A 72,089-nucleotide genomic window follows, 5' to 3' on the forward strand; every position below is an offset into this window, starting at 1 on the left:
GCGAACCCACCCCTACCCTAAGATCATTTTGAGGATGAGGTTGAGGTAGAGTACGAGGATGGTGCGGAACCAGAGGTAGCAACACCGGTTGGAGGTGCAGAACTTCCCCTTGTGTTAAGGGCACTGATAAACCGAATTGCAAAAAAGTTATTGGTTTATCGATAATCGGTTATTAGGTTAGCAATTTCGATAATGGTTTTTAATTTTTTTATTATCTGGTTATCGATTCTTAATGGTTTAAGGTTTTTTCTTAACGTATTAACCGATAACCCAATAGAAACTTAATAATTTATATTTATTACCATTCAGTATCTAAAGTCCTTCACTTAGAGTTTAGTTTTCATACTTTTATTTCTTATTTTCTCAAACTCTTGGTTATTATACAATGTTTTATACTTGCTTTTGAGTAAAACACAATTTATCAATACATTTGCATGATTCATTTGGTTTGTCACCTTATTTCTAAGTGATTTTTAATGGGTTTTTTGGTATCAAATCTTAATGGTTAAACTGGACTAAAATGATAATTATCAATAACTGATAAATCGATTACTGATAAGCTAATAATAGTTCTATAACGGTTTGACATATCTATAAACCGATAATTGATAATCTAAATCGATAAACTTCAAAATCAAACTGAACCGACCGATACGCAACCCTACCTTATGTCATCCTTATTCAGCGGGTGCTGGCATTCTTAGGTGGGTTGTCAGGTACTGGAGCCACTTCTACTACGCCGGCTAATCAGGTTCCGGGTACCCATCCCTTTGTTGCCATAACTCCTAGAATGGATGAAATATCCAGTATAATTTCATTTTTTCATTCGATGTTAGGCCTTGTTATGACCAGAATTGAGCATGAGACTAAGTTTCTGAAACCAAAAGCTCTAACGTTCCATAATATAGAGAGTAAGTATGCTTTTGAGTTCATTCTAGACAGCTATGACAGGTTGCACAAGTTGGGGATTATGCAACAACATGGGGTAGAGTTTGTTACTTTTTAGTTGTAGGATGATGTCAAACAGTGGTAGAAAACTCACGTGGAGCGTCGGTCATCAGTCTTGCCTCCGATGACTTGGACACAATTTCATGCCCTGTTTCTAGAGAAGTTAGTGCCCCATACTCTCAAGAATCGTAAGAACGATGAGTTTCTGACCCTTCAATAGGGCAGTATGTTTGTTGCAGCCTATAAGGCTAAGTTTCATACCTTGTATGGCTACTTTTAGGCACTGAGGAGGACAGGATTTAGTTATATGTTAAGGGACTGAACACTGTATTGCAGGTCTTATATGTGCATATGACTTTCATAGGGAAGAGCTTCAATAAGGTGACTGACTATGTGAAGAAACTAGAGAAAGTCGAGCAGGTTGGGAAGGCCAAGATATTGTCTAAGAGGTCCAATAGTACGGGTAAATTCAGTGGTTCTTAATCTAGAGGGCCTCACCAGTAGGTTTATTCGGCTCATATGATTCAGTCGGCCTTTCTAGCTTTTACAAGTGATCATTCAAGGGTCACACAACAGTCTCTGCTCTTAGTAGTCAAGGAGTTTCTTATCCTTCAACCAGTAGACCCTTGAGAGACCGCAAATGCTTCAATTGTGGTATGCTGAGATACTTTAAAAGGGAATGCCATCACATATAGGAAGGTAACCATATACAACAACAGATTAAGGTTGTAGTTCCAGCCGACGGAGGTGGCAATAGCATAGGACGTCCATAGGGTGGGCGATGTGGTAATCAAAGGTCATGGAAATTGAAGATAACGTGAGAAAAGAGCGATGCATCCTGGTAGAAGGGTTGCCTAGAATGATGATAGAGCCCAATGTTACTCCTTCTCGGTAAGTTTGAGGCCGAGCTGTCTGAGGCGGTGATAGCAAGTACTATTCTCATTTGTGACCAAATGACTTTTGTTTTATTTGATTTGAGCTCTACATATTCTTACGTATCTGTTATATTTTCCTTGGGTATTGACTTGAATTGTGATGTTCTTGATGCCACTATTCATGTTTCTATCCCAGTTGGAGAGTTTGTGGTAGTAACCCATGTGTATCGTTCATGCATAATGGCGTTTGTAGGTTTTCAAACTTGGGTAGATTTGGTCATTTTGGATATGCTAGACTTCGATGTGATTTTGGGTATGACTTGGTTGTCTCCTTATTATGTTGTGTTGAATTGAAACTCTATGAAAATAACTCCAGAGATCTCGAGTATGGATAAATTAGAGTGGGAAACTGAGTACAAGTCTAAACTAGCAAAAATCATATCCTTTATTCGGGCTAGAAGGCTAGTGAAAAAGGGTTGTTTAGCTTACTTGGCTCATCTTTGGGATGATAGTCTGGAGTCCCCTTTTCTTGAGTCATCCCCATAGTTTCGAAATTTTAGGAGGTATTTCTAGGGCTGGGCGTTCGGTATTCAGTTTGGTATTTTTAAAGTTCGGGTTCGGTAATCGGTAAATCAAACTCCGGTTCGGTACGGTATTCGGTAATACCATATTTTTTTAATAATTAATGTACAATAAAAATTATTCGTATTTAATATTTACATTAACCTAAAGAATACATATCTTAACTTACATTCTTATTACTACACCATAATTAAGTAATATATGCATTTTAACTTACCGAATACCGAAACCAAAATTTCTCTGAAGCCACATTCTACGGAAGAGAAATGATACATCGTAAACAAAGAAAAAATAATTTATGAATAGATACAGAATAAAAAAATATTACCATGTAATAAAAATGATGAAAAAGAGTGAAAACAATTTTTTTTAATATATCACACATAATTTTTAATTTTTTATACATATGTTTTTCTTTGAATTATCCAAAAACTCTACATCATTATACTAATTATTAATTAGTTCCTGCAAAGATATGAAATAGTTGGAATCTTTCGTTTTCAATGTAACTACCAAACAGTTTATGTAGATAACTGACGTGGTGAATAATGCAAAGTGAAATTAGAATTCTTAACCAATTGCATAAATTTGAAATTAGAATTTATAATTTTTATATATACATGAATTTAAATTTTAGCAGTTATCCATAATGTACATGTTTGAAAGTGTGCATATAGTATATTAGTATGCTGTAAACGTGGGAAAGTTGAAATGAAAATGATAAGGGAAATAAAAAATGGGATAGTTTTCTCTTACTGAACTCTTCTCTTTTTGGAATTTTGTCTTCTTTTTTTTTTTCCAGTTTTTTGTATTAATGATAAAAAAATAAAAAAAATTACTGAATTTTATATTTCAGTACCGAATACCGAACCGAATTACCGAATTACCGAAATAGCTGATTCGGTTTAGTAATTTGGTTTTCGGTATTTTATGCACAGCCCTAGGTATTTCTACAGATCTGCCTAGTATGCCTCCAAATATGGATATTGACTTCTGTATAGATTTGGAGTCAGGCGCTAACCCAATCTCTATTCCTTCTTATCGCATAGCTCCGGGACCCTTGGGTGGTCCGGGTTACTCAAAGCGAGTGTGAAATCATTCCTATTATCGTTGTTGTGATGTTGGACATGCCTCATGTGATTGTTAAGTCAGGATTGATAACTAAGAATCTTGTTTTATTGCTTACTTGTCTAATGCATGTGTTGTCGTGTATTTACTATGTTCTAGTTATGTGTTTTCATTCGTATCTTTGGAGCTGGCCGATGATCCTACCAGTACTCTATGGTTTGTGTACTGATACTACACTGCTCTTTCTTTGTTGGATACAGGGCATATTCAGGCCGCTACTACGCGACCTCAAATATGAAATCCACATTCTCTCAATCCAAGGTTGAACTGCTTCTTTTGGGATGCCATGGATTTGTCTTAATCTCTTAGTCCATTTGTTCAGACTTAGATTCTTGTTCTGGTGTTCTAGACTATGTAGAATTTTGGTATACGACTTTCAGGTTCTAGGGGGAATTATTTCTACAAGGTTTTCTTTTAATTATGAATCTCTATTACAGATTTATAAAAAGGTTTTCTTATCTATTTTAATGAGTTAAGTGTTGGTTGATAATTGGTTCTCCCATCGAGGGTTTAATGTGGGTGCCTCTCATGGCGGATTAGATTATGAAAATTACTCTAGGTCAATCAAAAAAATTGAATCTCATTTCAAATAGGGTTGAGGTGACTGACCCTTAATGATAAAGTATTCTCATTGATACGAGACTATAAGCAACACCCCCGACCCCTCTTAGAACAACTTTAGGGAACTCTCCCCTATCACTGAAAAAAAAATTGATTCAATCTCACTCGAGCCAATCTATGGACTATACTTTGGGTAGAGAGTCACCAAATAAATGACTATAAGACCTAGGAGTTGGAAAATTGAAACGATCGAAAAGTTGTAGAGAATGTGCTATGGTGCAAGCTTCCATGAGCGGACCTACGGGTAGTAAGTCTTACGGTCCGTAGGAGAGTATTGTAGGTAGGGTCCTAAGTTGGTAAAATATGCTAAGTTTGGGTTCAAGTTACGAGTGGATTCTATGGATCGTATAAGATCCTACGATCCGTAGAAATGGATCGTGGAATGGCACTAAGGAAATGACAATTTCCGATAGCTCAAGTTAGGTTCTATGAGAGGTCCTACAGACTGTAGAATGTATTATGGGTCGTAGGATGACTCGTAGGGTGAGAATCAAAGAAAGTGATTTTTGGGGGATTTTGTAGTTGTATAGGACGATTGAGTTGACAATTCATAGAGTTTTCTATGACCCATAGATCAGGATCGTAGAGTCATAGTGTGAATTCCAGTAGCTTCAATTTTGGTGCACGATTCGTACGAACACTTTTGATGACTAGTAGGAGAGCTTACGGATCATAGGTCCAATTCGTAGGGTCATTCCGACATAATTTATCCAAGAATATTTTGGTCATTTTCCATTCTTTTTACTCTTAAATTACGTCATTTTGGACTATTTTTGGACAATCTATATCTACCCAACCCTTCAAACTTTCTACATTTCCTCTAAACCTCTAAAATTTCTCTAAGGCACTATAACATTCTCTCCCAAAGTCATCTTTTCCAACAAGCTAGGGTTTGAAAGAAGTCAAGTCTCCTCTCTAGTTTCAAGGTAGATTTCATTGAGGTATGTGAGAATTTCATCCATGAATCCTTTTCATCCATGGAGTCCCAAAGATTTTCCTCCTTTTTCTATGAATTTCAATCCTATTTTCTATGATTTTGATGATTTTTCATTTGGTTCATTCAAGTATATTTTTATTCAATCTCAATGATCTTATTATGCATAGATTGATCTTAATTTCATGATTTTTATGAATTTCACATGAACTCATCCTCTATTCCTATTTTATGATTATGAGCCATGTTTTGAAGTCATGCATACAATATGATTTTTCTGAACTATAATCTAAGGATGCTTCTAGATGAAGTATCAATATGAAATTTATGATAAGCTTAGCATGATTAGAATGCTTTAGATAATTTATGAATATGCTTGAGATCATGATATATTAAAAGAGATATTCTTATGATTTAAGTATGATATGATGAATTTGGTATTACTAGATTTTTACCATTTTCTAAGATTATGATATGTTCATGTTTATATATGGTATTATGTTGAGAGCTGTTGACACCCAATTTTGACCAACCCATAACTACTTTTCGGATTGCTATCTTAATAAATATGCATTTTTTAAAATTATTTCTTTATTAATTAAATAAGTTTATATTTAGTTTAATAAATAAATCGTATATTTTGACATTCATAATTTATAATATTGTTTCTATTTATTAATATTATTACTATTATCTTTATTATTTTTATAATAAGCTTAATACGTTCAAATATTCTTACGTATCTATTTAGTATATATTATGTATGTGTGTGTATTTTCTTTATATAAAAAATATTTCTTAACTAAGTTTATTTTATAAGTTACTTATTCATATTAATATACACATATTACATATTTATTTTAATACGTTTTATATACATGTGCATATAAAGTTATTACTTAATTAAGTTTATTATATATTTTAATTAACTATGTTAATTATACGTCTATTTAGTACATATTATATACATACGCATGTTATATATACATATATGCATATATTTACATAGTATATACATAAGTAGTGGTCTAATTTTATATCCTCCAACTTTAATCTCAACCGTCTATTACATCTTGATCAATGACCATAATTAATTCTATCATTTTCCTATTTTTTTTTTTATTATTACCCAAAACCCTAAAACTAACTTGACTTTTCTTTTTTTTTCCCCCACACTCTCTCTCTAACTCTCAACCTAACTATCTCCCTCTCTCTACACTCTCTTCATCTTCTCCAAAGAGAAGATAAGACAACAACGCTGTCTCCCTCCCTTTCTTCTTCCCTCCACCGCACCTCCGCCGTCCCCACTCTCTCTCACCCTCACTGATCGCTCTCCTCTCCGGCAAACAACCACCGGACAGCAGCCGCCAATAACTAGCAGCGACCGCACAGCCACGCCGACGGGTTGAACAACAGCAACCATACAACAGCTCCTCCACATCGTAGCCTATTCTCCACGACTCCACTGGCGAGAAGACGCAGCGACGACGGCAGCCAGCAACTTCCGGCGATGGCAGCTTTCTCCATCGGCAACGACGTCGAAAACCACCATGGGAAGATCTTGATTGGTTAGAAGCTTTGAGATTTGATTTGCTGAAGACAGAGCTTAACAAATTCGTCCGGGTTCGTCTCTTCAAGTTTGATTGCTATCTCGTCTTTTAGCTTTGAATATATTTTTAATTCGCCTATGGTTATGATTCAAAGATTCTTATGTGCTTTACTAATTGTTTAGTTTCTCATATGTGAAAAAATCTTAACATTGCATAGTATATGATATGGTTGCGTCCTGTTAGATTCAAATCGTCTGATTGTTAATGTTCACTACGTCATTTGTATGTGATGTTGAGTTTGTGGTTAAACTAATTATTCATCAAATTCATATTCACTGAATCTCAAAGATTTAGATATGTGATAACTTGTCAAATCTATCATGCCTATTTATCGTTGATTTTAATTTAGAGTTGTATGTTTATGTGTTGGTTTATTGTAACACCCCTCAAAATTTTTCCAAAGATTCGGACCCTTCTTGTGTTCGGGAGGGGTCAAACCCGAGTATCTTGAAGTATATTCGTGAGTTAAGATGAGTCTCTGAGGGACTGAGCAGTGTTAAAGGTGATGTGGGGTCACCACGGACCCCTAGGACCGAGCTAAGTCCAAAAGATCCGTCGTGGCTAAGTTTAGGATGAGTTCGTATAATGGTCAACTTTTAACGACCCTATCTTTTAAAGGACGTCAATCTAGGTGGACCACGACCTATCAAATTAAAGGTCATCGAGTCTTCTTTCCAACGCCACCAAGAATGCAAATTTTGGAGTTCAGAGTCAAAAGATATGACGCTCCTAAGACGAACTAGCGCGGTAGGAATTTCATTTTTGGCCTGGGTTGCAACTGCTGGGGAAATGGCCTTGGCACTGTAAGGGCGCGACGCACCACTATCGCGCCAGAAACATGCCTCAGTAGTTTGGTCCTTGGCGCGATGCACCACTAAAAGTTGTGCAGGTTTTTTCAGGCCAATTTTCCAGAATCCAGAAACTTTGGCCTTGGCGCTGTAAGAGCGTGACGCGCCACTATCGCACCAGAAACATGCCTCAGTAGTTTGGTCTCTGGCGCGGCGCGCCACTGTGAGGTGTGCAGGTTTTTAGGCGTAATTGGCCTGGCGCTGCAATGGCGCGATGCGCCACTATCGCGCCGGGTGCATTTTTACCTATTTTTCAGAACTTTGAGAAGGGGTCAATTTGGGAATTTCCCCAAATTATATATGTATCACCCTAGACTATTTTGGGATCATTTCTTCAGCCCCCACTCTCTCTCTAAAAAATCCCTAAGAGCTTCTCTCTCTCTCTCTCTCTCTCTTCTTCTTCTTTTCCATTTCCAACAAAAAGAATCCAAGAGCTTCAAGGTTTGAGTCCTTCATTGAAGACCCAACCACAAGGTTTTCTTCAAGTCTTCACTAAGGTATGTAAGACTATCCAAAACATGGGTTGAGTCCACCCATGTGCCCTATTCTTGCTTTGAGGTTAGATGTCCATGAAAAATGGAGTTTCTTGGTATGGTCTAAGTTTAAATGGGTTTTGTTCCCTATTTATTTAATGCTATATTTTTTGATGTTGTTGAGCTAAGAAATTCCTAAAACCTTCATGTTATTATAAGTTGATGGAGATGACTTGTTATTATATTTTGTTGATCTCTTTACCCAAGTGATTATGTTGCTTAAATCATTTTTCCTTAAATGTGTTATTCTACTTGAATTGTTGAGTTAAAGTTATAGAGTTGTGATGAGTCTTGAGGAGATGTCATAAATGTTTACCTAAATGAGGCTTGATTGAGTTAATTGGAGGATAGAATTGACGAGTGGACAAGGTCCTAAATGAGACTTGCCATTATGACTTAAATTGAGTTAAGAATGAGGATAGAGTTGATGAGTGGGAAATGTTCCACATGAAACTAGCCGTGAGGGCTTGTTTGAGATGATTGGAGGGAGTCTTATGAGCATAGAGTCATGGGAGGAGTATCGAGCACCGAAGCGGGTAAGAGTATAGTCCATACTCGAACCCCAGAAACTACGCCGCCAACATAGGTAGGGATGGAACCATTAAAGTCGGATGCTTTCCCTGGGATAGAACCGTTAAAGTCGGATGTTTCCCATTTTATTGTCCTGAAATGATAGGACTTGACTAATCGATGGTATCCATGATTAGGGAGGCGTTCATGCCCTGGCAAGGTATGGACGGACGTGGCAACAACGTCTAATTGTTGTACTATCACCGGCTCATAGGTGATGGTTGTCGGTTAAGAGAAATTCCTATTTAGGCCTTGATAGTGATCCAAGTCAGTTGAGTTAAGTGGCTTATGAGTTAGTCCTGTCTAAACTATTCCTGTTGGACTTAGGACACTTGAGTGAGTTGTCATGTATGTATGAGTTGAGACCCTGAGTTGATGTTGATGTTTCCTTGATGTTTGTTTCATCCAGCCATTTTACATACTCTTACATTCCATGTACTGACGCCATTTGGCCTGTATCATTTTATGATGCAGCGATAGGTACCAGAGATCATCAACCGGCGCTCCGTTGAAGATCCACTTACACTCCCAGCTAGTTGGTGAGTCCTCCTAGTTTCCGGAGGATGTTGAGTTCCTTGTATAGTTTTGTTGTTGTTGCTTCTTTTATCTTGATTGTTGGTAGCCATGGACTTGTCATTGGCACCTTCTAGACTTTGATAGAGGCTTTATAGACTAGAGTATGGGGAGGTTGGACTGTTATTTTGAGGAGTCCTATTATACTTATTTTGTTGAGTTAAACATGTTTGGCCTTCGGCCCTTATATTATGAATAGTATGTCATGATTGAGCCTTCCTTTGAGCGTTTATGACTGATTGATAAAGTGATTGAATCAGGTGGTTCGCTTGAGGGTCAGAAATGGCTTTCAAGTGCCAGTCATGTCTAGGGTACCCTCTCGGGGTGTGACAAATATGGTATCAGAGCCCGGTTTAAGTGTCCTAGGGAGTGTGTGAAGCCATGTCTAGTAGAGTCTTGCTTATGGGTGTGTTGTGCACCACACTTATAATCAGTAGGCTATAAGTCATTAGGAATTGTTTCACTTCTTTCATACTCTGAACTCATGCGATAGAGTTAAACTCTATAAAACTCCTTTCTAATTCGTGTGTTTGTACGTTACAGATAATGCCTCCTAAACGTACGGCTAGCCAGAGAAACATTGACAACGCTGAGATGCCCCAGTCCGAGGCATGTCCGGCAAGGGCTAGAGGCCGACCTGCGAGATACTCAGAGGCACCCCATGTGCCAGCTACTCCACCTGCACCCATATCAGAGGCAGAATTTCGAGGGGCAATTGCAATGCTCACGCAACTAATGGCTGCCCAAAATGGTAACCAGAGTTCGCCGACTCTCAGCTCTAGTTCCCAGGAGCCATCTGCTGCCACTAGAATTAGAGACTTTCTGAGGATGAATCCACCGGCATTCACGGGTTCTAAGGTGGATGAAGATCCCCAAAACTTTATTGATGAGATGTGGAAAATTCTAAAAGCTATGCATGCTACGGAAATTGAGGGGGTTGAGTTGGTGTCTTATCAACTCAAAGATGTGGCAAACATTTGGTATAACCAATGGGAACAGGGTAGAGGCGAGGATACTGAACTAGCTAGATGGGATGAATTTGAGGGAGCCTTCCTTGACCACTTCTTTCCCCGAGAATTGAGGGAAGCGAAAGTGGAGGAATTTGTGAATATGAAACAAAAAGGCATGACCATTAAGGAGTATAGCCTGAAGTTCATCCAGCTGTCCAGGTATGCTCCAGAAATGATTCCTGATGTGAGGTCAAAGATAAGGAAGTTTGTCTCTGGATTAAGGAGGCATGTGAAGAAGGAGTGCAAAGCAGCATTGTTGATCTCGGACATGGATATTTCGAGACTAATGGTGTATGCTCAACAGGTAGAGGATGAGAAGAGGAAAGACAGAGAAGAGCATCTGAGCAAAAAGGCAAGATCGGCTGGGCATGAGAATGAGCAGAGGCAAAGCAAGGGCAACAGGTCCTTCTTCCAGAAGAGGCCTTCCAACTATGCCTCATCTACCGCTAGTGCACCGGTGCCGCAGAACAAGTATGATCGGCAGGGACAAGGTCGCCTGAATTTTAGACCCCAGGGTTCTCAATCATAGGCCAGTGTAAGTCAAGGTACGAGGGGAAAGCCACCATGCAGTAAGTGTGGTAGGCTCCACTTGGGAGAATACAGAGTGGAAAAGGTTGGTTGTTATAAATGCGGCCAAATGGGCCATTTTCAGAGGGAGTGTCCAACAGGGGGAAATAGAGTCTAGCATTCTGCCACCACACCGCCGGCTAGAGGTAATCAGAGGGGCACTACTTCGGGCACCAGCGGAGGTATAAACAGTTTGTATGCCATGGATAGTCGCCAAGATCAAGAGGACTCTCCAAACGTCGTGACGAGTATGATTCGAGTCTCTTCTCTTGATTGCTATGTTTTGATGGATCCGGGTGCCATTCTATCTTTTGTGACTCCCTATATGGCTAGTAAGTTTAATAAAATTCCCGAATGCCTTCTTGAGACTTTCAGTGTAGCTACTCCGGTCGGTGATTCTGTCCTAGCTGAGAGAGTCTATAGAGATTGCACCGTGTCAATTCATCACAGGGATACCTTGGCTGACCTAGTTGAGTTGGACATGGTCGATTTTGATGTGATTCTTGGCATGGACTGGTTTTATGTCTGTTATGCCTCTATTGATTATAGAACTCAGGTTGTCAAATTCAAATTCCCGAATGAAGCTGTCATAGAGTGGAGAGGTAGTCCTGTTGTGCTTAAGGGTAAGTTTATTTCATAACTTAGGGCCAGGAAGCTAATCTCAAAAGGGTGCATCTATCACCTTGTCCGAGTGAAGGATGACAATATCGAGTCTCCATCCTTCGAGTCAGTTCTGATTATCAATGAGTTTCCGGATGTCTTTCCTGAAGATTTGCCTGGAGTCCCTCTGGATAGAGAGATTGACTTTGGGATTCATGTTCTTCCTAACACCCAACCTATCTCAATTCCTCCATATAGAATGGCCCCAGCTGAGTTGAGAGAGTTGAAGGAGCAGTTGAAAGACTTATTAGATAAGGGATTTATTAGGCCGAGTGTCTCACCATGGGGAGCTCCGGTCCTATTTGTTCGGAAGAAAGATGAGTCTCTTAGAATGTGTATTGACTACAGGCAGCTGAATAAGGTCACCGTAAAGAACAAATACCCTCTCCCCAGGATAGATGATTTATTTGATCAACTTCAGGGTGCCACGTGTTTCTCAAAGATAGACTTGAGATCCGGTTACCACCAGTTGAAGGTGAGAGAATGTGATATTCCGAAGACTGCTTTCCGGACTCGTTATGACCACTTTGAATTTTTGGTCATGTCCTTTGGGTTGACTAATGCCCCCGCCGCTTTTATAGATCTCATAACCGTATAATTATATAATTTGGAGGAGAGATATGAGATTGACATTATTGTGCAGTAGATAGTTGATAAATTAAGAATTTGGTGCTATTAGAATGTGAAAAAGAGAAGATTATAAATTATCGATTGGTCTATTATGCGAAAAAGCTTTTTCCTAGTAGACGGTCCATTTGCGTTTTTGATTAAAACAACTACGTAAACTGTGAGTGCATCAGAAAAGTGTTACTAATACGAACAAATTCACTACCTATTGCTTAGAAAAGGCCATGAGATCATCCGAGTTGAACTTTTTATTACCTGCATTGTACTGCTTCAGTTCTACAGGGTGTTTCAGGTTGTTGTGTGATATTGTTGTTGGATGTTGCAGCTCTGAATTGTACAAGGAGCTGCAGTTCTGTATTAATTACTGCAGCATCCTCTAGGTTTGTGCTGCAGCTCTGCAGTGTTTCTGTAGTTGGTGATCTTATCCACAACATTTTCTCCTAGGTGGTTTAGTCACAACCTGCAGCTTCTACAGATTTGCAATGTACCTGCACAGTAGTAGATAATAGAGAACAATGGATCCTAGGTAGCTAAGCATATATGAGAGGACTCCTCTCGATACAAAGTATCTAGGAAAACCATAAAATAAGGGAGACTCTCCCCTTTGCAATATAATCCTAAATAAGGATTCTTCAAAGAGGCTATAACTTCAAGGAAATACATAGCCCCAAAAAAGAAAGAAAGAAGAGAGAACACAAAAAAAGAAAGAAACAAAAGAAAATTAGAAGAAGAGCTCATGGTGCTTCCTTCTGAGACAGTCTGCAGCTCATTTAAGGTGGTTCCATGATCCTCTTTAGCTTTTGCCTTATGAAACTTGACATTCCAGTTTGTCTAGTATGTAGTACCCCCTTGTCTCCTTAGGAAGTTGCTGAAAATTGTAGGCTTGATACAACCTGTCAACCATATGGTTGTGCTTGGAAAGAGTGTCTGCAGCACAACACAATAAGTGTCATTGTATATGAGGCTCAATAGCACAACTGAATATTTACTTGTACTTTGCAAGATAATCACTGTAAACACGGTAAGTTGTGCTAGTCACAATCATATGTGATCTACGCTCCCTTTTTATTATTAGCATTTGATTGTGAGAATTTCTAATTTCTAGTCACAACCTCATTATTGATATTTTCCTGTAAATTTATTTTTCAGTACTTCTCTGTCCAATATTTATCATTATGAATAATTGAATTAATTAACTTATTGATTTTTTTATTGAAATAGGAATGGATAAAAGTTGGTTGAATATTAGGAATAGAGTTGACCAAAAATATAGAAACGGAGTAAAAAGTTTTCTTAATTGGGCATTCAGTCAACCCAAGGTGAACACTATGATTCGATGTCCTTGTAAAGGATGTATGAACACTGTGTTCAAGCTAAGAATTGATATAAGAGTAGACTTATTGAAGAAGGGATTCTGAGATTCTTATAAGGTGTGGGACTTGCATGGAGAAGTGTTGGTTAGAGTTGAAAATTCTAATATCGCACTTAATGATGAAGTAGAAGTTGATAGCGCTGAAGAGGATGACATTACTCAAATGATCCACGATGCTTGTGGATATATGAATCTAGATAATAATGCTACTTATTCGGAGGGAAATGAAGAGCCAAATATGCATGCTACAAAGTTCTACAAATTATTAGAAGATGGTAAGACAGAACTTTATCCTGGTTGCACAAAAGTCTCAAAGTTGTCTTTTGTTGTTAAATTACTTCACTTCAAGTCACTTAACCATTGGAGCAATAAATCAATGGATGAGTTATTAAGGTTCTTTAAAGAAGTTCTTCCTGAGGGATCATTTGTACCTAGGTCTTTCTATGAAGCAAAGAAAGTTCTTTGTGACCTAGGCTTGGGATATACCAAAATAGATGCATACCAGAATGATTGTATTTTATATTGGAGCGATTATGTCAATGCTCAATCATGTCCTAAGTGTAGCAAGTCTAGATGGAAGTCAGTAAAACTCAAAGGCAAGAAAGTAGCTCATAAAGTGTTGCGATATTTTCCAATCAAACCAAGGCCTCAAAGATTATACATGGCAAAAGAGACATCAAAGAAGATGAGGTGGCACAAGGAGAAGAATATTGATGACGATGTCATGCGTCATCCATCTGACTCAATAGAATGGAAATCTTTCAATGAGCATCATCCTACTTTTTTAGTTGAGTTAAGAAATGTGCGATTAGGTTTAGCAAGTGATGGGTTTCAACCTTTTGGAAATATGAGTTCCAATCATAGTATATGGCCTATCATTCTAGTTACATATAATTTGCCACCATGGGATTGCATGAAAGATCCATATTTCATGATGACACTTCTTATTCCAGGACCTAAGTCTCCAGGGAATGATATTGATGTATATTTACAACCAATGATTGATGAGTTGAAAGAATTATGGGATGGGGTGGAGACTTATGATGCACACTCAAAATCTAATTTTCTTATGCGTGTGGCTCTGCTCTGGATGATTAATGACTTTCCAGCATATGAAAACCTTTCAGGTTGGTCAACCAAAGGCAAGCTTGCATGTCCCTATTTCCATAAAGACACACAATCAATTTCCTTACGCAACAAATTGTGTTATATGGGGCATCGTTGCTTCCTTCCCATGAACCATCCATGGCGTAAAAATAGGATGTTATTTGATGGGAAAGTGGAAATGGGGATCGCACCTAGACCTTTAACAGGTGATGAAGCTCTTATGCAATTACATGAGTTGGGCAATGTGAGTTTTGGTAAAGTGCAAAAGTGAAAGCGTAATGTTTCTAACAATGCTTATAATTGGAAGAAGAAAAGTATATTTTTTCAATTACCTTATTGGAAGAGTCTTAAGTTAAGACATAACCTTGATGTGATGCACATAGAAAGAAATATATCCGACAATATTTTATCAACTGTGATGAGTATGGTTGGTAAGACAAAGGACACATTGAAAAGTAGATATGATTTGGTGGACCTTGGTATTAGGCAAGGGTTGCATCCAATTGAGGACGGGGATAATATTGTGTTGTCGGCAGCTTGCTATGCATTGTCCCCTCAAGAGAAGTTGAAGTTATGCAATTTCTTAGCTAATTTCAAGGTTCCAGATGCCTTTTCATCAAATATTTCAAGGTGTGTTAATGTACTTGAAAAAAAATACATGGATTGAAGTGTCATGATCATCATGTATTATTGCAAGATATTTTACCCATAGCTATACATGGTTTGTTATCTAAGGAAGTGTGTGAACCAATTATAGCCTTAGGTAAATTTTTCAAGAATCTATATGCTAAGTGCCTGAAAATTGAAGATCTTGATATCCTAGAAGCTGAAATTCCTATCATATTATGCAAACTTCAAATGATTTTTCCTCCAACATTTTTTGATATCATGATTCATTTGCCAATACACTTGGCAAGAGAGGCAAAACTTGGTGGACCAGTTCAATATCGGGATATGTACCCTATTGAGAGGTAACATCTTATTCTATATATTGAAAACCAATATTTTTAAACTATTCTATAACTCTATTGATGAGAAATCTATATGTAGGTATTTGCGAACACTTAAGGGAGATGTTCGCAACCCAGGTCGTCCAGAAGGTTCAATTGCTGAAGGTCATATGGCAAGGGAAAACCTTATGTTTTACTCACGATATTTAAACAATATCTCAACCAAGTTCAATCAACCAACAAGAAATGATGATGGATTTGAATTACATGGTGGGATGTCTATATTTAAATTAAGTGGGTAAACAAAAGGGGCTTCAGTGCGAAAGAAACTACCTCATTATGAGTTCAACCAAGCATGTATGCATGTTCTTCAAAATTGCGAAGAGGTTTCAAAATTCATGGAGTAAGTATCTCATTAATTCAAATATAATTTCACATTAAGATAATTTAAGTAATCTTAACCAACATAAAATGTAGGGAATACTTGAGAGAGATTGAAATAAAAGGTTCAATGAGATCTCATGGGATGCATAATAATGAGTTTATTGATTGGTTTCGTGCATGTGTAAGTGTTCACTAAAATAATACTTTACTATTAGTGTTGGCATGTCGATATGAACAAATCTTATTTGTTTTTATAGATATTTGTACTATCTGCACAAGGACGCGCAACAGATGAGCTCATAAGCTTAGCTGTCGGTCCAGAACCATTGGTGCATCGATATTCAATATTTATGGTGAATGAATTTAGGTTTCAAACAAAAGAACTTGTGATAAAAACACAGAACAGTGGAGTACTTGTTAGGGGAGATGATGCAGACTCTAATAAGGAGTATTATGGTGTATTGGAGGACATTTATGAGTTGCGTTATGTGGGAAACAGAAAAGTTTATCTATTCAAGTGTCATTGGTGGGATGTGGCTCGCCTAGGAAGAAGATATAAGATTGACAGTTATGAGTTTACAAGTGTGAATACTCATTGTGCTTTGAATACAAATGAGCCATTTGTGCTGGCATCTCAATCTGAGCAAGTTTTTTACTTGAATGACACGATTGATAAAGATTGGCTCGTTGTTGTAAAGACAAATCCCCGTGACCTTTTCAGTATGCCTGAAGTTGAAGAAGAATTAATAAATGAAGACGTTTATCAACAAGAAGAAGTGGAATGTAATATCTTGAGTATCAATGACCAAGAAATTGATATTGCGGTGTCTTTATATAGGGATGATATTGAACCACAAACTGTTTTGCGTACCAATGATAAAGAAAATTAGGATGATGATTTTATTAATGACAATAATATAGATGTATCTGAGAATGAAGAAAGCGAAGAAGAGTTAATTGATGATAATGATGGAGATGATAGTGATACATCCTTTTGAAGATTACTTAACAGAGACGACTATATATCTGTCTACATCTTGTTTTGATAAGTTTTCTGTATTTTATTTTGATTAGGTTGACATAAAATTAATTCATAACGCCTGTATCTGCAACTTTATAAATATAATCAACATTTTAAGTTTAATCAATGTGTTACATTTCCATCAATGAGGCTATAGTTGTTAGCAAAATATCGCACATTTTTTTAATTTATTGATCTAATACGTTGTTTTATGAATTGATGTTTTCTTTAGCTGGTAGACATATGTTTTATCATTTTTAATTTCTGAATCTTATACTTCTCCTTTTTAATCATGTTGCAAGAAATGAAAGGAACTGGATGAGGTAAAAGTGGAAGAGGTGGTATAAGAACTGGACGTGGAAATTTTCAAGGATGAGAAAGTCTTGCTGGAACTGCATCTCAGCCACAAATACCACCAAGGCAAGGACCTCTACAGATAGAACAATCATCTAACCCAAGGCAAGGACCTCAGCAGATAAGCCAAATATCAAATGACCCTATCTAAAGAACATCTCCAGAGACACAATCATCTAGAACTCTAGAAGAAAGTGTACGCCCCTCCCGGGAGGTTGAAATTGGTGCAGGTTAGTCCACGTCCCTAACTAGTGGTGCAGGATTGTCTATGCTTGGTCTTGGTTCTGGAAATTTAAATTTACAGGGATCTAATAGACTAATGGGTGACGTTCTGCAGCAAAGTAAATTAACTTGAAATGCTGACAATTTCTCTTCTTCTACTTCTGCTAGTTCCCTTCATCTGCTAGTTTTCATACTTGACAGAGGCTTAACTAGTTTCGTTCTTTCTTGGGTGCAGATATAGACACTTATTTAATAATCTTCTTTTGATCTGTTTCTTAAAATATATAAGCTCAAACTTTTATGTAGCTTTAAGTTGAAAAAAGAAGAGGATAGTTGGTTAACAAAAGATGTTTTGGTGATAAGATGCCATTAATCTGCAAGCTTTTAGTGGAGATGCTAAGATGCCATGATTGCATATAGTTCTCAAGAACACCATATTATTGCTTTACAGTTTCTCGCATCAATAAAAAGAGAGGAAGAAGAAAATATAAATCTAAGACGGTTGATATTAAAACCAAGTACGGAGGAAAAATTAATATAATTATTCCAGATGACATTGATAGAGCTGTGGGTTCTGGTGCTAGAGATATTGTTAATTACTGTGGCTTGACATGAGGAGCAGCATCTCATTTCAAGATGGAAATTGGCAGAAGATTATTTTAAAACATGGAGAAGTAATGTGGTATAAGGTTAAGATAATAAATTACTTTCCATTTTGTATTGTCTTTAAATTACTTAATTTATCAAATTTAATATTATAATGTATTCAGGACAAATTTGAATTTTGTGGTGGACTGCGAGAACATAAGTTACAAGGCTTTGTGATAAGCACTATGCAAAGACTTTTTAGGGCATGGAAAGCTCGATTGCATAATTCTTACTCTGCCTATGATACTGATGAATAAAGATTGTCTCATCGACCTGAGGATGTTGAGTTGGAGGACTGGAAATACCTAGTTAAGTATTTTGGCAGTGAGAAATTCAAGGTAACTTTATTATAACCAAAACATTGTTGCCCACTCTATAATCTTAGACATATGCTTACATGGACAACATGAAATCTTTCAGTAGCTATTTAGACTAGCATAAATATTTTTTGATCTCTTGACTTAGTACGGGTTGTTAGTGAGAGAAACAAAAAAAATAGAGAAAAACAGATAACTAAGCATTTTTGTGGGACACGATCATTTGCAGAAGTAGAGGAAGCTACGGTGAAAACACATTTGTTCTTCTATAATTACATATACTTCTTGTTATTTATATGATTATTTGGTTATATATTTTTTTTGTTATTGAACTATATTGTAGAGAAATCCTGAATCAGGAGAAAAAGACACACTAGATAAAGTCTGGGAGATTCAGCATACACGTAAAAAAGACAACGGAGAACGTGTATGGTTGGATCCGCAATCCCAACAGATTCATGTAATTCCCTAAAGACATTACCTTATTATCTTTTTGATCTACTACAAGTTACTTTATTCTTTTTTTTGGAGACAACTTCTTCTCAAGATAGTCATTTTCACCTTGTCTACTTCAATATGTAATCTTTCTTCTTTGGATTTGTGGCTGTGTTTGGGCAAAACATCAGCTATAAAGTTTCTTTGTCTATGTAAAGGAACACCCTTGAAGACATGGAAATGAGAACACCATTGAGGACTTAACTGCAGCTGCAGTTTCTGCCCCATATTTCTGCAGGTTCTGAAGGTGAAGATGAGGATGACTATTGTAAGGTATTGCAGGTTGTTGGATGCTAGAGATTCCAAGTATGGTTGTATTGTAGATGTGTACATGGTTGTGTAGTTGAGGTATTTGTTGTTGAATGTTGCAGCTCTGCAGTAAACTTATATATTGATGTAGTAATCCACTCCATTGCACCATGCTAAATCAACCTGTAGGTTCTAGATATATGCTGCAATTCGACAATAAAGTCATCAAGTGCTGCAACACTTTATTTACCTGCACAATGGAAGCAAACAAGAGAGGAATTCCAAGTGCTGTATCAAGTGTTGCAGGTCTGCAATGTACCTACACAGCAGAAACAGAGAAGAAATACCTACTCTAGTCCTTATCTCTAATGATAAGTTGTTTAGTCTAGGAAAGCTATAAATGAGGGACTCCCCCCTTTACAAAGGTCCTAACTATTAAATCTTCAAAGTCGATATAGCTATGATTTAGAGACATCCAAATTGAAGAAGAAGAAGTTAGAACACTAAAGCTGTAAGAAGAGTTCAAGGAGGTTGTTTGATCCTTTTTAGTTTTCTTCTTCTAAAACTTGCCATCCCTAGTTTGTCCAACTTGATGTAGCCCGTAGTTTCTTGTGGTAGTTGCTGAAAATTATAGAAATATTGTGTATGTTCAAGCATATGACTGCATTTGGACAATGCATCTGCAGGGAAATTTGCTTCTCGGAATATATGTTTGCATTGGAAGAAGTCCAAAAGCTGGACCAAAGAAAGTCCAAAGTTACTTTCAATATGTACGTTATGTTTTGGTGAAATAATTAAATGTTATTGCAGGGTCAGCTTCAACAACTTGTTGTTGAACAACAATCTGAAGAGATCGAGCATCCCATGACTAGGGATGAGATTTTATCATCGATTCTCGGTGAGATATCAGGCTATGTTCGGGGAAAAGGATATGAAAAGAAGCCTCCTAAAAAGACTCAACTACATCAGTCAGACATAGAGGCAAGTGTATCTTTGGCAATGGAAAGTATTCGTCAAAAGATGCAAGCTGATATGGATCGAAAGTTACAAGAAGAACGTGAACAAATGACTGCTGATTTAAAAAAGAATATGAAAGAAGATTTGCAGAAAAAATTGGAAGAGGAGCGTGAACACATGAAAGGCGAGGTAGACAAGATGTTGCAAGAACAAATGGCTGCTATTATGACTAGAATGCAACATGTACTTTCTCTCGCTCTTTTGGAATATAATAAATTGTTATCTTGGTGTAGAAAATAGTTATATTAAAAGTTGGACTAGTTATTAGGGAAATCCAACAACTGAAATGTTTTCTGAAAAGCTTTCCATGGATTTAGAGATGTCGAATCCAACAAAGCTATGGCCTATGGCCAACAAGAAGTACTTTAGTTATCAACAGTAAGTGGAAGATTGTTGGAAGTTTTTTGTGTTATCTATTTACTGGAAACTAGTGAAGGCTTCTGATAAGCTATCAACAACCTCATCATTATCTATAGGACACTTTTGGGAAAGCTTCTCTTGGTTTCAGCCGGCGAAACTCATTTAATAAGTCACTAAGGCATGATTTTTTGTTAAGGCTTCTAGATAAAGTCCTCAAGTCTTGTGTTATTGTAGGATTTGGTTTTGTAAACTTTTTAGTTTCCGTGTTTCCATTTTTGGAGTCAAAATCTTGCTTCTTTTAGTTGTTATTTACAAAATATTATTTCTTTAGCTGCTACTTTATGTTGTGAAGTATAAGGAAAAGTTAAGATTTTAGGTTGGGATATGAAGAGTAACATCCCAAGAAACATGTTCTTGGCAAGGAAAAAAGTGATAATTTTCCTTTTCTATAGACTAAGTACTGTTTGATGTTAAATTAGGACTCAATAGAAGCTATATGAAAAGCTCCTATCTTTAACACCCTCAGTCCTCTTTTGACTACTTTTTTACTGATTATAGGAGAAAAGGAATACTATGAAAGACAGTTTGAGACATTGAAGTCATTCGAGGAAGTTGATATTGTTTTTCTATTTTCAGGGACAAGGTTCTTATGCAATGGGGCCCAATCAAGAAGTAGTTTGAAGTTGTGCAATGGGAGTTTTTGCTTTTCGTACTTGTATATGCAAACACGAAATGCTTTTGTTCTAATTTTGTGAGATAAAATGATAACTGAAGTACTAGCTAATATGTACGTACTCGTAAATGCTTTTGTTCTAATTTTGTGAAATACTATATATTAGATGTTTTTAATATCTATATATATACTAATTTTAGAGAATTTGTTTTTAAAATACTAAATATTGGTCTATAGTAACGAGATGAATATTACCTTTTGCAATGACAAAAAAGTTGCCACTGATATTTAGTGGATTTTTGCGGCTGTTAATTAATGACGTGTAGCAGCGACATAAAAGTTGATGTTAATAGTTTATACTTTTTTGCAGTGATAGGAGACACTACTAATTAATATCAATATTTATCAGCGACATAAAAGTTGCCATAGTTAGCTTATAAGTTTTTGTGGCAACTATGTCGCCACTATAGGCCATATTTTAGGAGCGACATAACAGTAGCCACAGTTAGCGTATAAGCTTTTGTGGCAACTATGTCGCCACTATAGGTCATATTTTAGGAGCGACATAACAGTTGCCACAGTTATCGTATAAGCTTTTGTGGCAACTATGTCGCCAGTATAGGTCATATTTTAGGAGCGACTTTCCAAATATTTGTGTTGTAAATTATTATTTTTTGTGGCATATTTATTTATATATTGTGACGAATTATGTCGCCACAGATGGAGTTTTATTGTGGTGACATTATTTAATCGTCACAAATAACCTTTAGTTATGGAACTACTACGAACGGAGCAATTGTCGCTGCTATATACCTTTAGCGGCGACTTTGGATCATTTTGTAGCGACGTTTGGTGCCACAATAAGTCTTATTTCTTGTAGTGAATAGAAAATTTTAGAAAATATGATAAAATAAATTCTCTATTTAGATTATTTTTTGTTTATTTAATGCATAATTTTTTTGGTCATAATTATTCCTGAATTTGACTATATGATAGTCTTCACTCTCTAGACTCTAAGATGACAAAAGCATGAGTTTACTCTTTTTTAGACTTCTGAAACTGAAAAAATATTGAATAATCAATTTTCAAGTGGGTACTAGTGTCCATGTATCAAAGTTAGCAAACCAGAAACAATAAAGATAAAAATAAAAAATAGTATCCGAATCCACATAATTCACTGTGTGTTATTAAGGAATTTGCCAAACGCAAAAGAAATGAAAAACCAAATATGAAAAACTTTTGACATACCATGCATCCGAATCCACATAATTCACTGTGTGTCATTAAGGAATTTAATGCCCTCACTATATCCGAGGTTATGGATAAACTATTAAAGAAGTAGAGGTACCTCAAACTTCAATAATTTTAGCGAACTCAAAAGTCAGCAACAAAATCACATAAAGACTCAACTTTGTTTGTAAGAAAATATATGCAGAAGAGGAAGAAATTCGATGTTTAAAATGAGAGGAAAATCCTCTATTTATAGACAACAAAGGGTAGTGTGAACATGTGCTTATTGTGGTTTATCAAAAAAGTCACAACCATTCGCAAAAGTCACAATCTTTCAGAAAAGTCACAACTTTTTGGAAAAATCACAAACTTTTGAAAAGTCACAACATTTCAAAATGGTCACAATCTTTTAGAAAAAGCACAACCTTTTATAAATGTCACAATCTTTTATTTCCATTCACACCTTTAAAACCCAACATATACTTTTTAGTTAGTTATCATATAATCATCTACAAGGATTTAATTATTTCAACAACATATTTCTTCTCAATATATCATGCATAATTTTTTCAACTATATATATATTTTTTATATATATCTTTAAATGTTATGCATCCTCTTTTTCTGGCCAAGTTTGCTAAATGGTTTGACTAAAACTCCATTATTTTTTATCAAATAAAAATTTATGCAATGAAAATTTATTCTAACCATAAGTATATTTATTTTTAAGGGCAAAATCTATAAAATAAAATAAAAGAAGACTTGGCTAGATATCTATTATCTTTAGCCAAATGAAAAGTTCAAGTCAAAACAATGGAATTCAGCGGTAAGTTTTATTTAGATACAATAACTATTTATTTCAGTTGCATATCTTGTTTGGGTGAAATTTTTAGATTTTATTATATTTATTCAAATAATTATTTATGCCAAATAATAAATTTTAATCATGTATTTTTTATTGCATTTTTGGATGCACAATTTATTTTAATTTGCATTTTTCTTAGGTTAAAAAACGGTTGGCTATTGATCTCATGGAACTTAAAAGGAGTAGTAAAACATTTTGAAGATACTTCTTTTTGGCACTCTTTTAACTATGTTGAGGTTGTATTGCTTTTAGTTCAAGCATCATATGATTTCTTTGTTTTAGCTGCAGCTTGAACAATTTTACTTCTTGTTATCACCTCCCCCTTCTTTGACCCAAATTTCTTAGGTGAGCAATATTTGCTAGAAATACATTTTATTGTTGTTAGTGAAATTTTAATGTTTACTACTTTCATCTCTTTCTACTTTTTAAAAAAAGCTAATCTATCTATACAACAACAACAACCCAGTGAAATCCCACACGTGGGGTCTAGGGAGAGTAAAGTGTACGCAGACCTGTCTCCTACCAAGGTAGGACTGCTGTTTTCGAAAGACCCTCGGCTCAGTAAAATCATAAACGAAGTCAGATAAGGATAATAAGTTTAAAGCTAAGCAAATACCAAAAGCAAGCCAAATAAAATAGAGCAATCAAAGTACAGAAAGTAATAGATTATAACAGAAATCAGACCACAAGGAATTATAGTGCGCTAATACGCCTACTAAAAAGGAAGAATAACGAGACTATGAACTAGCCTTCTACCCTAATGTGGGTCCTCCACACCCTCCTATCTAAGGTCATGTCCTCAGTAAGTTGTAACTGCGCCATGTCCTGTCTAATCACCTCTGCCCAATATTTCTTCGGCCTACCCCTACCTTTTCTAAAACCATCCATGGCCAACCTCTCACATCTCCGCACTGGGGCATATGTGTTTCTCCTCTTCATGTGCCCAAACCATCTCAGTCGTATTTTCCGCATCTTGTCTTCCACCGAGGCCACTCCTACCTTGTCTCGAATGCCTCATTTCTAATCTTGTTGCTCCTGGTATGCCCATACATCCATCTCAACATTCTCATTTCAGCAACTTTCATCTTTTGAACGTGAGATACCTTAACTGACCAACACTCCGCCCCATATAACATAGTCGGTCTAACCACCACTTTGTAGAACTTGCCCTTAAGTTGTGGTGGCACCTTCTTGTCACATAACACATCGGAAGCGAGCCTCCATTTCATCCACCCTACCCCAATACGATGTGTGATATCATCGTCAATCTCCCCACTGTCTTGCATAATAGACCCAAGGTACTTGAAACTACTTTTTTTTAGGGTGGCCTGGTCACCAAGCCTAACTTAAGTGCCAACCTCCTGAGGTGTCTCACTGAACTTGAACTCTAAGTAACCTGTCTTGGTCCTACTCAGCTTAAACCCTTTAGACTCCAAGGTCTGTCTCCAATCCTCTAGCTTAGAGTTAACTCCGCTACAAGTCTCATCGATCAAGACTATGTCATCCGCAAAAAGTATACACCATGGCACCTCACCTTAAATTTATCGCGTCAATCCATCCATCACCAAGGCAAATAAAAATGGATTAAGAGCTGATCCTTGATGCAACCCCATCACAACTGGGAAGTGCTCTGAGTCGCCTCCCACTGTCCTTACCCTGGTTTTGGCACCCTCATACATGTCCTTGATCACCCTAATGTATGCCAATATCTCCATAGTATCTCTCGTGACACTTTATCATAGGCCTTTTCTAGGTCGATGAATACCATATGCAAGTCCCTCTTCCTCTCCCTATACTGCTCCACCAGTCTCCTCATAAGATGGATGACTTCTGTAATTGAGCGTCCCGGCATAAATCCGAACTGTTCTCTAAAATAGACACGCCTCTCCTTACCTTCATCTCCACCACTCTTTCCCACACTTTCATAGTATGGCTTAGAAGCTTGATACCTTTATAATTGTATATCTATATTATATTAAAAACATGAAGACCCTTAAAATGTTGATTGAATTTTTTGTCCTTAATTAAAAGACTCTGCTTTAGACACAATCGGCTTTTCACCTTTTTTCTTCAATTAATATACCATTATTTTAATGATATTAAATATTGAATGTAATAAATATAACAAAAAATTAAATAAAGAATATTTTTTTATCATGATTAAATTCCTATACAAATTTTTTTTTCCAACTAAAATAGACTTGATCCAAACAAAGATAGTCAAAAACATTCAAAGTATTACGAAGAAAGAAGTTGTTAAAACTTCCAAAAAAAAATAGGCAAAAAAAGGTCCCAATAAAATAGTAAAAAAGGGTCTAAGGAATAGGCAAAAACTGGTCAAAAAAAATAATAATGGACTAGAAACCTTAACTTAACAATGAAACCTTCCATATTAATATAATAAAATAATCTATCTATCTATCTACTATATTAAAAATATAAAAACTCTTGAAAATGTTGCTAAAACTTTTTGATATACCCTATAATAGATAAAATTATCTTTTATTATTTTCTTCCCATTATTATTTTATTATTCTTATTATATTTAATATTATTGACTATAATATAAATATTTATTGCTTTGTCCGTGTCCTAAGTATATGAGGATGCTTTTGTCCATGAATAATATGAATAACTTTAGAACTAATATATTAATTGTTTTTGTCCATGAAGACTCCTAAGTATGGGTAGTATATTTAGAACTAAATATAATAAAATAATATGATTTACTAATTAAATATGATAAAATATTAATAAATGTTCTTTTAATTTAGGACTCCTCTACTTCTATGTAAAGACTTATAATTTCAAAATTTTTACTAATCACTGGTCATCAAATATTCAATCTCACGAGTTCAGACGATTCCCTGACAATAAGACTTTTCTATTTTTTTTTTTTAATGTTTGTGTTTGGACATGTATATATAAATATGAATGTTACTTTTATGATTATTTTAATTAGCAAGAGTTGATTATCTGAAAGCAGGTTTTGAGAAACTTCTTTGCATGAGCTTCCAAAGTTCATATGCAGTGGAATTTTACTATCATCTTTTAAGCATTGTACTACGAGAACTCTATAATATATTTCCTTTGTCATTAGTGATTGAGTTGATGAATTCACTTCTATTTATTTTTATATTTTTATATGCAAGTAAATATATCAAAATTGAGGTTGATTTGATCAACACTAAAGACGATGAATCGTTTGAACATGATTTCCAATCATGATTTTAAATCATGTTAATTTTATATTGAAATTCTATGAATTCCCAAAATATATGATAAGAGAAATAAAGGACAATTATTTTATTATTTTTTCAAATGTGGTTCATCAATTATTTCTCTTTGCCTTTTCAATTCTTCAGTTTATTGACTGCTAATTGTAATTATTTAAATATTAGGTAATTATGGTATAATGTTTCTCCAACATTAGTAATTCTTAGGTTTTAAATTGTCATTTATCCATTTTATTATTATGAATTGTACGATCAATCTCCACTCACAAATTTCAAAAGAGAAAATTTTCAATTCTATTAACATGAAGTCTTATTTTGATTTTGATTTAAGTCGTTTAGTGTTTATTTTAGGGAATCAAAGAAAATAATAGAACTTTTTGAAGTAACTAGTTATAACATAGACTATATATCACTACAACAAAAATAACTTTTAATGACAATAAATATGTACATTAACAAAGAGTGTTAAAATCTTTACCGGCATTAGTTAATTGCCATTAGATCCAATGTCGTTATAGGTTTTAGTGACATTTACAAAGAATGTTAATTGCCTCTAAAAAGACATTATTAATGACAGTTAAGCTTTTGCCGTTAATTAATTGTCGCGAAAGATCATTGTTGGTGTAGTGTATGAAGCACAAACAAAACCTATGAATAATTAACAAACAAATTTGTATGAATGAAGTGTGATCTTTAGTTCTTATACAACAGACAATAACATATTTTAGATACGATGTTTATTTATATTATTTCAAAAGAATTATTTTAACATCAATTACTACTTTCTTTTTAACAATTTTGCTCTTTATATATATTATTTAATTGGTTTATATAACACAAACGTGCAAAACACGTACACCAAATTAGTCTATATAAAATCTAGATAAAAGAAAAGTGATGTGACACCTCTTTTTGATCAAATTTTTTATTTATCTCTTTTTTTTTAAAATCTTTTTTTTGACAACTTCTTTTTTTTTTTTTTATTTATTATTGTACAAAAATGAATGTGTCAATTACTACTCCTTTTATTTGTTCACATTCTTTAATATAAAAACTCATTTGTCTTTATTTTCAATACTCCCATGACTTTTGATGATCATAACTCTTAAATTATATTATTAATAGTCATATTCATGACATTATTAGGTATTCTAATTATAGTCCTATAAATAGAGACATTGTAAGATTTTGTAGAATTGATCACATTAGCCTTTTCACTTGTTATGTTTCCAATACTTATAATATTCATGTTTTAGTTTGATTTGAAAAATAAAATGAAGGCTATTGAATGGTAATCAGCTTGTGGGAATAGATGTTGACAAGAGTTCACAAGATTGTGCATTAATTTCGTATTTTGTCTTCTATTCTTAATGATTAAGGTCGTAAGAATGATGTTGCATTATTCATTGTAACTCTCTCTATGATTTCTCTTTATTTATTATTTTATGCAAATTTTTATTGTCGTAAGTGTATAATTTTTTTTGCTTCAAAATAGTAACTTATGACTTTGTTGAAAGTCAGCTAACTACTAACCAAACATTTTTTTATATGAAATTAATTATACATTTAATTTAAATAAATATATAATAACATCTTATCGTCTTTTATAATTATGCGAAGCGTGAATAAATTCACTAGTTTGAAATAAAAGTAAAACTTCATACCATAGAATTTGTACATGAAGTTTATGCAAGTTAATGTATTTTGTATATCGACATGATTAACAAAGAAAAAGCTTTTGCGTGTAAAAGTGGGTTCTTCGTATGTCTGTTCAAAATCGAACAGAAATCGATAAATCGAATCTAAAAAAGTTATTGATTTATCGATAATGGATTATTGGATTAGCAGTTTCGGTAATGATTTTAATTTGTTTTATTATCGGGTTATCGGTTCTTAACGATTTAAGATTTTTTGTTAACGGGTTAACCGATAATATGATTGTAACTTAATAATTTATATTTATTACAATTGGTATATAAAATCTTTCACATAGGGTTTAGTTTTCATACTTTTATTTCTTGCTGTTTCAAACTCTTGGTTATTATACAATGTTTTACATTTGCTTTTGAGCAAGACACAATTTATCAACTCATGTGCATGGTTCATTTGGTTTGTCACATTGTTTCTAAGTAATTTTCGATTTTTTTTGATATCAAATCTTAACGGTTAAACCGATAACCGAACAAAAAATGATCAATAACTGATAAGTCAATATCTTAATAGTTTTATAACGGTTTGACATATCTATAAATCGATAATTGATAAGTCAAATCGATAAACTACCAAATCGAATCGAACCGACCGATTATCACTAAAGCTAATGATAGAAAATCTAAAAAAAACTTAAAAAGTTGAAGTTATTTTATTTCAAAGAGGAAGTATTATAGGGTAATCATAATAACAAATTATAAGCATAATATGTATATATATCTAGTTTGGTTGTTCATTGTCCAATCATTTATTTGCCGACAAGTAAAAACAAATTAGTAGTTTGTTCAAATCAAAATTGGTATAAAAGGTCAATCTTTTTGTCGTGCTATTGACTAACCCCTATAAAAACAATTGTATAAAAGGTCCAATAATTAGTAATTTTGCTTTAAAAAAAAATCTATCATTTTCACAATAGCTAACTAAATAGAAATAGAATTGCAGCATGAATTTCATTAATACAAGTAATTAAAAATAGGGTATGCTAGTTGGTTGTTTAATGAAAGTAATTAAAAATAGGGTATGCTAGTTGGTTGTACTTTTGGTTTTAATTACGTTCCAACCTGCAACCATAGTGACTCATCAGTTTGCCATTTATTTTATTTTCCCTTCCCTATATAAAGTTATAATATTCTCTTTTCCAATTCGGAATATTTTCTTTCATTTTCATATATGCAGTCATAGAATAATTCTACTATCCTAATCTAATTAGTTTATCGTGGGAGAAAATAAATTAGAGAAATGATGTAATATTATATTCTATGGCACAATTTAATGGGAAACAATCATTTATCGTATAGTTATTTTTAAAAGTCGAAATTTGTATCTCACTTTCCGCCACCAAGGCTTAAAGGATCAATTAATTTCCTGCGTATATTGTACGTATATATAAAGACAAGATTTTATAAAATAATTTTAATATTATTAAAATAAATTTTGAATAAATAACAACAATAACAATAACAATAATAATAATAATCAAGATGGATCATCAGATAACTTATTTGTTGAGGTCAAGATGATTGAATATCTTCTGAACCTACAAAGATGAACAATCAATACTAATTAGATAAATAATACTAATTAGATAAATGTAGTTTTTCTTCTTATTTTGATTATATGAGATACAAATATTTAATTATGTGTACCTCTCCTAATATTTTATTATAGGCGATATTCTTGGTTATGTTCATTTTAATTTGTATCGATTGCTATGTCATGATCTTTATCTTGTTGTTGGTATTAATATTTATTTGAAAGTGCAAATAAAAATTCTTTCACGTGAGAAAATACATTATGATAGATACGATCCAAAATGAAGATTATTTGATCATATGCTATATATATATATATATATATATTTGCGAATATAAACATACAAAGAAAATAATATTTTTGTAATGACCTTGAAGGTCATTTTGAGATTTTTTGCAAAATAACCGTTTTACTCACACCCCCCATAGTTGCTCCGAGTCATTTCTGATTGGTATCGAGTGTTAGTTTTGGAAAATTCTACGAAAAGGTTGCGACTTGGGAGGTTTTGAGTTTTCAAAAGCTTAAAGTGTCCAAAAGTGGTATTTGGGACCAATCAGAGCTACGGGTCTCAAAACAGAATTCTGTCGATTCCAGCAGCTCTAGAATGTGGAATTTGGTCTAGGAGAGTTTATGGAATCATATTTGTAGTTGTAATGAAGATTTGAAGTCTTGAGTTGGAAATTTGAGGAATTTTAGGCCAAGGCTTGACTCTGGTCAACTTTTAGAGTTTTGATGCTCGGAATGAAATTTCGATGACTCCGTTGAATTCAGGGGATGATTTTAGGTCCTGAAGTTGCTTTCGTTGACTTTTTGGAGGTCCCGAGATCGTTTTGGTATTTTGGAAGCCTTAATTAATTTAGTTACAACTTTTTGAGTTTTGGGTCAAGAAGACCTCGAGTTCCAATTTCGATGGTTCCATTGAGTCTGAAACGTCAAAATTAGTTTGGTAGCATATAAAGTTTGTGTGCTCAGAATTTCGAACAAATTTCGAGTGTTGATTTCCAAGATTTTGAGATTTAGAGCTTATGTTGTCAACTAGTGCTTGGGATTGCCTTCACCGCGATCAAGGAGTCCTGGCCGCATTCGCGGAGGGTTGTTTGGGGAACCTTCGCATTTGTGTGCCTTGGCCGCGTTCGCAGAAGGAAAGAAGTCGACTCTTCGCGTTCGCTGCTTGGCCTCCACGTTCGCGAAGGTCTAGTTAAGGCAAGCCCACATTCGCGACAATTTTAGTCCGCGTTCGCGAAGAGGAAAGGGCATGAAATAGTGTCTTAATTCCCCAAAAGGGGAAAACCCTCATTTCCTCTATTTTAGACCTTGTAAGCTTGGGAGAAGGGGATTTCAAGAGGGTTTTCGAAGGAATCTTGTGGGTAAAGTGTCTTTAACTTATATCTTCCATCACCCGTCAATTATATATTGATTTTGACTTCTAATTCACGATTTCAATCCTTGATTTTGAGGGTTTTTCAAGAACATGTTTTTTTTATGTTTTAATGATTTTGAGCTCATTTTAAGCTCAAATCTAATTCCGTTTTCACTATTAGATTTCAAATACTTCAAGGATTGTATTCATGTAAAGTTTTTTAAATTTTTTGTTCGCTTTCGAAATTGGTTTTTTTGGGCCAATTTCGGCCCGGTTTTCAAAAATGAATATTTGGATGTCGTTAGACTCATGTTCTTATTGGGATTTCATAATTGAATATATTATATTGAATTGGAATGTCGGCATAAGGGAAAAGCTCAGATTTTGGAATAGTTCGGGGTTAATTCGAGGCAAGTGAATTTCTAAATCTTTACTTAAATTTGTAGGATCATGTATTTGTGTCTTATGTGCTGGGGAGTAACGAAAAGAGGTTTGAGGCTATTTGATTATTCGTTCGAACTTGATAGGAAAGGATGGGGTAATAAATGGCAAATGTGATAATTTAACATGTTGTGTTTGATATGATTAGACCTTTGGCTTATTGTGGATACTTGATTATGTTATTATAATATGAGTTGTGACTTATGGATTATATCATTCCATAATTTTTATTTACATGGACATTGCTTATTTGCATTGGTTTCGATATTTTGATATGAAAATTATTTTGAGGATTATACCGAAGGGAAATGGTTCTGGCGAGAGATGATTATGTCGAAGGAAAATGGTTCTGAGAATGTCGAAGGGGAATGGTTCCGACGATTGATATGTGTGCCGAAGAAAAATGATTTCGGCGAATACATGGTCCATGTGTGCCCCCCATGGGTTCCGGCCTGCTAGCTAGCGAATATGTATCATTAGGACATACATGCATCACTATAAGTGACATTGCATTGTACTTCATTGCATCATACATCTTCTGCCACTATGGACTGTTTTACCCCTGAAATTCCCGTAATCTATATTATTGATTGTTGTGATTCAACTAAGACGTGAGTTGTACTATTATTGAGATATATGTACTTGCATTGTTAGAACTTGTCATGACCCAAAATCGAGTGTGATGACACTCGCCTAACCTACCAAGGCGAGTCAGCCTAAGAATCTAAACAATTTAAATTAAGTGAAAATGAAAGCGTAAACGCAAGCGGAAATGTTAAGGCTAATATGATATATATATATATATATATATAAGGATAAGCGAAAAATAGATTCTAAACTATCAATACTCGGTGTCACATGTACAAGCCACTATTTCAATAAAAATGAAAAAGATATAAGTCCATATGTCTCAGTCCTCAAGTAGAACAAAGTATAAAGTAAATGGATGACCAGAGTTTGTCGAATGAGACAAGCTTCTACCTCTCACGCGTCCAGAAGCTCAGCCCAAATCAATAAAAGTACTAAGAGCAGAAGGTGCCGGCTCAGATCCTAAATAGATGTAGAAATAAGGGGTGAGCACCAATAATACAGTACTCAGAAAAATGGAAACTAAACCCTAAGTAAAGCAATGCAAAACACAGGTACTCCTGACATCCCAACCACAATCCTCTACAACTACACACCTACACTCGGACAACCCAATCTATACAATTTATATCACAATAATACTAGAATACTAGACAGTTCACAAGTAGAAAGCACATATCCGTTCTCACTACCATACTCAGGCAACACAGGAAATCTCAAATCATAATTAATCACAGGATGAAATAGATACAAATGCAATGTCAGATAATTGTGATGCGTGTCTATCCTACGATACACATTCACTGATCATCTCATATCGGAACCCATGGGGGACTCACATAGATCATGTATCCACCGGAAAAGACCTCGGCCAATAACTGCCGGAAGATACCTCAGCCATAATATCCGCCAGAAAAGACCTCGACCGCTAAAAGAAACCTCGGCAAATCACCTCGACTGGTAGAAACCTTGGTCCCAATATTTAGTACCTCACTCATATCATTTCTTACATCATATATAAAATATATGCACAAGTAAAGAGTGAAACAGGACAACATTCACATATGATGTCATATAATCCACAATCACACAATAAATCAATGTCCCGTAATTCACAACACTTAAACAACTACCCCTATTCAAATTCCACTATCGCACTTCAACTCATATTATTCAATTTTATCTAATGACCCAACACACCCTAGTCCCCTCATATGGGAAAATACAAGGTTCAATATACTTAATAAAGATTAGAATTCCACTTGCCTTAGCCGAAAGTCATGAACAATCAGAACTTAAATCTTTTTCCCTCCGACGATACTCCAAATCACCAAAATCTAATCAAATATAGACTCACAATCACATTTCGAAACTATTGATACTAAAATCAAGCAATTTGGGTGAAAAGGGTAAAATGATAAAAAATTTCATATCGGGAATCGAACTTGGAATTTGATTACTTAGATGAAAATGTTCTCAAGTAGTCAAGAATCTAATGGTGAAAATCATTTCAAAAGCAAAGTTAAAACAAGTTCAAAATCTCCATTTCTCCTTCAAAAGTTCATGTTCAAGAAAACCTAAAAATCTTCAATTTGAACTAAAAATTCAGAAATATTAAATGGAAATTAAGGGAAAGTGTTAGAAATATATTACCCAAGAGTTTTATCGGGAAAAGTTTTGATGAAATCGCCTAAACCGAGCTTGAAAATGTTAAAAATAGTGAAAACACCTTAAACCTCGCCTAAACCCTCTCAGATGTCGCTTAAGCGACTGGACTTTTGCTTTAGCGGATGTTCACTTTCGCGAACCCTGCCTAAGTCAGTCCCTTTGCTTAAGCGATGGGTCTCACTTAAGAAAAGGTTCTCTTTAGCGAACCTTTTCCTCTACAGCGGACTATGCATCAACACCAACAAAATGAGTTAAGTCCCAACTCAAACCTCTGATCGGACCCACAAAATTTATTCGGAACCCTGTATGTACAAACCATATATGCAACCCTACTAATTTTGGCGTTCCTGACTCAATGAAATTATCAGAATTGGAATTTGGGATTTCCTTGAACCAAAATCTGATAAGTCGCAACTATACTAGTTTCGGCACTTGAATCACCCAAAATACCCTAGGGACCTCTAAAAATTATAATGAAGCCATTTCTAGCGTTAGAATCACCTCTCGAAACCATTGAAATCATCAGAAATCCAATCTGAGCACTTGAACCCCAAATGTTGACCAAAGTCAAATTCTCCTAGACCAATTTCCATATTTCGGAACTGATGGAATTGATGGAATTCCATTCCGAGACTCAAAACTCCAAATGATTCTGAAACCCAAAATTTGGCAACTTAAGCCTTTAAAATCCATTTTTCAAGCAAAACCTCAACTTTTCACAAGATTTCCAAAAACTAACTTTTAGACCCAATCAAAAGTGACTCGTGGTAATTGACGAGAGGGGTAAAATGGTAAATTTTTCAAAAATATCGAAAATGACCTTCTGGGTCATTACATCATCCACTACTAGAAATTATATTCATCCTCGAACATAAAGTAAAAGAAAGAAGGATACTCGATGCTACCAAGAGTCTGAGGTGTAACCTCTAAGTTCGGTATTTGCCTCCTCCCAAGTGAACTCAACCTTAAAACATATCATTAGGATCAACTATCAAAATTGAATTTCTTAATCAAAATTGAAAAATCTACAAACCAGGAGTATTTACCAAGCCACAGGCTAATCCTTGAATCAAACCTGAACCGAAACTCTCTAAATCACAGCACAACCATTAGAATCAACCCTTTTTCCACATAACCACGGGAGAATTCTGAACTCGTACTCACTAAAATCAGAGGTAAGCCTGAATCAACCACCAACCACTCATAACATACGAACCATTATAGACTCTAGCAAAGTTCTATTTTCACAGCCAAACCTTCCCACAAGTCTAAGCCATACAAATCTGATTCATAAACATCAGATACTCATCAAGGGGAAATCAAATATATCTGAACCAAAGAATGAAATGGTCACATAACCATCTAGCGAGAGATACCCCCTAGCACAAAGAACCTCAAAAAACATCATCAAAATTGTCAAACCAGAAGCTGTAATTGTAAATAACCCTTCAGTGCGGTAGCACTAGGCCCAACAACCCATCATATTCAATTATACATAGCTGGAACATGAATTTGATGACGAGGTGTACAATAAGACTTCCAGTCAATGCAAATATATATGGTAACCCTTTCATAAATCCTCATAAGAAAGGTGATACTTGTAAAATTTCCAAAAAGCTTCAATCTCTCCAAAGCAACACCAAATCCACTATATCTTAACTGGCCATACCTGGGCAAGCATTTTACCCTACCAAAAGGGCATGGATCGGTACCTTCGATCCACCACTAGGAATCCACCCAAGGAAATGAAAACACGCATGGGCATACACAAGGAATCATACTCCAAAATCATGTCTGAAACAAAATAGGTGGTCACATAAGAATGTACAGAACCGAAGTCGAATGATACAAGATATTCCTTCCATAGTATCCATACCACACATTCCCATCAGTCTGGCTTCACAATCAACCATCCTGGTCCTATAACCATCGTAGGCATACTTGATTTATCAACTTCTTCATACTCTTTATAGTCCTTCACAGAAGCCCACACTCTCAATACTACCAGAACGTCATAGTCACACCGATTAGTTACTTTACTTCTTAAATTGTCACTAGTCTCAAGGTCCTCTTAGAAACACATTGTGGTCTCCGAAAATTTGAACTATTGACCTCTCTCCTTCCATTTAAGCATCCCATGATAGGTACAGATCTCAACTAATTGCTATATTCCAAGTTTCAAACCTCATAGTACCCTTCCATTAAGATAGAACTATTAAAGCATGACCAATATCAATTCCACATAATCTTACACTTACCAAATTTCAACTATTATTCAACCATCATGTACTTCATGCCAAAACTTAGAGAAATTCTTGGTCACCTTGACATTTCAGTATACCATGAGAATGCAACCCCTATGTACCATCAGGTGAATATGTATCGCATCGCAATAATCTGTGTAGTCCCATCAACTGAGTAGTATTAATCCAACTTGAAATCTTTAATAACTAAAAAGAACTATAAGCTCTTCCTGCAGCACACCCATAAGTCACGTACAATAAGTTGAGTAATCTAACCCCACATAAAACACAAAATCTTTAATACCGTACTGTCTGTCACCCAATCTAAAACCAAACCAAACCTTCAGAAAGTCGTTGATGACCTATTATATAGTCGTGCTCAACCAGCCCATCTTGCATTGTCATATCTGAACTCAAAGGCAAAAACCCATACATCCTTCAACTTTGAACCTAGAGATCTACACCTGAGGTCTTATTTCTTCGCATTTATTATCTTGTATCCACCGTGCAATACGGTCAGAAAATTCAAATTCTTAACTCATACTCATGACCCAATACCAAATGCTTAAACTCTTTGATACACCAGACTCGTGTTCCTTTCCTTGACTCATTTATCATCATTATTTCTTGGCCAAACATCCACAATGTATTACCTCTTACCTTAAATCAAACTTCTCAAATAAAGAATTCACCGAACTCTTTTACAGTCGAAAGTAATAACTCCATACTCAAATCATGCTCAAGTTCCTCCAACTGCTCAACAATCGACATAACTAATCATTCCTTACCTTTCCAAGACATATCTTAAGAAAACCAACTACCACGAAGGTAGTTATTACGATGCAAAACTTGAATTTTATCCCAACCATGCAAACTACTCCCCTTATCAATCGGCATTAGTCTATACCTTAAAGATTTTATGCAATCACATACCTTAACTTATTATTAAACACTTATACGTCGATCTTGCCATGTCCCTCATTAGGAGACCAAAACCATTCCAGTCATCAAACTCAATATTTCTATAAAACTTATCACGACGTTGTAGCTGAGTGTCCATGGACTCCATTCTTAAAGCATACTCAACCCGATTGATGAACATCAGGTGCTATTTCTATAACCAGAACAAGACAAATGAGGCCACATGTTTGTGAACCCAACTCTCTAACATCCCCTAATTAAATCCTTGAACTTTGTGATCTTTGTAACCATTCTTGTCTTCAACTTATTCCAAAGGCCAAACTACATCCCCAAATTCCATTATAAGTTAAAACCTTTCTCAATTCTACTCGAGTAATGTCCAACACATCGTACCACCTTCCATATATCTACACTACTCATCAAGTAGTGATAACCATGACCTTCGATACTCATTGGTTGTTATTATCATACTGGACCCCATTAACCAAAAGCCATTACCACATAGTTGCACCCTAATCATAGTCCATCTCGAACTCTATTACCATGGTTAAAATCCCTTGTTGTCATCACAAAGTTAATACTATCATTGGCGTGATACCTCAAGCTTGTAGTACAGTCAAATCCCATGAATAAACCAATTCTCATACGTACTTTCTCCTCGGTATACTTACTTGTCTTCACACAGGTGTACTTGTTGGGACTTTCCTTACCTATAAACTTGTCGTTTCAATATTAGTCTACTCTTTTTGGCTTATCATAAGGTCACTAGTCCCCAATTTAACCATGTTAACTCAAATGTCACACCTTATCGAAGAGACAGAACAAGATCGATTCACTCGATCCACCACTATAACTTTCCTTATAAATAATGCTTAATCCAAGCATTCATAGGAACTACTGCTTGATTTCTCAACTAAGAATGCAACTGAGAATGGAACTTCGTTACCCAAACAGGTGAAATAGCTGATAACTCTATATATGTCTCTTTTTCCATGAATCACTAGTACCACACCGTGAATATCCTCTAAAACCATACTATATTACATCATATCCATTGAGAAGGCCGTACGCACATAGCTCGCACATTTATACCCATTAAATAGCTACAAAATATTACCAAAGCATTTCAGTCTCCGGCCAGAAGTGATATGCACCATTCCATAAGCCAGGTTGATAGCAGAAGCAACATAACCCATAAACTCATCTAAGAAAACAAAGGTATCCTGGCAGTAGACGTGTCATAAACTTTCTTGATATACACTCACTCTATAAATTTACAATAGAAATTCTAGTCTCGATTAAAGTAACATCACCATCATCATACACCATGCAATCTATCCTTTTATGATGAGTTTCATAGTCTGTAGTCCCCAAAGTCACAGTGCTCACCGCATACTCATTCCCCTAATTATACCATTTTCATTGTCAATCTACTTCAGATATCGAATAAGCCCACCAAGCTATGTTTTGTTGCTGAATAACTAACCGGATGGGATAAGATATTCATGGAGTCTCTTAAAAATTGTTCACCTTCCAATGCCATAACCTCAAAATGAATCATTAAATCACAACCTTATGATAACGCTCAACTATAGCTTTACGATTTAAAGTGTAGGCGATCGCTAGCAATATAAACCCAACGTGTAAGGTCGGGGTCGAATCCAATAAGGAATAATGTGTAGGCGATTGAAGAAATAAAGAATTACAAGCCACTAGTTTTAACCCGAAACAAATAATACAATTATAATATGAAGATTTTAGCAACAATTTAGGATAAGGGAAAGGGAACACGAATACAAGGGCAAAGACCTTTCCAAGCAAGAAATCAAAGAAAATTTGGGGAATGGGAAGTCAATTGTCATTCATATGATCCGTTGCACCTTAATCACATACAATCTCAATTAATCACGGATAAAATAATATATACCTAGAATCTAAGTTATACACATATTCCTCTCGGATATAGGCAAATATTTCTCAATTAGTTCTTATGAACCCAATTGAGTAAAAGTACAATTGATTTAACATAGGCAGTACATGGATTAAACTATTTCTAGATAAAACCAGAAGTATGAGATGCTAAACCTCAAATTATGCACTAATCAACTTTTCGTAACCTCAATTGCTCTTTCAAGCTCAATTAAAGTACTGAGCAATTCCAAGGAATGATCAAATCCATAGGAAAGCATTTAAAACATGAAATGATTAGAAAATCAAAGACCCAATTCATAAATGAGAATATATCCAATTAATTGCAAATGCAAAAGAATATAGTCAACAACCCAATCAATTGTTTATTTCTAGTACAAAACCCCAATTCTGTTGTGATAATTACACCTACAGTTCATGCAATACAATCAAAGAAATGAAGAAAGGATAAAAATAGTTACAATTAAGAATTCAATCTCCAATCCAATAGAGAATTGTAGGAAACTTGCTATGAAAATCTAAGCCCAAGCTATAGATTGTTCTTCAAGGTGTTCTTGCTGTGTGTAATATAGGATACCTTCCAAGATACCTTTTTCATGGGTTTTCCAACATCTTTTAAGAGAATTTGGGGTTCAAGGGTGTAAAATTCCAAAATAGCCCTTTCACTCTAACCGACAGTCGCTAAAGCAACTTCAAGTGCTCAAAACCGGACCTCGCTAAAGCAAGGTCTTGCTCGCTAAAGCGATGGATGACCATGTTAACCAGTTCGCTAAAGCAAAATCCGCGTGGTCACTTTAGCGACCTGTTGACTATAGTTGACTTTTGCTTAAGCGAGCCTCTGGTCATTTAAGCGACATCAGAGGCTCAGTATGCACTGTTTTCTGCACTTTTCCTCAGTTTTTATATTTTCCATCAAAACTCCTTGTAAGCCATTAATACCTAAAATAACATAATTTAAAAGATAATTAGCCTCAATCATTATATTAACAACACAAAGGCATAAGAAAAGAGCTCTAAATAAGTGAAAATCTCCCACTCATCAACACCCCAATTAGAAACTTTGCTTGTCCTCAATCCAAACAAAATCAAAACCACAAGAGGTAATCAAATTAAACACAACACGTACACTCCAATTTAGAATAATGATTATGACTTTGGTTGGTACCAATAATTAGTAAACAAGCATGTGCACTTCTATCCAATCAATTCTCTCAATTTCATACATACTTTCAACTAAGAATGATCAAGAAACAACACTAATTCTCAAGAAGTGATCCAAAACTACTAGTCAACCAAACAAACTCCCTTGACTCAACTTTAGAATCTATCAACATCACCAATCCATCCTAATTTGCATGCCCTCATAAGAATGAAGGTCCCAAAACACTTATGACTTATTTACAAAGCAAGGGACAAAGACATTCACACTCACACTCACACTCACAAAAATATCTCATGAACATAAGAACCACACCATAGTCTTGCTCTTATTTTCAATCATCATTGGCTCAAAATCAATTGGTTGGAGATCACAAAGGACTTTTAACAAGCTTGTAATATAGGTTTACGGAAGGTTAGGATAACATTTAGGTATAAGTGATTACTCCCTCCTTGAACTACTTACAACACATCATTTTTCATACTTTTCTAGTTTTTCACATCGATGCACTTTCAAAAAGTTTATTTCCACTCTTGATGCCCCATACAAGCAACATTCTTTTTCTACTTTGGAGGAAGTTTTTTTTCTTTTAATCTCTTCTTTCATTTTTTTTCAACTAACATTTGTTTCTCTTTTCTTTGATTCAATTATCTTATTGCTCAATTTCAAGCCCTCATGTGATTAACATCACCTCTATGAGTTTCCACCAACACCCTCAACTTAGGTTTTTAGCCTCAATTCACATAATTTCCATGTTCAAAGAGGAAAGGGTTTAAAAGAGGGTTATATTTTGAAAAATGGGAAAGGGTTGTAATTAGGTTGCCAAGAAAAGGATTTAGGTTCAAAGGTGTTAACTAGGGATTTATTTGTGCAAAGGTAGGCTTTTTAGGTCAAGTGGACTATCAAGAATTATAAAAAAAAGCCTAAGATCATCTCTCCAACCAAATTCAATCAAGGCCAACATTCAAAGAATAACCAGGCAAGTTCTAGCTAATACAAATGATCACAAGGAATTATTTCAACGATTCACCACACATAACATGCAAACTATTTTGAACGGATTCATTTCACTTCCTAGTCAAGACCAAATGATTCATTTTTCACATTCACCACCTAATGAGTAAAGAGTCACCAAAGGAGTCCAAGCATTGTCACCACATCATTCAATTTTAAACATCACCTTTCACACAAAATTTTTAGGAGGGGTATGCTCATTTCACAATTTACAATGTTTGACTAAATCTATTGGTACCAAACAAATCACAATCTCACATTAAACTCTAACAAGGTCAATAATGTTACAGTTACTCAGACTTCATCAAGGACAATCCAAATTCTCATTAGCTTCGGGTACTCAGACATTCCTACTCAAAGGAACACAATGGTTACTTAGACTTCACCGTGCACGCAAAAAGAACACTCATACAACCATGATAATTTGTCCTTAAAAAAGTCATCACTCTATCTATCATTGGACAACGTCATTTCAAGTCTTATACTGAATAAAAAAAATACATGCTACAAATGAAAACTAAACAAACCAATCCAACATAATATCATAATCAAAATCAAGCCTGATAAGGAAAATTAAAATATCAATCCATAACAATCAAAGATAACAATAACAACCCAAAGTGGAGCACCCCCAACTAAAAACATCACTTTGTCCTCATAGTATACATAAGAAAATATCAAAGATAATACAAAAGGAATCCGTGGGCTGCATCACTCCTCCTCAATCTCAATGGCCTCGCTATCCTTCACATCCTCAGCATCATCATTAGACCACTTTGTAAGTATGTCAGCATTCTCATCCTATATCGATGAGGGAAGTGGATCCTTTCCCTTCAAGGCCTTCCATATCCCTTTCACCCCTTTCCACATTTGGGTGAAAAACTTATCTCTTCTTTTTTTCCTTTCTTCATCTTTTAATGGGACCGACTCAACTCACCATAAGAGCTAAGTCGGTGTAAGCCTTTTCCAAACTAGATAATTGAGCTTTTTGTTTTTGTTGTTCCTCTAAATAAATATCAAAGTCCTTTTGTGGCACAAAGAAATGAGGTCCTCCAGATGACTCATCCGACCCTTGAGGTAGGTTTTTAACTAACTCTCGTACCACCCTCAACTCATCGGCTAATGTCTCAAATGTCCTACCGATGATAGTTTAGTAGAACACTCCTCAATGCTCACCAACTTTTCAGAGCCTATCTTCCGCCTTTTGCTTTTTGTGGAGGTTCCTTCACCTCAAGATTTAAAAGGGAAAATAGGAGCCCAGGGACTTACCCAAGTATCATTCAGTTCCTTCTCAACTTTGGATCGTCTGTATAATTCTGTAATAAAGGAAGGAAACATGAGGGAGGAGCTATCCTGAAACTTGAACTCTCAGAGCTTATTAACGATCAAGTGGCCTACATTCAATAGTATGTCATCAAGTAAGCAAGCCACAATTTTCTCTCTCAACATTGGAATATTTCTAGTGTTTCCACTAGGAGAGACTCGGCTACATACAATAGACATTCAATTCCTACCTTCTGCCATGAACTCGATCGGTGTGATGCCGGCTTTTAAAATAGCCCAAGGCACATTCTTGTCCAGGCACAACTTTGAGACTAACCAGCCACCGGATGCACAATCCTTTGCCTTGAAGGGTTCAATATAATAGTTCGGCAGCCCATACACCTCATTGATTGCTTCCGAGATATAGTTCACAACCTTACCTCTAACGATCAACACTTTAGAGGCCATGTTTGTTACCATGAGGTTTGCATAAAACTCCCTTACCCATTTTTTATTGGCCTTGCAAGGCTCGGCAGCAAAGCATATCCAACCTGAGGCTCCGAGTCTTGTATAGAATACGGGGAGACTCTTAGGGACCTTATCAAGAGAAATTCCTCTTATGAGAAATAACTTCTTTCTCACCAATTCTTGGTAGTAGATTTCCTGTGCTTGAGCAGAAGTGAACCTATTTTGATCAAATTCCTCATCTCCGTCCACTTCATCGATGAGGTGGTGTGCCATTTTATCTTTTTAAAAAATCTAAAAAAATCACAATAGCATGAAACAATGAGAAATATGTGTTAAAAAATAGAATACGATTGGTGGAAGTCAAAGAAAAGAATTAAAAATCAATTACGAAACCTTTGGAGACTGTTCTCAAAATTTAGAAAATATGCAAACCTGTCTCTGATGTCATAAAAGTGATAGAAGTTTGCTTTTGCGGACATCGCTAAAGTGACCAGATGTCGCAGGGAATCGCAAAAGCGATCAGACTTCGCTTTATCTAGGTCGCTTAGCGGAAAACTTTTTGCTTAAGCGACTCTTCGTCTCCCACACAAGATTATCAGTTCAAGCACTAAACTTTGCACTAAAATTCAGTCAACACTAGTTCAAATGCAATTATAAGTAACATTTAGCTCACAATTGGAAACATATCATCACACAACTTCCATAAATTAATTCTAATCTCTCACAAATAATTTATCAAGAACATGGTGGGTCGAATATAATCACATTATTTTGAACACAAATGGGTACTCAAGACTTCCCCACTTTTATAATTCAACACAAATTCAAGCTATTTACAAGTAGCAAATCAATTTCACATAGTTAAATCATAAAACTAAATTATGCACTTTTCCATCCCAAACATTACTCATCAAGTATAATTTAAAGCAAGGTAGAAATGTCAATAAGTATTACTATTTGAAGAATGCAAGAAAAATGAGAACATTACCAGATTGTATTTTCACAAGGAAGATGCACAAGTCTGAAGAGTATTTGGACATGATTTAGGAGATGAAGAGAAAATCTTTCTTTGATTGGCCCTTGGCCTTTTGACTTCATTTTTAAGAATGCTGGAAATTCGGTGTTCGCTTAAGCGACATGAATTTACTTTCGTAAACTTTTAATGAGAACTGTTATTCACTTTAGCGAGTAACCCTCTCCTTTAGCGATGTTCCTTTAGTGAGAGGGTGCCTTTTTGCGGACATCACTTAAGAGAACATTCCTTCGCTTTAGCGATATCAGAGCATGTCTCCTGCACTCAATTTTCTGGCAAATTCGGCGATCTCAGATCCATTTCAGTGACTCGCCCAATGTATTTTGGTGATCTTCAGCTTTCAAAAAGTGTCCCAATTCCCATTTTCAAGGTAGTAACACCCTAACTTCAATTCCAACCGAATGTTTGCTTCCTAACCTGTTCAAAACACCCCAAAACACTTTGAAATTATGAGGATTAGTCAAAAATAAAATCCTAATCTATTCTAAAAATCAAAAGCTCAAAATTAAACTAAGAATTTAGAATTTTTGGATACGGATGGGTTGCCTACCATCAAGCGCACAATTTAACATCGTGGTGCGACGCCGGTTTCATCACCCTTTATGTTTCCACTTCGAGGCAATGAACCTTCTCCCCAACTTCAAATCAAGTTTTCTTCGAAAAGTATGGGGACAACATGAGAGCATAAGAACCTCACTCGATCTCTCCACTTTGAAGACTTGAATTTCTTACCCAATTTCACATTATGTTTTTGTGGAGGAGCATTGGGCAAGAGTGATAGAGTCACTAGGCCATTTGAACATCGAACTTCATATTTTTTGGCCTTCAACTTAATGACACCATCACTTTCAAATGAACTAGAATTGCCATATATGATCTTTTCTCCTTTTTCTTGCAACTCTAATATTATTTCTTTGATTTCGGCATCTTGGAATTTTATTGGTTTGGTTTGATTGCAAACACCCAAGATTTCACCAATGTCAAGCACAACCCTTTCTTCTTGAGATTCCAACTCCCATTTGCTATTATTTACCACTTGGTGAGGAGCATGACATGCTCCAATTCTTGTTCTTACGTTGGCCTTCAAAGTCGCAATTTTCAAACTAAAGTTGAATCATTTCATTGCATCGAGTTAGGTGCAAATTCTAGAAATCATCCCTCATTTTGATCATTAGATGTTGTAGCTTCACACCATGTCCAATCTTTTGGGCTAAGATTATGATTCAAGATTGCCTCACCACACCCAATTTTTCACACATCTCTTCATCAAGAGAAACTTCTACAACTCAATCCCCAACATGAAGTTTTCCACAACAAGGCCATGGGTCATCACGACAGAGGTTAGAACCACCAAGTGTTGTTCCTTCACAAGAAGCCATAGAAACAAAACAAAAACAAATATTCACAATTTGGATAGAAACAAGTAAACTAAAAATTCTAAATCAATTCAATACGCCAAATTGTTCCCCGGCAACGGCGTCATTTTTGATAATGCTCAACTACACCTTTATAATTCAAAGTGTAGGCAGTTTCTAGAAATATAAACCCAACGTGTAAGGTCGGAATCGAATCCCACAAGGAACAATGTGTAGGCAGAAATAAAGAATTACAAACCACTAGTTTGAACCCGAAATAAATAATACAATTATAATATGAAGATTTTAGTAACAATTTAGGATAAGGGAAAGGGAACATGGATACAAGGGCAAAGGCCTTTCCAAGCAAGGAATCAAAGGAAATTTGGGGAATGGAAAGTCAATTGTCATTCATATGATCCATTGCACCTTAATCACATACAATCTCAATTATTCATGGATAAAATCATATATGCCTAGAGTCTAAGTTATCCACCTATTCCTCTCGAATATAGGCAAATATTTTTCAATTAGTTCTTACAAACCCAATTGAGTGACAATCCAATAGATTTAACATAGGCAATGCATGTATTAAACTATTTCAAGATAAAACCCAAACTATGAGATGCTAAATCTCAAATTATGCACTAATCAACTTTTCCTAACCTCAATAACTCTTTCAAGCTCAATAGAAGTAATGGGTAAGTCGAAGGAATAATCAAATCCATAGGAAAGCAATTAAAACATGAAATTGATTAAATAATCAAAGACCCAATTCATAAATGAGAATATATTCAATTAATTGCAAAAGCAAAAGAATAAAATCAACAACCCAATCAATTGTCTATTTCTATCACAAAACCCCAATTCTATTGTGATAATTACACCTACAATTCATGTAATACAGACAAGAAAATGAAGAAAGGATAAAAATAGTTACAATTAAGAATTCAATCTCCAATCCGATAGAGAATTGTAGAAAACTTGATATGAAAATCTAAGCCCAAGCTATAGAGTGTTTTTCAAGGTATATATTTTCCATGGGTTTTCCAACAGCTTTTGAGAGAATTTGGGGTCCAAGGGTGTAAAATTCCAAAACAGCCCTTCCACTCTAGCCGGTAGTCGCTAAAGTGACTTCAAATGCGCAAAAGTGGACCTCGCTAAGGAGAGGTCTTGATCTCTAAAGCGAAGGATGACCATGTTGACCAGTTCGCTAAAGCGAACTCTGCATGGTCACTTTAGTGACCTGTTGACTGCAGCTGACTTTCGCTTAACCGACATCAGAGGCTCAATATGCACTGTTTTCTGCTCACTTTTTCCTTAATTCTTGTGTTTTCCATCAAAACTCATTGTAAGACACAAATACCTGAAATAAGCATAATTCAAAGGATAATTAGCCTCAACCATTAGATTAACAACACTAAGGCATAAGAAAAGAGTTCCAAATGAGTAAAAATCACCCACTCATTACCTACCTCATCTCTTTCGTGTCGCAGAGCATTCTAAGTCTGACTACACATCTTTCTTATAATTATATCACTTCCACCTCCATGTTTGATCTGACACTAACACCAAAAAATAACACCTCAATTGCTTACACGTAGAACCAAGCACGAGTCATCGCTATAAGAGAGAGGAAGGGGTAAAATGATAAGAATTTGATCGGATCAAGGATGCATAATAGAGAAACACGAGGTGAATGTATTTCCTAACAGTCTTTATAGCCCCTTGAAAATAAGTAACGAATGTCTCCGCACCAATCCTCAAGGCTCTACTAGACTGAGCTTGTACACATGTGAGACCTATGAACTGGGGCTCTGATACCAATTTGTCACGATCTGAAATCGGGTGAGATGGCACTCGCCTAACCCACCAAGGCGATTCAGCCTAAGAGTCTAAACAATTCAAAGTAAATGGAAATGAAATCGGAAATGTAAAGTCCAATATGATATAGATAAGGATAAGAAAAAAATTGAATCTAAACTATCCAAAACTTGGTGTCACATGTACAAGCCACTATTTCAATAGAAATAAAAAAGATACAAGTCCATATGTCTCACTCCTCAAGTAGAATAAAACATAAAGTAAATGGACAATGAGAGTCTGCCGAAGGAAACAAGCTACTACCTCTCACGCGTTCAGAAGCTCAGACCAAATCAATTAAAATACTAAGAGTAGGAGATGCCGTGCTTAGATCCTACATAGATGTAGAAAAAAAGGGTGAACACCAATAACACGGTACTCATCAAAATAAAAACTAAACCCGAAGTAAAGTAATGCAGAACACATGTATTGTTGACATCCCAACCATAATCCTCCACAACTACACATCTGCACTCAAACAATCCAATCTATATAATTTATATCACAATTATACCAGAATACTAGATAGTCCACAAGTAGAAAGCACATAGCTGTTCTCACCACCATACTCAGGCAACACAGAAAATCTCAAATCATAATCAATCATAGGATGAAATAGATGCAAATGCAATGGCAGATAATATTGAATCATGTCTGTTCTACGATACACATCTGCTGATCACCTTAGACTGGAACCCATGGGGGCCTCACATAGACCATGTATCCGTCGAAAAAGACCTCAGCCAATATTTGCCGAAAGAGACCTCGACCATAATATCTGTAGGAAAAGACCTCGACTGCTGAAAGAAACCTCAAAAAATTACCTTGACCATTAGAAACCTCGATCCCAATATCCAGTACCTCACTCATATCAGTTCTCAACCATCACAGATAAAATATATGCACAATTAATGAGTGAAGCAGGATAACATTCACATATGATATCATATAATCCACAATCACATAATAGATCAATGTCCCATAATTCACAACACTTAAACTATCACCTACTCAAATTCCACTATCACACTTCAAATCATATAATTCAATTCAATCTAATGACCTAACACACCCTAGTCCCCTCACATAGGAAAATATAAGGTTCAACATACTTAACAAATATTAGAATTCCACTTGCCTTAGTCAAAAGTCACGAACAATTCGAACTCAAAGCTTTTCCCCTCCGGTGATACTCCAAATCATCACAATCTAATAAAATATAGACTCACAATCACATTTTAAAATTATTGACACTAAAATGAAGCAATTTGGATGAAAATGGTAAAATGGTCAAAAATCTCATATCGGGAATCGCACAAGGAATCTGATTATTCTTAGATGAAAATATTCCTCAAGTAATTAGAAATCTAATGGTGAAAACCATTTCAAAAATGAGGTTAAAACGAGTTCGAAATCCCCATTTCTCCTTCAAAAGTTCATGTTCAGGAAAATCCAAAAATCTCCAATTTGAAATCCACAATTTGAAGTAAAAATTCAGAAATATTCAATGAAAATTAAGAAAAATGTTAGAAATACATTATCCAAGAGTTGTTTCTTGAAAAATCTCAAAGAAATCGCCTAAACCGAGCTTGGAAATGTTAAAACTAGTGAAAACACCTTAAATCTCGCCTAAACCCTCTCAGATGCCGCTTAAGCGACTAGACCCCCGCCAAAGTGAGTCCCTAAGATTAAGTGATGGGTCTTGGTTAAGAAAAACCGGTCCGCTTAAGCGTACCCTGTATCAGCACCAGCAAAATGAGCTAAGTCCCAACTCAAGCCTCCAATCGGACACTCGAAGTTTGTTCGGAATCCCATATACACAAACCATATATGAAATCCTACTAATTTTGATGTTTAGGACTCAATGGAATATTTAGAATTCAAATTTGAGGCTTCTTTGATCTGAAATCCGATAATTCACAACTAAACTAGTTTCGACACTTAAATTACCCAAAATACCCTCGGGACCTCTAAAAATTATAATGAAGCCATTTCTAGTGTTAGAATCACCTTAAAAAATAATTAGAACCATCAGAAATCCAATCTGACCACTCGAATCTCAAATGTTGACCATAGTCAAACTTGGATCAAACTTCAACTCAATTTCTATCTTCGGACCTAAATTCCACGTTTTAACTCCAAATATGATTCTGAAAACTCTCCTAGACCAATTTCCATATTTCAAAACTGATGGAAATAGTGGAATTCTATTCTGAGGCTCGAAACTCTAAATGACTTCGAAACTCAAAATTTGGTAACTTAAACCTTTAAAATCCATTTCTTAAGCAAAACCTCAACTTTTCACAAGATTTTAAAAACTAACCTTTAGACCCAACCAAAAGTGGCTCGTGGCAACTGGCGAGAGGGGTAAAATGATAATTTTATTAAAAATATCAAAAATGACCTTTCGAGTCTTTACAAAATTGTTAGAATGAATTGATTTCTATGCAGGTGTAGTATGTGGGGTTGGATGGTAAGACAGGAGTACGTGTATTTTACTAGCTTAGCATAGTCTTAGTTGTTCGCTTGCTGGGTACCGTGTCGGTGGTACTCACTCTTTGCTATCTACACTTTTGTAGGTTTCGAGCTCGGGCAGTGATTCAGATCTTTTTCCTTCCATCCGAGGCTTTCAGAGGCGATTTGAGAGGTAGTTGTTGATGCTGACAATCTTTCTTGTTCCTATTCACTTTTACTTTGTTCTATTCGAGAGACAATGTTTTGAGACTTGTAATTATTTCGGTATCTTTGTATTTAGAGACTTGTACACGTGACAACTAGTCCGTGGGGATTTTGTAGTTGACTAAGACTTTCCGCTATTGTCTTTTAATTACCAATTTAAAACTATTTTTGCATTTATTTCTGCATTGGTTGAGATACTCCCAGCCTCCACCAGCAAGCAACACCGGAGTGAATCGTAACATTTCGATCTGGGGTCAGGAGCCAAGGTTGGGTCTAAGCCGGTGAAAATGGACAAATGCCATCACATCCGAATTTCGAATTGTGACAATTTTCAAGCAAATGCAAAATGACATCACTTCTTGGAAAAAAAGCTGAATTCTTAGGATAAACGTAATTGATAACATATTGATCCATCACAGTTATTATATGTATAACATTATCGTCAAACAAACAGTTGTCAAATACAATAATAATAAGGTAGAAAAATGCTAGAAGTATTTTTATTACTACACAGAAATATCATTTCTACAAAGTTCATAGCCATAAAGCTACTTTAACAAGTAGAGATGAATACGTAGGTCAACTTAATGAAATGTTGATTGCCAAGCTTTCTAGTGAAAACAAAACATTTATATTCTTCCTCGCATCATCAGTATATTATTAGATTCAATATGCCATTTATGTTTCTTGAGAAAATATGACAAAAATGATACCTCTTATATTAGAGGGTAAGTTTAAAATAATTCTTTTAGATATACTTTTGAGCGATTTTGATTCTTTAAATTTGTCAGAAATATCTATATTTAATCTCTGTTATATATTTAATAAATTCCGGTTTTGTGATTTAACATGAATTGTGAAAAAAAAAAAAGAAATTTAATATGAGCTCACATTTGAAGGTATTATTTTTGTAGTTTTAATTAATTGTAATCCGTTTCTAAATTAGATGTAACTCTTTGAGTTACAATTTATGCTACTTTACATATATTTTTGATGTATTTCAAAATTATTTCATTCCTAGATGTGGCGGGACGTTTTTTCAGTATTTATTATTAAAAAAAGTATTCCCACAATTTCTATAAAATCATATATCCAGAATTTATTAAATATATCATTGATAAAAATAAAAAAATGCTCACTTTTGAAATATTTAGAGGACCAAAGATGATCATGATTATGTATAAAGGGCCATTTTTTTAAACCTACCCCATATATATATAATTTCAGGGTTCAAAAACCATTTTATTAATGGAAAATTACACAAAATAGACCCAATTGTAAAATTATTTATTTAAATTGGACCTAAACCAAACTATTTACCCATAATAAACTCATGGCCCAAACTGTTTACCCTCTTATCCCACTTTCTCCCTTTTAATTTTGCGTACGACAGTCATGTTGACGTCTGTATCACTGCTATGACATAATCCTCTGTGATACTTCAATGGTATATTGATACCATATCGGTATAATATAAGATTGAGTTTAATTCTCGGTGATACTCCATCGGTAGATTGATACCTTATCAGTATTATATAGGATTGGACTCTTTTTTTAAGAAATAAAAATAAAACAATTAAGAGAAAATTATTAAAATCGCAATCTTATTTATTAAACTCTAAATTAATAAATATATTCTTTGTGATACTCCGTTGGTATATCGATACCATATCGATATCATATAGGACTGAACTTAATCGTTTGTGATACTCCATCGATATATTGATACCTTATCCGTATCATGTAGGGTGGGCGCTAACATCAACATGACGTTAGCGTACGAATTTTAAAATAAATTTATGTTATTTTAAAATTAAAAAGGGGTAAGAAAGTAATGGGGCATTTAAGGATAAATATTTTTCCTTTTTGAGGTATAAATGTTATTTTTTCTTTTATTAATGAACAAAGTCCAAACTGTTGTAAAATAAACTAAATTTAGCAGAATAAGACGGAGAGAATAACAGAGGAGAAAGAAAGATAGATGACTGAAAGAGAAAAAAATTTGTGTGTATTTTGCCATGCCAAAACATGGCTATAAATAGGCTAGGAAAAGAAAGAAATTGGTGGGTTGCCCACTTTCAGTGGGCCCCATATGAATAAAAATAATGTATTAGTAGAGATCCATTCCACGCACTATCTAACACTCCCCCTTGGATGTCCACATGTAATGTGCCTTCATAAAAACACTTTACAAAAAATAATATATACATTTATTCTGTGCATCCTAGATATTGTGTCTTGTTCAAACTTTACTAGGAAAAAACCTAGTGGAAAAAGCCTAGTGAAGGAAAAAGAGTACACATATTTGGTAATACGTCTTGAGTGCTGCCTCATTAAAAACCTTACCAGAAAAACCCAGTGGGACAAAAACCTTGGCTAAGGAAAAAAGAGTGCAGCGCGTATTTTACTCCCCCTGATGAAAACTTCATTTGATATTTTGGAGACGACGCATTCCAACTTTATATGTTAATTTCTCAAAAGTTGATGTTGGTAACGCCTTTGTGAATAAATCTTCAAGATTATCACTTGAACGAACTTGTTGTACATTAATATCACCATTCTTCTGTAGATCATGTGTGAAGAATAATTTTGGTGAAATATGTTTCGTTCGGTCTCCTTTAATAAAGCCACCTTTCAATTGAGCTATGCACGCGGCATTGTCTTCAAATATAATTGTGGGTACTTTAACATCATTTTTTAGACAACATCTTTCTTTGATGAATTGTATCATCGACAAGCACACACATTCTCTACTTACTTCATGAATTGCTATTATTTCAGCATGATTTGAAGAAGTAGAAACAATGGACTGCTTTGTAGATCGCCATGATATAGCAGTTCCTCTGTGTGTAAATAGATAGCCTGTTTGAGATCGAGCTTTATATGGATCTGATAAATAACCTGCATCTGCATAACCAATAAGGTCTACGCAACCTTTGTTAGTATAAAATAAACCCATATCAATAGTACTCTTCAGGTATCGCAAAATATATTTGATACCGTTCCAATGCCTTCGCGTTGGGGATGAACTATACCTTGCTAGCAAATTAACAGAAAATATTATATCAGGTCTAGTTGCGTTAGCAAGATACAAATGTGCACCAATAGCACTAAGATATGGTACTTCAAGACCAAAAAATTCTTCATCCTTTTCTGAAGGTCTAAATTGATCCTTTTCCACTTCAAGTGATCGAACAACCATTGGAGTACTTAATGAATGTGCTTTGTCCATGTAAAATCTTTTTAAGATTTTCTCAGTGTAGGCAGATTGATGGACAAAAACCCCATCTGCTAAATGTTCAATTTGCAGACCTAGACAAAGTTTTGTTATTCCAAGATCTTTCATTTCAAATTCTTTCTTTAGCTATTCAATTGCCTTTTGGACCTCTTTAGGGGTTCCAATGAGATTAATGTCATCAACATAAACGGCGAGTATAACAAACTCTGATTCCGTTTTCTTTATAAAAATACATGGACAAATGACATCATTTATATAGCCTTCATTTATTAAGTACTCACTAAGGCGATTATACCACATACACCCTGATTGTTTTAGATCATATAATGATCTTTTCAATTTCACTGAGTACATCTTCTGAGATTTATTACTTGTTTCAGGCAATTTTAATCCTTCTGGAATTTTCATATAAATTTCATTATCAAGTGAACTATAAAGGTAAGCTGTAATTACATTCATTAGATGTATTTCAAGATTTTTATGTACAGCTAAACTGATGAGATATCGAAAAGTTATTCCACCCATAACAGGTGAATATGTTTCTTCATAGTTGACCCCAAGTCTTTGAGAGAATCCTTGTGCAACAAGGCGTACCTTGTATCTTACAATTTCATTTTTCTCATTTCGTTTTCACACAAAAACCCATTTATAGCCAACTGGTTTTACACCTTCAGGGGTTCGGACTACAGGTCCAAAAATCTCACGTTTAGCAAGTGAGTCTAATTCAGATTGAATTGTCTTTTGCCATTCTGGCCAATCACATCTACGTCGACATTCTTCGACGGATTTAGGCTCAAGACTTTCACTATCTTGCATGAGGTTAATTGCAACATTATATGCAAAAATATTATCAATCGTGATTTTAGATCGATCTAAATTTATCTCATCACCGGAAGAACTTATTGAAAGTTCTTCATTCACTTGAGTCTCGGGTTCACTGATTTCTTCAGGAATATCAGAATTACTCAAATCTTGACCTCCTTCAAGAGGTTCTTGTGTAGTATCATCTTTATTATTTTTCACGCTTCTCTTTCTAGGATTTTTATCCTTTGAACCCAGTGGTCTACCACGCTTCTGGCGTGTTTGAGATTCAGAAGCTATGATACTTGTAGATGGTCCTTTTGGGACATCAATCCGGATAGGCACATTCACTGCAGGGATATGTGACTTAGTTATCCGTTTCAAATTAGTAAATGCATCTGACATTTGATTTGCTATTTTTTGTAAGTGGATGATCTTCTGGATCTCTTGCTCACATGTGTGAGTACGTGGATCAAAATGTGATAGCGATGAAACTTTCCACGCAATTTTTTTTTCTTTTTCGGATTCCTTTTTCTCTCTCCTTAATGGTCGGAAAAGTGTTTCACCAAACCGACAATCTGCAAATTGAGCAGTGAATAAATCTCTAGTCAACGGTTCAAGATATCGAATTATGGAGGGTGAGTCAAATCCAACATATATGTCCAACCTTCGTTGAGGGCCCATTTTTATACATTGTGGTGGTGCTACAGGTAAGTATACCGCACAACCAAAAATTCTTAAATGGGCTATATTTTGTTCATGACTAAATACTAATTGTGATGGAGAGTATTTATTATAATGTGTCGGTCTGAGACGTACAAGTGCTGCTGTATGTAAGATAACATGACCCCAAACAGTAATTGACAATTTTATTTTCATTAGTAGAGGTCTTGCTATCAATTGTAGGCGCTTTATAAATGACTCTGCAAGGCCATTTTGAGTATGAACATGAGCAACAAGATGTTCAATTTTTATCCCAATTGATAAGCAATAATCATTAAAAGCTTGAGATGTATATTCTCCAGCATTATCAAGGCGAATGGTCTTAATTGGATAATCTGAGAATTGTGCTCTCAATCTTATTATTTGTGCCAACAACTTCACAAACGCCAGGTTGCGGGATGATAAGAGGCACACATGAGACCATCTAGATGATGCATCTATTAGAACCATAAAATATCTAAACAATCCACTAGGTGGATGAATAGGTCCATATATATCTCCATGTATACGCTCTAAAAAGCCAGGAGATTCGATGCCAGCCTTCAGGATCGATGGTCTGGCAATTAATTTGCCTTGATAATAAGCAGCACATGAAAATTCATCATTTGTAAGAATCTTTTGATTCTTTAACGGATCTTCAGTTAAATTTTCAAGAATTTGTCTCATCATTATTGATCCGGGATGACCTATTCGATCATGCCATAGCACAAATATATTTGGATCAGTAAACTTCTGGTTTATGATCATATGTGCTTCAATTGCACTAATTTTTGCATAATATAGGCCAGATAACAGAGTTGATAATTTTTCCAAAATATATTTCTGGTCTGAGACACTTTTGGTTATACCAAGGTATTCAATAGTCATTTCATTTAGTGTCTCAACATGATATCCATTTCTGCGGACATCTTTAAAACTTAACAAGTTTCTAGGGGATTTAGAAGAGAATAATGCATCTTTTATAACAATTTTTGTCCCTTTAAGCAGAATTATAGTAGTTTTTCCGGAGCCTTTTATCATTTTTGAATTATCAGATATTGTAGTAACATTAGCTTTTCTTCTAAGCAAATTGGAAAAATATTTCTCGTCTTTAAAAATAGCATGAGTTGTTCCACTATCAATTACACAAATATCCTCTTGATTTATCATTGATCCAAACAAGATTTGAGGCATTTCCATATTTTCTTCAATGAAAAATAAAATAAGTATTAACACATGATATATTACATAAATTTTATTTATTTTCATTGACTAGGAAAATACAAACATCATATTTAATACAGATAAAAAGAAAAATATGTACATATTATTAGTCTTATCAATATTCATATTTTCGTCTGGAAAATTAAAGAAATCAGCTACATCTAAATGCATGGGCTCAATATTATCTTCAGAGATAAAATTTGTCTCTGGATTATTTTCTGTCCTCTTTAATGATGCCTGATATAGCTGAACCGGACGTTTTGACGACCGGCAAGTCCGCGATCAGTGCCCCACACCTCCACATTTATGACATACACTTTCTGAATTATTCTTCGGTAAAGCTTCTGGCTTTTTACCATGCCTTTTATATTGCTGGTCATTTCTCGATGCCAGCCGAATATCATGATTAAAATTCCTTCTTTGCCCACGACCACGACTGGGGCCATGACCTCTTTCTCGTTGGTTATAATTTGCCTGATTCACTTCAGGGAGTGGCAAAGAACCAACTGACCGACTATCATAATTTTTCATTAATAGTTCATTATGTCTTTCAGCAATAAAAAAGTGAGAAAGTAATTCAGAATATTTTTTAAATTCTTTTTTGCGATATTGCTGCTGCAGGAGCATATTCGCGGGTGGAAATATAGAGTATGTCTTTTCAAGTTTATCTTGCTTAGTGATCTCTTTTCCGCATAAATTTAATTGAGCTATAATTCTAAACAAAGCAGAATTATATTCAGTTATATTTTTGAAATCCATTAATCTCAAATTTAGCCAATCATGACGAGCTTGTGGAAGCATGACCAACTTTAGGTGGTCATATCTTTCATTTAGATTTTTTTACAATTTAAGGAGTTTTTTTAATGTGAGATATTGTAATTTTAGCCCCTCGTCAAGATGGTGGCGGAGAAATATCATGACTTTAGCACGGTCTTGATTGGATGCCGTATTGTCATCTTTAATGGTGTCTGCCAGACCCATTGATTCTAAATGAATTTCGGCATCAAGTGCCCATGATGAGTAGCCTTTTTCAGAGATATCAAGAGCAGTAAATTCAAGTTTGGAAATATTTGCCATTTTATAAAATTAAAATTAAATAAAACTCTTACCACTTTTGTTACTTTGAATAAATAGCAGAGCTTCGTGCAGATAATGTATTGTAAAATAAACTAAATATAGCAGAATAAGACGGAGAGAATAACAGAGGAGAAAGAAAGATAGATGACTGAAAGAGAAATTTTTTTGTGTGTATTTTGCCATGCCAAGACATGGCTATAAATAGGTTAGGAAAAGAAAGAAATTGGTGGGTTGCCCACTTTTAATGGGCCCCATGTAAATAAAAATAATGTATTAGTGGAGATCCATTCCACGCACTATCTAACACAAACACCAAAAAATTTAAAAATGACCCAAGGCCCAATCCGTCAAAACAAACAAAGCCTCTAGATTTTCTAAAATGGTACTATATCTATTCATTTTAGGAGAGTACTTAGTACTCTCTTTCCTGATCTGCCTCCTCCTCCCTAAGATGTCGGTGTGTTGTCAGAGGAATTTTCAGCTGTTCTGACTCCTTCTTTGGGTCATTTTCAAGCTCGAACCCTTCTTACAATGCTGTAAGCTCTGTCTATCATCTTCACTGTTATCTGATACCCCTTCTCTTCTTTTATTTTTCTCTTATCCATTTATCAATTGATCTATGATGCTTCTGTGTAGGTTTTCTGTGTAGGTGGTCGAGGCTCAACCCCAAGGGACTGAAGACCGAAGCTTGGAGTTCTTTGCTCATGAATCTCTAGTAAGCAAGCCCTAATTTCTTTTTGAATGTTTCTTATTTCCCTCCATTTAACTCTGACCTCATTTTTGTTTGCCTTCATGACCAGATGAAGCTTAGGTGGCGGCTCTCTTACTTCAACTTTCCTTGAATTTTCTTTAGATGCTCCATTCGTTTTATTCTTCAACTTATGTATCTAGAATTTTTTAGATTATACTGTGAAAATGAAACTTTGATTTGTAAGACTTAAGTTTCTTAACTATATCAGGCTAAAAACTTGTCTCCAAGTATATCAATGGGTGTACACTTTCCACCATTTTCTTGACCAAATCTTGTATTTGCATCACCATTCCACTAAGAGAAGTATTTTCTACCTATTTAATACTATTCTTCCTCTTCCAGATTGTCCACATGATTATTGTCGATATTGCTTCATATATCCCTTGTAATTTTGGTGAGGGCATTGTGCTTTCACCATGCAGTTATTAATTATTGTAGATGCATTTTCTCAGTGTGTATTCTTGCAAAAACATCAAATTGCCTTCAAAGATAGGCTACGGAGCCTATTAGAAAAATTTGTGTCATTGTTTTCTCCTCCCTTGTATCATAACACCAACATTTTGACACTATATGGATTTCATTCTCTTTAAATTATCATATGTAGAAATTCTTCTTTTCCACACCCTCCAGAGGTAAAAATTCACCTTAAGAGGTAGTTCCTTCCTTCAAATAAACCCATATTCTGTCCTGATTTTCCGCTTCTTCTATGAGCTTTCAACTATGACCCATTCTTATATTAACGTCAATTCAACAAAATATCCTTTATTTTTTCTCATATTTAGTTGTTTTAATTGAAAAATATAGTAATTGTTCAAACGCTACTACAATATTGACTAAAGAACAATCAAGACTCATTTGTCTTAATGAAACAGTCAACCCCTAATTTTATGAAAAAATGATCTAATTTGTATTTTGAAATCTTGGGTAAATTTATTTACCTATTTAAAACTTATCGAGATGGTCGGGGTGAAAATTCAAGGGTTTAGGGTGTTTCTGTACGTGTTGAATCTCGATAAATTTGCAAATCTTCAGCTAGTGTCTGGTGTTTTCTGAGACTGGATATTATAATCACAGTCGCTATGTATTTGATTAATTTATATATATATATAGTTTTAAATAACGAAACTTAAATTTTACATATTACTCTCTGATCCTACATATTAGTCGCTTCAACAAAATAAAATATATGTTCAACATAATTGATAATATTTAAAATAACATTCAATGTCTTTTGCAAATAATGTGCAAAAATTATAATTTGGACTAGAGGTATGGGCGAGTGTAACTTTGGAATGTCAGAACCCAAATTCCTATGCGAAATATATATTTATGTGTAAGAATTTATTAAAATATATTTGTAATATTAAATGTATTATGAGTTTGATACTAATCTTAACTATTTATTTTATAAAGTTTATATTTTTGATGCACTTTGACTTGAGGTAGTACCACTTAAGTTTCCTTCAATTAGTAATTTATCATTCACCATTTAATAACTTTGGCGAAATTACTGCTCGATACTTGTACTTTTAAAAAATTATTAGATTTCAAAATTAGCCAAAAAAATAAAGTACTTGAGAAAGTGCTCTTGTATATACGTATTTTCACAAGAATAAGAAAAAGCACATGAAGAGCCAACACTGACGTTCCTTGACATAATACACTCATTTTATTAGGTGAGAGGGCAGCACCAATTTTTAAAATTTAGTCAATAACTCATTAGATTGAAGAATGGACAAAACAATGTATCTTTAAGGGTTCAATCTAGTTTCGACAAACTGTTTTGTCTTCAAGGAAATTAAAATGAAAGTTGACATGAATCGTGGATATAAATGTTTTAAGTTTCGCGCAACTAACAACATATAGATTTTTGTTATACAATTATAAAAGTGTTATCATAGAAAATAGAGAAAATAATGCACTATAAGTTGTTGTAATATTTTTATTATATTCAGTGAGCGAATCTCTCAATTTAGTATTGTCACACCCAACTTGGGGATGCAACTAGCACCTGATGCCACACTTGACTTTGATACCGATTCATATTAGATTGCTATGCAACAAGTGTAATACTAGCCACAAAATCAAGAAAATAAACAGGTATATCTGACTTAAAAATAAGCCCTCAGCCAGCAACGCCCTTGTCAACATAACCTGTAATAAATTCAACAAACCCCAAAAATTCATATATAATAGAAACTAAGTTCTATGTGGACCGTCAGGGCCATCATGATATCTAGAAACATATAAAATGGTAAAACAGTAAACAACAAGGTCAACACAGCCAACAATGCGCATCTATATAACCTAAAATCAAAAAGCCTTTAAGAGTAATAACTTGGACAGAACAGAGCCTCAACCAACCCATCAACTGAGCATGATAAAAAACTAGAAAACCTCTAGATCTGGAAATTCCCAAAGAAGTGGAGCTGACCAATCTTCTGACACTTGGATATGTTATTGAGGAGGCCTATGTACTTATCTGTTGCACCTGCAAGTAGTAGCACCCCTAAAAAATAGACCGATATAAAAGGCACTAGAATAACTAAGCAAGTATCATAATATACTGAAAGTAATCAAGTAAGAAAGTCAGGAATAAGATGAGTGTAATGACTTTTTCCTAAATTTAAGCATACCAAAAATAATCAAACAACAATCTAACCAAGCCTCCATAGGCTCGACAGGTCTAAACAACAAACAAGACCAGCTACCCAGACCATTATAGGCTCAAAATTTTCCAATTCAGTCTATATACCTTTATCAGTAGTCACGTTGCCTTGTTGGCAGTCATTATATCTTAATAGCCTCTCATACACTTTATATCAGGTCCGGAAGGACATCATTATACACTAATAGCCCATTAGGCACTATTATATCATAATAGACCCTTAGATATTTTTTATATAACCTTGAAGGCAATCACTACCTTCTCTTAGATCCATAGGCATCAGATAGTCTTCGTAGGTATCATATAAGCCTCTTAGACATCAACATAGCCTTGTGAGCATCAACATATAGATCTTTTAGGCAATCGAGTGGCTGTATGTGAACATACCTCAATATAACCCCGTAGTAACAAGAATAACCCATTAGCTTTATATTAGCCTCAAAGGCAATTAGAACAACCCGCTTCCACTTACTTTAGTAGTATAACACCTCAGAAGTAAAAATTTAAAATGGGAATGAAAAGTTGTTGAAGTTTCTGGTACACTGGTTCTACAAGCCTATATACGTACTATAGATAGTTGTACGGGCTGCGAAAACTAGTCATGGATGGTGCCTTTGAATTTTCAGAATATGGTTCAGCGATTATGGGTCAGTTTTGACGGATCATAGTTAGAAGAACAGATTGTAGATAAGCTTGTGGTTAAGAGTTCAGAAAGTCATAAAATGTCAAGATGACTCGTCAGTAGAAATACGGGTCGTAGTTTGTCTAGTGGATGGACTTTCGAATTTGGGGGAATTTTGGTACTTTATACTTCTACGACTAGAATTTATGGGTCGTACTTATTTTTATGGTCGGTAAATGAGACCGTAGTTTGAACTTTAGAGAATGGATATTTCAGTACTTGGATCCATAAATAGACAGTATGGTCCATAGTAGTATTTATGGGGTCATAAATGGGGGTTTGTATTTCCTAAATCTCTAAATGTTTTCTATGGATGGACTTCTATGGGTCGTAGAGGTTCTATGGTCCAGATATGGCCCCATAGACACACTGTTTGCCAGTTCTTTTCTCAGGGTTAAATGGGTCTTTTCCCACTCTTTTAATTCCTATACTATGCTCTTTATACCTATTTTTAGGACCTATAACTGGTCCTAAGACTCAAACCCTCCCTATCACTATCATTCTCTCAAAACCCTAAGTTTTCTTCTCCAAGTTTTCTCTCAATGTGAATCTAGGATTCTTCATGCTTCAAGTCTCCTCTTCCACGTTCAAGGCTAGTGTTCATCAAGGTATGTGGGAATTTTATCAATGGGTTCCTCTTCACTCATTGAGTCCCAAAGAAAACTCAATTCTCCATTTATGATTCTACCTATTTTCTAGGGTTTCATGATTTTCTTATGGGTTCAAGTTTATTCTTATTTATTGATCTTATTATGCATGATTTGATCATAATTCAATATTTTTAATGATTTTTACATGAACTCATACTATATAAGTTTTTTATGAATATGATTCAAGTTATAATGATATGCATGCATGAGGATTTAAAGAGTGAATCAATGATTCTTTTAGATAAAGTATCAGTTATGTTTTATGAAATTGAATGTTTCCTACTGAAGTATTCTCATTATGAAAGATTATCATAATTTAGATGCTTTAGATAAGTGTCTCTTATGAGTAGGTTATGAAATCATGATTTAAAGGAGCTATTCTTATGATATGAAGTTTATGAATGATTTGGTATTACTAGATTCTTACCATTTTAAATATTATGAATATGATATGGTTAAGCATATTTTTCATTGGGAGTTTACTTATCAACGAGCAAACCTTGAGATGAAGTCTCACTTGTTGGTATAGGCGGAGTGCTTTAGAAATAATTTCTTTATCCCATAACTATGTGCCCTCGTAGGACTTAGTCTTAATTGACTCTAGCTAGTGGATCCACAATAATTCATGATTATGGTCCTTACCTTGGCAAGTAGGACACCCTCTTTTCGGTGTACTGAATTTCATGTTATAACTCACATGATTTATGTTGATTAACAGTTTCTTCCACAAAAGACTTGTGATTTTCACAACAGTTTATGATATCACTATGATTATGATTTCACTTATTATATGATTATGACTCTTTTCAGAATATTGCATTGACCTTGTATCATGTTTTATGAATTCAACTTATCAGATTTTGATATATTTTACTTGGTCAAGCATTATCGTATTTTCAGACTATAATGTTATTATGTTATGTTTATGCATGTTCTCCATACTCAGTATATTACGAGTATTGACCGCATACTTTTACCTATATTTTCTCATAATATAGGTTCTGACTCTCCATTTCACACCCCAGTTAGTATATACCCAATCTACTTAGTACGAGAGTTGGTGAGTCCTCATGTTCTGAGGACGATGCTATCTTTTTATTTCAGTAATTCTCTTTCAATTTTAGATTTTAAAGTTAACTAGGGACATATCCTAGCAACTCACCTATGTTAGTAGAGGCTTTTAGACTAAGAGTTAGATTTCCGCATATGTGTCTTCCGATATTGTCTTTTGCTATATGAGATTCTTTTAGACTAATTGTATTTTCTTCTACCTTTCAGTTATATATCTTAGGTGTATTTATATGCCAAATAGCCAAGTGGAACTCATGTTTTTAGCTAATTTTGAGATCAAATCCCATTTTATTGATAGGATTATAGTTACATTTATGTGTTTGTAACAACCAACATGATTAGGAGATTGTAGGTTGGAAAGCATGCAAAATGAACACAAAAAAGACAAAACTAGAAGTTAAGATGAAGAGGGAGTTAAAAGTTTAAGGATGAAGCATTGATTTTGTGAAGAACCCAACTCTATAGTTGTTCCGCATTGTAGGGCTGGGAAGTGGAATTTGGCTTGAGAAAGAATTTTGAAATAGTGAAGTCCGTGGTATGTTCGTGATGTGGAGAGGGTTCTTTTGGCAGAACTGAAGAAATAAGATACCTCCACATCGCAGACCTACAATGTGAATTTTAGTTGCATTTTCCAACTCTATAAATAGACAACCTTTTATTGTTTTTATTTCGTTCTTTTTCTAATTCAGTGGAAAGACGACTTAGACGACTTTTCTTCAAGAATATTAGGGTTTATTTCTACTCTTTTCATATTTTGAATTCTTAGATAATTATTAAACAGTCTATTGTTATGCATCGAATTATGAGTAGCTAAACTCCCTTGTTCTAGGAATGTGGCTACGAGTGATGGTTTAATATAAAGTTTTTTAGATAAAGATGCATTAATAATTAATGTTATTCTTGTGTTCTTGCATTTACTATTTCAATGCTCGATAAACATTAGAATACATTGTTTGTCCGCTCTTGAACTAAAGAGAGGAATAAAAGGATAGAACGAGGAATGCAAAGAGCATGTTCATTCAAGGGTAGAACTTAGAGTGGTTCTTATGTAGGATAGAAATATACCGAGTATACCGCTTTTGATTATGAGACAAGATGATAGCTTAATACTCCATGGGTTGTTTATTTCTATTTCCGCTCAATGATATAGTTAGACTTCAATTATGGTAGGCGATTAGATGTCAAGAGATCATGATTATAAAATAAACCTTATAAATCAGTAGCTTGTTAACCTATCAGATTCTAAAGTTAGAGATATTATACTTGAACTCATGCTAAGCTGCAGCCCTGGAATTTCCCAAGTCTCTGACAAACTCCACTTGAAATTGAATCAATTGTTCATTAGCTTAATTAATTTAATTATTGAAAATTGTTAGTATATATCACCATTCAAAACTCTCTCAAACACGTGCATTTAATTATAGTTACACCAAAAATTACTTATTTACTGAGTTAAAGTCCTTTGGATTTGATAATCCGACTCGAAAGAGTCACTATATTACTTGGTTGACCCTTACATTCCATATGCTATTGGTAGGAACATGTTTTTCGTGCTATTGCTAGGGACTTTAATATTAGTAGATATTTTCTTTTTGAGTTTCATGATTACTTGTGCAAGTGTTGACAACTTGATCTTAATTTTTATTCTTCGCAGGTAACTCGTGTCACTACACTGGAAAAAGATGGAGAAATTTTAAAGCCATTGGTTGAGCCTGAATGATTTCTGCATCATAAAATAAGACAAACATCTCTACAATGTCCTGTACCTCAAGTCGAGTGCTGTCACAACCCAACCCTGTAGGCCGTGACGGGTGTCCAAACTGGGCACTCGCGTATATCCCTGCTATCTGTAAGTAAATCTGTCCCCTATTTAAGTTATAGCACATCAACAGGCAGGATAACATATAAGACGGCGAGGCTTATCATAGGCACCACGGTACATACATGCATATACAACCCATACACAATCCACATACATGTCCACAGACCTGTAAGAGTAAGAACAGTAACATAAGGTGGGACAGGGCCCCCACCATAACCCGTGAACAAATAAATATATACATCGAGGGTTAATACCAAAACTAGGCTCCGGCAAAATGGAGCGCTTCTGAACTGCTGAGTGGAACTCCTACACTGATGGATCCCCAAAGTATGTATCTATACCTACAGGTATGAACGCAGCCCCCTCGAGAAAGGAAGGTCAGTACGACATATGTACTAAGTATGTAAAGCATAGACCTCATAAGAAAATTACAGTTGGCATAGGGATGCAGAGGGCAAGTATAACATTTAACCATTTACCGTACTCACATAGTATAAAAGAAAGTCATACATATTATCATCACATACTGTGCTCGGCCTGTTAGGGGACTCGGTGTACCATCTACATCATTCTATCATCATACGCATATATATTATTAGCGCTGTGGAATGTACAGCCCGATCCATATATATAATAAGTACATTCTAAGGAACGTATGGCCCGATCCGCATATTGTATAATAATGCCGAGGAACCTTCGGTTCGATCCATGTATCATATAGTAATGCCGAGAAATGTTCGGTCTGATGCATATATCATATAATATCATTGCATACATATACCTTACTCGGCCCTTTATGAGACTCGGTGTCATTACATTATCATATACCGTACCCGGCCCTTTATGGGACTCGGTGTCATCATATCATCATATACCGTACTCGGCCCTTTATGGGACTTGGTGTCTTAATCATCATATATCGTACCTGACCCTTTATGGGACTCGGTGTCATAATCATCATATACCATACTTGGCCCTTTATGGGACTCGGTGTCATCATATCATTATATACCATACCCGACCTTTTATGGAACTCAGTGTCATAATCATCATATACCGTACCCGGCCCTTTATGGGACTCGGTGTCATAATCATCATATTATCATCTGAGACTCAATAAAACGATTATACTGGACTATCCTTTGAGGTTCAGAATGGTACTTATCCTAAGTGCCCTCTAAGTGTCATTAGAGGTCGTATCAACTAGAGTCTCAAGAATCATAGGCATTTTTCAAGTAATGCCAAACGGCTTATGAAATCAGAGGCATTGGTCATCGTAGAGTCCTTAGGAATAGGAGCTTATCAAAGTAAGGACATGAGTCACTATAGCGTCTGTGATCATATGGACTTCCACATGCCAATTCCTATTTTACATATAGAAGGCTCGAGGGTAGTAACTAAACTACCATAAGAGCATTAACATCAGAAAATAAGTAAGAGACAAGAATCTTATTTGGAACTTAAGAATGAGATTACCCCAGTTTATATACATATCACTTACTTTTAGGATATGCAAAACGAGAAGAGATGATAGTTTACGTACTTACTACTTTCCATCACATAGAAGCCTTGAGAGGCAATAACTCAACTAGTATAGGAGTTCTACTATCGAGAAGTGAATAAGACTTATGGACCATACTTAGAGTTTTAAGAATAGAATTACTCCTAAATTTCATACACATCTCATACTTTTTCTAAGACATACCAAGAAAAAGGAGTTAGCTTCACATACTTACTACCCTCTATCATATGGAAGGCTTGAGAGCCGTAGCTCCATTATTATGGAAGTTCTAATATTAGGAAGTTGGTAAGATTCATAAATCTTGCTCAGAGCTTTATGGATGGGATACTCCCCAAAACTTGCATTATGTGGTACTTATATCAAGACATGCAAAAAGAAGAGAAAGTATAAGCTTCACATACTTATGCCAACGACATGCCAAAAGAAGAGAAAGGATAGCTTTACATACTTATGCCAAAAATATGCCAAGAGAAAGCTTCACATACCTTTTTCGAGATTAATTAAAATTCGACTTGTCTTGATACCTCCTTAGTCTATTTTACATGAAAATAATACTAAGATTAATATCCTTTCACTTTCCAATATCCCACTCTACAACCAAGTACTAATAGGAGTCATTTCCTTATCCATTACCCTCGACTAGTTTGTTACTAGTTTCGATGCTACCGATTATCGGGCAGCATTTCCCCTGTAACTTCAACATACCCGAGATTTCAACTCATCCAAAGTGTCAACAACCATACCAACAAAAATAACCAGATAACATATATACAAGTAAACCACCTCAACTCTACACAATACAACTCCAAACAACTAGCTCAAAACTATGATACAAAAATAGAGTTTTGAATCTTTATTTCACAAAATCTTTAACCATACCAAATGGAGGGTCATGTGGCCACAACTAGAAGCACACACACCCCTTTTAAAAAACTTTAAATCCCTGCAACATGCAACCCAACCAGCTGCACCCGCAGCACCACAACGATAACCCACTACTCGACTTCAATTTAGCCACAACCACTTCAATTTAGTTTATTTCTAACGTCAAGCATCCTTATGCAATTTTTCCACTTAAAACCTTATTTAAGACATGTAATATACCTCCTAAAAACATCATAAACTCCAATTTGAAAGGAAAGTCCTTGCCTTGCCCGAAACGCGTCAAAACTTGCCTCGGAAGTTCCTTTAGCACGTCTTAAACTTTGTGGTTGTTTGATAATGTTTTGGGATGATAAAAATCATAAATTTTCATTACTAAAACCTTCATAACATCTTGGTGAATCCTAGATAGTTAATTCATGGAACGAAATCAGGAAACTCACCTTTCCACCTCCAAACCATAGCTCTCTCTCTCTAGCTTCAAGTTTTCTCTTCTCTTCTTTTCTTGAATCTTCTTTTGTTGATAAAGATGACTTATGAGATAAGGATAAAAGTAAAAAGTCATAAACATACATATATAGGCAACTTTAGGAGGTGACACATGTCAACCCCTAAGTGGTGACACATGTCAAGCCCTAAGTGGTGACACGTATCAAGCTTTTATTGGGCCAACACACCTTTTTCCTCCAATCACAGGCTGCCACGTGGCATGTGTGTGTGTGTGTGGGGGGGGGGGGGGGGGTCCACCAACCTTTCTCCAGCTACTGTCACGTGGCACTTTTTTATGCTGCCACATGGCACTCTCTTATGCTGCCATGTGGCACTCTCTTCTCCCCCTCGTGGGTTTGTAATCTCTTCTTACTTTATGAACTTATATAATCCTTGCTATGTAAGCTTGATATAGACTCCATTATCTTAAGTATGTAATATTTTCAAGTTGGTAGCTTACGTATATAAGTCATGTCCTACGACTCATCATTCGGTCTGCAACTTCTTCCGGATTCTTATAACTCTATTTCCAATCTTCTCTACTATGGGGTATCGCTTTCTCCTTTCCTTAGAGTTGTTTGATAGTGTTATAGATTTTCCGGCTCACATAGAAACTCTTAAGAAGCTTAAGAGTTCTTAAGAAGTCTTAAAAAGCTTTAAGAAAATTTAGGAAACCTTAAGAAACTTAAGAGGCTTATGATCCTTCCATGAAACTTAAGAGCCTTTCACAAGACTTAAGAACGCATTCCAAGGTATAAAAGTACTGGGTGTACTAAGTGTCGAGCAAGAGGTACCTGTGAAAGTAAAAGCAATAATAGTATGTGATGTGACAATTCCACTCACCACTAATGTTACTTCCAGCATTTAAAAACCGCCAGTTGGGGGTAGATTTGAGATGATATAGAATATGGTGCAGCTCTTGCACACAAATGAGCAGTTCACCAGTTTACCTCACTAAGATCCCCAAGTCCATATCCAGAATTTTCTAGAAATCAGTGATACTTATGCCAACTGGGGTATCGCCTGACTAACTGAGATTTACTTTGTTTCCCTTTTCTCTATTAGGGGAAGCCAAGTGGTGGTTGAAGTTAGAGTCAGCAAACTCCATCACCTCATAGGATGATCTTGCTCGTAAGTTCTTAATAAGGTTTTTCTCTTCAGGAAAAATGCCTAAGATAAGGAGTGAGATACTGAGCTTCAAATAGAGGGAAGGAGAGAATCTATACCAAGCTTGATATAAGTTTAAATCTTTATTGATAAGTTGCTTAAATCACCACCAAACTAATGAAGTATTGGTCCATTCCTTCATTGGGAGTTTGGAACTAAATATAGAGATTCTGCTTAATTTTCTGTAGGTGGATAGGCTTTGGACAAAACTTATGTAGAGTTGTTCACAATATTGAATCTCCTTTCGCAAGGGAACCATGAGTGGAATGGAGAAAGCACCAGAACTGTAGTGCAGGGTACTTGAGGTTGATACAGTGACAACTTTAACTGCACAAATAGCGGCTATGCATAATATGATGAATACTCACTTCAACAACATGACATTGGGTAGCATCAGACTCCAGTAAATGTGGTGCAACAAAAAAAGGTATGGTGTAAAGTGTGTAGCGGTGGTGAGCATGTTTCTGAATACTGTGGTACAAATCTAGATTCTATAAACTTTGTAGGAAATGCTCAAAGAGGTGGAGGATACCAAAACTAAGATAATACTTATAATCCTAAATGGAGGACTCATCGTAACTTCACATGGGGTGGTAACCAAAACCAAAACCAAGGGCAGAATCAGTATAGACCACAGGGCAGTGGACAACAATACAATCAACATGGACAAGTCAACCAACAGAGGGGAAAGCAGGGTAATATGAGTGTGGAATAGATGTTGAAGGATATTATGGATGACTAGGCTAAGTTGGCTGCAGATGTTCATAATAATCAATTAGCCACACAAAATTTGGAAAAGCAATTTAGGCAGTTTGCTAGTGCTCAGAATTCTCGCCCACAAAGAGGTTTTTCAGGTAATACTGGCCCAAACCCAAAGCAGGTAAATTCCATAGCTACCTGCAGTGGTCATAAGTGAGAGGAGCTAGCTCTAAAAAATACAACCTCTGAGGCAAGAGGAAAGGAAAAAATGGGTAGTGAAACTGAACTAAGTTCGCTAGGAATGAATGAGGAGATCATAGATAAACCACCTCCTCCATTTTCACAGAAATTAAAAAAAATGAGGGTGAATATTTCAGTAAGTTCATTGATATCTTTAAGAAAGTATATGTTAAATTGCCTATTATTGATGTGTTTAAGGGAATTCCTAAGTATGCAAAGTATGTGAAGGATATTATGGCTAACAAGAGTAGGTTGGCTGGATATAAAATGGTGGTACTCACTGAAGAGTGTAGCTCTAGGATTTAAAATAAATTGTCTACCAAGCAAAATGATCTTGGGAGATTCACGGTGCATATTAAAATTGGAAGGTGTATTAATGCAAGAGGTTTGTGTGACTTGGGAGCCAGCATAAACCCAATGCCAATATCCCAAAAAAATAGGTTTGGGAAATCCAAAGTCGACAACTATCTTGTTGCAACCTGCAAACCACTTAGTGGCTAGGCCAAATGGTATTATTGAAGATGTATTATTCCAAGTGGAATCTCTCATATTTTCCATGGACTTTATCATTATGGATTTTGACCCTGACCCAAAGATTTCATTTATTTTGGGACATCTCTTTTTGGCTATTGGAGGTGCTTTAATTGATGTGGCAGCCGGTAGGTTAACCATACGGTCCCACAACAAGGTGGAAGTGTTTGATGTGTACAAGAAAATGAAGCTACCGGCCATTTGTGAGGAGCTATACGCTATTACAATGATTTATCAAGAAGTCAAAGCCAAGTGCACTACATCAACAGATCCTTTTATGAGTATGTTGGTATGCTAAGATATTTTTGGGGATGTAGAAGAAAACTTTGTTGCAGATTCTGGATGTAGCCAATGTAAGTATTCAAAATAATTATGTTAGGCAGCTGAATAGAGTCTTAGGGCCTCCACCCAAACCTTCGATTGAAGAAACACCTAAGATAGAGTTGAAATCTCTTCCCTCTCACTTAAGGTATGCTTTTCTGTGTGATAATTAAACTTTACCAATAATTCTTTCGGTAACATTATCTGAAGTGCAAGTTAAAGCGGCTTTGACAACACTGAGAAGAAGAAAAAAGGCAATTAGCTGGCAAATATCGGATACACATGAGATTAGTCCAGATTTGTGCATGCATAAAATCTATATAAAAGAGGGGCACAAGCCGAGTGTGCAATACCAGCATCGACTGAATCCAATAATAAAAGATATAGTTCGCAAAGAGGTGATAAAGTGGCTAGATGCAGGCATAATGTACCCAATTTCTAATAGTAAGTGGGTGAGTCTTGTCTAATATGTTCCTAAAAGGGGGGGCATGGCTATGGTCACAAATGAAAAGAATAAGTTGATATCTACACGGATAGTTAGAGAATGGTACATCTACATGGACTATAGAAAGCTTAATGAGGCCACCAGGAAGGATCATTATCCAGTCCCTTTTATTGATCAAATGTTGGATAGGCTAGCTAGGTAGGAATATCATTACTTTCTAGATGTCTACTCATGGTACAACAAGATTGTGATTGCTCCAGAAGATTAGGAGAAGACCACTTTCATTTGTCCTTATGGAACATATGCTTTCAAGCGTATGTCATTTGGACTGTGCAGTGCTCCGACCAACTTCTAGAGATGTATAATGGCTATTTTTCATGACATGGTGGAGGAGTTTATGGAGATTTTCATGGATGACTTCTTAATCTTTGGGGAGTCATTTTAACTGTGCTTGAAGAATATAGACAGAGTATTGGAACAATGTGAGGAAACTAACTTGGTGTTGAATTGGGAAAATGTCATTTCTTGGTGAAAGAGAAAATTGTTCAAGGACACAAAGTTTCATTGATAGGGCTAAAAGTTGAATGGGCAAAGGTCGAAGTGATTGAGAATTTACCTCCTCCAGTGTCTGTAACAAGGAGTAAGGAGCTTCTTTGGCCATGTAGTTTCTATAGGAGATTTATCAAGGGTTTCTCTAAGACCGCAAGACCAATGTGTAGTCTAATGGAGAAGGAGGTGAAGTTCGAGTTTGATGATAATTATATCCGAGCTTTTGAAGCATTAAAAATTAATTTGATAGAGGCTCCAATCCTGATTATTCCCAATTGGGAGCTATAATTTGAACTTATTGCAATTCTGGTGACGTGGATGTAGGTGTAGTGTTAGGTTAAAAAAAAGAAAAGCTATTGCATTTCATCTACTATGCGAGTAATACTCTTGATTCTACATAAGATAACTACACAGTGATGGTGAAAGAGTTGGTTTCCTTGGTCTTCACCTTTGACAAATTCAGGCCATACTTGGTAAGTACTAAAACTATTGTTTATACTGACTATGCTGCTATAAGGTACCTATTCAATAAGAAGGATGCAAAACCATGGCTGATTAGATGGATTATATTTCTTTAAGAATTTGACCTTGAGATTAAGGACATAAAATGCACCAAAAATCAGATCACCTGTCTAGGTTAGAAAGCTCATTTCATCTGCGTGATAAAGGACAAATTCGTGAAGATTTTCTAGATGCGTAGTTTTTGGCTTTAGAGGTTACTAAATTGCCTTGTTATGCTGATATT

At 35.3% G+C, this 72,089-nt stretch overlaps 1 protein-coding gene, 1 long non-coding RNA gene and 1 pseudogene across 2 annotated transcripts; all 3 read left to right on the forward strand.

Moving 5' to 3' along the window:
* Window positions 1-13,044: 13,044 nt before the first annotated feature.
* On the forward strand, window positions 13,045-14,836 carry LOC129870961 (uncharacterized). The gene is made up of 2 exons (XM_055945832.1): window positions 13,045-13,107; window positions 13,517-14,836. Exons 1-2 carry the CDS (start codon window positions 13,045-13,047, stop codon window positions 14,834-14,836), a joined length of 1,383 nt encoding a protein of 460 aa, XP_055801807.1.
* A 147-nt stretch (window positions 14,837-14,983) lies between these two features.
* On the forward strand, window positions 14,984-20,604 carry LOC129870970 (uncharacterized; annotated as a pseudogene).
* Window positions 20,605-57,289: 36,685 nt separating this feature from the next.
* Window positions 57,290-57,956, forward strand: LOC129875945 (uncharacterized). The gene is made up of 3 exons (XR_008763252.1): window positions 57,290-57,391; window positions 57,492-57,570; window positions 57,656-57,956. It is a non-coding gene; the product is annotated as an uncharacterized LOC129875945 (long non-coding RNA).
* Window positions 57,957-72,089: the final 14,133 nt, after the last annotated feature.

This window comes from Solanum dulcamara, chromosome 2, assembly GCF_947179165.1.
Source record: "Solanum dulcamara chromosome 2, daSolDulc1.2, whole genome shotgun sequence".
Taxonomy (NCBI): Eukaryota; Viridiplantae; Streptophyta; class Magnoliopsida; order Solanales; family Solanaceae; genus Solanum; species Solanum dulcamara.

What these genes read in the sequence shown, in the direction of transcription:
- LOC129870961 (XM_055945832.1), top strand. Translation starts at nt 13,045, where the DNA reads ATGAGGCTCAATAGCACAACTGAATATTTACTTGTACTTTGCAAGATA. An exon ending in AGATAATCACTGTAAACACG is followed by an intron (nt 13,108 to 13,516) that starts GTAAGTTGTGCT and finishes GATTCTTATAAG; the next exon opens with GTGTGGGACTTGCATGGAGA.